At 43.5% G+C, this 72,089-nt stretch overlaps 2 protein-coding genes across 3 annotated transcripts in view; one reads left to right on the top strand and one right to left on the bottom strand.

Moving 5' to 3' along the window:
• The window catches only part of esd (esterase D/formylglutathione hydrolase), a 22,311-nt gene extending 4,781 nt beyond the window's left edge, over positions 1-17,530 (top strand). For both annotated transcript variants that reach the window (XM_056301899.1, XM_056301900.1), the window contains 7 exons: positions 1-18; positions 133-231; positions 8,352-8,476; positions 9,972-10,091; positions 11,003-11,101; positions 15,976-16,143; positions 16,821-17,530. The exon at positions 1-18 is cut by the window's left edge and continues 71 nt beyond it. In XM_056301899.1, the coding sequence (XP_056157874.1) occupies positions 1-18; positions 133-231; positions 8,352-8,476; positions 9,972-10,091; positions 11,003-11,101; positions 15,976-16,143; positions 16,821-16,901 (710 nt within the window). In that variant the 3' untranslated portion in view covers positions 16,902-17,530. The remainder of the gene's footprint in view (positions 19-132; positions 232-8,351; positions 8,477-9,971; positions 10,092-11,002; positions 11,102-15,975; positions 16,144-16,820) is intronic.
• A 12,051-nt stretch (positions 17,531-29,581) lies between these two features.
• LOC130133015 (leucine-rich repeat and calponin homology domain-containing protein 1-like) lies at positions 29,582-71,856 on the bottom strand (the record flags this gene model as incomplete). The annotated part of the gene is given in 13 exon segments (XM_056301898.1): positions 29,582-33,109; positions 40,900-40,977; positions 41,523-41,660; positions 42,222-42,331; positions 59,833-59,952; positions 61,570-61,642; positions 65,672-65,708; positions 65,893-65,970; positions 67,158-67,244; positions 67,642-67,712; positions 70,062-70,125; positions 70,127-70,224; positions 71,788-71,856. Coding segments are annotated over 13 exon segments (1,137 nt in total), but the record flags the coding sequence as incomplete, so codon positions are not given.
• Positions 71,857-72,089: the final 233 nt, after the last annotated feature.

Below are 72,089 nucleotides of genomic sequence, written 5' to 3'. Positions count from 1 at the left end.
TCATGTACTGGCTCTCTGGTGAGTTACTGACCCAGTGTCAGCCCTTTCCAGGTCAACTCTTAATGCATTTTGAACCTTTATCTTGTACTGTCTATCATGTGCTCACTTTTCATGATGCGTTTTTTCCCCCAGGGTTGACGTGCACTGAGCAGAACTTCATCACCAAAGCTGGCAGTCAGCTGGCTGCAGCTGAACACGGCATCATCATTGTTGCCCCGGACACCAGTCCACGTAGGAAAACATTTATCTACTACTACTACTGCTACTTTTGGCTGCTCCCGTTAGGGGTCGCCACAGTGGATCATCCGTTTCCATTTCTTCCTGTCTTCTGCATCTTCCTCTGTCACACCAGCCACCTGCATGTCTTCTCAGCCACCTGCATGTCTTCTTGAGAGTGTATAAATGTAGGAAAACATTTATACACTCTCAAAATACATATGACATTTGGTGGTAATTTTGTTGCTGTTGTGTTTGAAATGTTTTAACACAGCTATAGTTTTGGTGATTATGGCTGATGGCCCCAAGTCGTCTGTCCTCTTGAGTGCCTTTTGCTGGCAGAAAAATGTGGTTAGGATGCTAGGAAGTGCTGGCAGAGAGCATCCTGACAGCTCCCTGAAAGAGCACTTTGGCGCATTGAGAGAAAAAATGCTGTATATGAATTTTGTATCTATGGTATGACACCATTGCTTATAATAGCAACCACATCTCATACTAATGTATTGTTTAAGTGTATTGTTTAAGTCTGTTATGGTTGACAATGTTAACTGTTTAAAGCCCTGCCCCATTTAGGCTGTAATTGACATTGCTATTTGACCAGCCTCCCTGAGAAATTAAGCCACTTTGAACAAAGTGTGGTTGGGCAGTGGTTAGCATGGTCGCCTCACAGCAAGAAGGTCCTGGGTTCGAACCCCAGGGTTGTCCAACTTTGGGGGTCATCCCAGGTCGTCCTCTGTGTGGAGTTTGCATGTTCTCCCCCTTGTCTGCATGGGTTTTCTCCGGGTGCTCTGGTTTCCTCCCACAGTCCAAAGACATGTAGGTCAGGTGAATCGGCCATATTAAATTGTCCCTAGGTGTCAGCGGTCGGGAAACTATGGCTCGCGAGCCATATATGGCTGTTCCGGTGACGGCATATGGCTCCCAGACAATTTTGAGTTGAAAATTATTTTTTTTTCAAAAAAATCAGTTTGGAACTGATTTTAAAATACTTGTGATATTTCTTAATAATACTGTGTCATTTTAAAGTAAACAGAAATTAGTTTTGAAGATAAATTTCACGGGTCACCCGTGGGTCGGGTCGGGAACCAATGGCTCGCGAGCATGTCCGGGTCATTGTAAAGGTGAAGAAATCAATTTTATCAGATAGCCAACTAGTTTATCCGCTTCAACCCTTGTAACGGAAAAGATGGCGAAAAGAAAAAAAGACGATGATTACCGTGCATTCCAGGCTGCGTGGACAGAGGAATTTGCATTTGTGGAGAGAGCAGGATCTGCGGTATGTCTAATATGCAATGATAAAATTGCATCGATGAAACGGTCAAATATAAAGCGGCACTTCGATACGCACCATGCTTCATTTGCATCGAAATATCCAGCGGGGGACAGCAGGAAAAGGGCATGCGAGGAGCTACAGCGGAGAGTGCAGACGAGTCAGCAGCAACTACGTGTGTGGACCAAGCAAGGTGACGGGAATTCCGCTAGCTTTGCGGGGGCTTTGGCAATAGTAAGGAATGGAAAGTCATTCACAGATGGCGAGTATGCCAAAACATTCATGCTTGATGTGGCCAATGAACTGTTTGATGACTTCCCAAATAAAGACAAGATAATCAAACGAATAAAAGACATGCCCCTGTCAGCAAGAACTGTGCACGATCGTAGCATCATGATGGCAAATCAAGTCGAGGAAACACAAATTAAGGACATAAACGCCGGGACATACTTTTCTTTCGCGTTAGATGAGTCAACAGACGTTAGCCATCTATCTCAGTGCAGTATCATTGCCAGGTATGCTGCAGGTGACACACTGCGTGAGGAAAGCTTGGCTGTTTTGCCAATGAAAGGGACAACAAGAGGAGAGGATTTATTCATGTCTTTCATGGAGTTTGCTAAAGAAAAAAAACTACCGATGGATAAACTTATTTTTGTCTGTACTGATGGTGCACCCTGTATGTTGGGGAAGAACAAAGGATTTGTAGCGCTTCTCCGTGAACATGAAAAGAGAGCCATCCTACGTTTTCATTGCATCCTGCACCAGGAGGCGCTTTGCGCTCAGACGTGTGGCCAGGAGCTTGGCGAGGTGATGTCTCTGGTCATTCGAGTGGTCAACTTTATTGTTGCCCGAGCTTTAAATGATCGCCAGTTTAAAGCTCTGTTAGAAGAAGTTGGGAATCATTATCCCGGTCTGCTTTTACACAGCAACGTGCGTTGGTTGTCAAGGGGGAAGGTGCTCAGCCGTTTTGCAGCTTGCCTGAGTGAAATCCGGACTTTTCTTGAAATGAAAGGCGTCAAGCATCCTGAGCTAGACAACACTGACTGGCTCCTGCAGTTTCACTATCTCGTGGACATAACTGGCCATCTGAACCAGCTCAATGTGAAAATGCAAGGTATTGGAAATACAATCTCATCCCTTCAACAAGCAGTGTTTGCATTTGAAAGCAAGCTGGAAGTCTTTCTCAGGGACATTGAAACAGGTCGTCTTCTGCACTTTGAAAGACTGCAACAATTTAGAGATGCATGCTTAGCAAGTGACTCCACTCAACATCTGGATCTCCAGCAGCTAGCTGGCTTTACGTTCAATCTCCTGCAGTCATTCAAAGCACGTTTTGGAGAATTTCGTGCGCGCACTGGTCTTTTCAACTTCATCACTCATCCACATGAGTGTGCAGTGGACAAAATCGACCTGACATGCATCCCCGGGGTCTCTATCGGAGACTTTGAGCTGGAAGTTGCTGACCTGAAGGCATCAGACATGTGGATGAGTAAGTTCAAGTCACTTAATGGAGAGTTGGAAAGTCTTGCGCGACAGCGAGCAGAGCTGGCGAGGGAACACAAGTGGACAGAAATTAAAAATCTTCAACCTGAAGACCAGCTGATTCTTAAAACTTGGAACGAGCTTCCTGTGACATACCACACAATGCAGCGTGTGAGTATTGCCGTATTGACCATGTTTGGCTCTACATATGCATGTGAACAGTCTTTCTCGCATATGAGGAACATTAAGACCAACCTACGCTCACGTTTAACTGATGGAAGCCTCAACGCCTGCATGAAGCTCAACCTCACCACGTATGAACCAGACTACAAGGCCATCAGCAAAACCATGCAGCACCAGAAGTTGCATTAAAAGTAAGACATATTTAATTTATTATACGTTAAAAATACTATATGGCTCTCAATGAAATATATTTAGAAATATTTGGCTTTTATGGCTCTCCCAGTCAAAAAGGTTCCCGACCCCTGCTAGGTGTGAATGTGTCGGCCCTGTGATGGCCTGGCGGCCTGTCCAGGGTGTCTCCCTGCTGCCTTCCAATGACTGCTGGGATAGGCTCCAACATCCCATAACCCTGAGAGCAGATTAAGCAGCTTGGCTAATGGATGGATGGATGGATGAACAAAGTGTGGCCACACTTAAAAGGCAGATGTCTCTGCAAAAAACACTTTCTGAAAGACGGCTGCAAGCACTTTATTATAAGTGAAAAAGAACATTGGATCTAAAAAAAAAACAAGGTGCCGAGAAGACACCCAGCCTAACTCTGGTGTTGCTGGTGTCATAGTCTATTTATATTGAGCTACACAGGTCAAAGTGCATTAGAATTACCGCGAATGAATACCTGAACACAAGTGTTGTAGTACTCGAGTCCAGGACTCGGACTCGAGTCCGACTCGAGTCCTGATTTTCATGACTCGTGACTCGACTTGGACTTGAGAACTGATGACTCGGACTTGGACTTGGACTCGCGAATTTACTGCATTCGGACTCGGAAGTTGGAGACCCGGACTCTGACTTTTTAATTGATAAAGACTGTTTTTGTTAGATTTTTTTTAAATAATAGGCCCTATTAAAATATATTGATAGCTATATTAATACTGTAACATTATTCAATTTCGTGTAAGGGCAGGCACGTGTGTTCCACCTACATGCGGATTCACGTGGCGTGCATACCGTCATGTTCAGTAGCGCGAAGATGCCTAAAGAGACGCCCCGAATTGTGCGCTTTGCTTACACAGATTTTACAACAAATTCCAGCAAGATCACTGCTAGATGTTCGATATGTAAACGAACTATTGAGGAGAAGACCGGGACAACCTCAAACTTCAACAGACGTCTTTCAAGGATGCACCCAGAAAAGTAAGTGATATGCAGTCAGTTGATGATATGGTTGGTGATCAGTTAACATTAGCTTGCTAGCTATCTAGCTACGGTAACAATAGCCTCTGAAGTAACTCAACCACTGGTCCAAGATGTTCGGTTAGGTCGTGTGGGTATATCATATCACTAGAACCAAGTGAAATTGTATAGGTAAGTTAAGTAACGTTACTGTTAGAATGCTAATGCAGCATTGCACAGAAAAGTCACAGTACGGTTCACTTTCGGTACGAGCGTGCCATCGATCTCACTAATGAATTGGTAAGTAACACGCAGCGTCTTCGTGTTATAGGGAGATTAAAACTGATTTTTCTTATTTAGCATTTAGCTAATTACCAAGTAGCATACACTTAACGGAAAAAACACACCACTCTGAACTACCGTGTTAGCATTAATCTTAACTAGCAATAACAAATCCGCACATGGCAGGTCTCCGCCATGAATATTCTCCAAGTGCGGAGAAGGAAGAAGTCTAGCCTATATGCATCCACAAATAATGTTGATAAAATGTGCACAACTTTACAATGCAAATAAAAATAATTGTAGGCTATTACTCGCTAAATGGACTAATTGAAGAAAGCTAATGTGGATGCCGCCACTGGTTTTCTTGAGAGCTGGAGACGGTACGAGATTTGACGGATGTGGCATTTCCCCCCCGATGTACCGAAAACTACCGAACCATATCGTGATTCGTGACACCGCATAGGCTACTGTAAATATGTGGATATTTTTCTTTGCATATATGCAGCATTGGGTGTGCCAAATTCTAAAAATAGACACGCACGACGTAGCTTTTGAACAGTACTATGAACTGGCTCTGTCTTCTAACAAAATCACACCCTGCCTGACCCATACAGAATAAACATACAGACTCACGGAGGATAGAGAGTTAAAGCTCAGCTAGGTAGCATGGAACATACTTAAATCAATAATTAAATGACTGGGTTTTGCTAATTAATCCCTGTCCTGTTAGTCTCATAAATTATGTATCTTTTCTCATACTTTTCATTTATCCAGCTAGCTTACATTAGTTAATCTAGTAATATGGTAATGTTAGTTATATAGATAACTAAATATGTAACTTAACTGGTTATGGTTCAAACAACTATGTGTATAATGTGTAACATTTGTATTGTTATTGCATATTGTTATAGCTATAACGTTACACATTTTTTGCTGTGAGAAAGATTACTTGAAACAGTTTGGCATCAGCAAGCTAAAGTGTGTATCCTATCTTCCCCTAGGTTCCAAGAATACCGTGCCTCCACTGCTTCAGATGTGATGCCAGCTGCTTCAGGTCAGAAGACTATCACATCATTTTTAAATGATGGACAGCAAAGGATGTACTACCTCAAACATCCACGTCAGAAGGCTATAAGTTATGCCCTTGTAAAAGATCTAATCATTAAGTGCTGCTTGCCACTCTCCATCGTTGACAACGAGGACTTCAAGCACTTGCTGCATGTCCTGGACCCTCAGTACCGGCCCATAGCAAGATCCACAATTTCCTCTGTGACCATTCAAGGAATGGTGGAAGTCAAGAAAGAACAGATAAAGAGCCAGCTGGCAGAAGCATCGAGTGTTGCTGTTACCACAGACATTTGGAGTGATCGAAAGATGCGGTCATTCCTTGGAGTGACAGCACACACAGTGGCAATGGATAAAAAAAACAGGAACTCAGCCTTCAGTCATATCTTCTTTCCTGCAAAAGAGTGCATGGGAAACACTCAGGAGAGAAGATTGCAATGATGTTGAATGCTGTGCTGAAGAATACCTGATTAAGGACAAGATCAACTTTGTCATAACTGACAATGCATCCAACATGAGAAAAGCTTTCCAGACCAGCTTTCCCCTAGAGGATCCTTGTGATGCTGAAGCTCATGATCCCAGCACATTTGAGGAGGATGATGAAATATGGCAAGACCAGAAGATCAACAGACAGTCAATGACACTTTGGCTGAGAACTGTAAGATGCAGAGACTATCATGCTTCACACATTCACTGCAGTTGGTCATAAAAGATGGTCTGAAAGACACCAGTGGGCTGAAGGCACCCTAGCAAAGCTATCCCGTGTAGCCAACCTCTTCCACAGTGGCACCTCGTTTAAAGACTGCTTTGAAGCGTGTTTTGGTGATGCAACAATTCCAACAGCGAATGCCACATAATGGAATTCCACTCTGAAGCAGGTGAAGGCTTATGTGCATTTAGACATGCAAAAGCTGTCCAGTGTGTTGGAATCAGAGGGGCACAAAAGCCTTATCTTATCCCCGCGAGAGTATGCTCAGCTTAAAGAACTGATCAAAGTTCTTGATCCGTTCTTAGAGGCAACCAACCTAACTCAGGGTGAGACTACTGTCACCGTCAGTGTGATTGTGCCCTGTGTCCTCACTCTGCGCTGTCACCTGCAGGAAATAAGAGGAAAAGCCAGATACTGTGGGCCTCTGGTGAGAGCTCTGGAGAGCTCCTTGAAAACAAGGTTTGCAGAGGTTTTCAGTGCAGTCAAGATACCAGGATGTGAGCCAGCTGAAGGAAGAGGCCCCACCAAATTTTCTTTCACCAATGCCTACTTCATAGCATCTGTGTTGGACCCAGCATTTGGCTTCCAGTGGCTAGAACATGATGTGCAGCTGGACAGTGACATCAAAGATGTGCTGAAGACTGAGATCAAAGGTGAGAAATGTTTTGATTAACGTTAGTTAAGTGATTAACTATTTGATTGTTGTGATGTTTATATCATTGAAGGTGTTAAAATAAAGCACATAGGCGTGTCATTTGTCATGTAGGCGTAGTCAATAACATATTTGTAATGAGTCCCCCATGCCCCCTCTCATTTCAGAGTATATAAAGGCAGAGGGTGACAAGCAAGCGGTATCAACAGCAGATGCAGCGGAAGCAACAGGACCAGGGGAAGGTGAACTTTCAGAGTCTCCTCCTGAGAAGCAGTTGAGAATGTTCTCCCACTATAGGAGGACTCCCTCCTCCACCAAGAAGAAGCCGTCTGGCCAGGCTCAGTTGACTGCATACCTCGACTTGATCGCTGAGCAGGACTCAGACTCAGTCCCGTGCCTCTGGTTTTGGCAGCAAAACAAATCCAAATTCCCTACCCTCTATCAGATTGCCACACAGGTATTCTCTATCCCTGCCTCCAGTGCGCCCATTGAAAGGGTATTTAGTCATGGAGGCATTTTGATGAGGCCTCACCGTGCAAGGTTGAGTAGTTCCATGCTGTCAGATCTTATGTTTTTGAAATGCAACGTGTATGCTTAAAACTAGTGCCACCAGCCTTTTGTTCCTAACTATTCCTGAGAGACAATGTCTTTTGACTAGTTTTTATGACTGCATTGTATGCTGTGGAACTTACTTCTGTATACTGTTTCCACCATTTGCTAATATCATGCTATTCACAGCTATCAATGTGTTTTGAAGCACATCCGATGTTCAGAATGTCAAAGAAATTCAGACTGTTCTAAAAATGTGTGTGTGCGCGCATGCTTGCGCATGCATGTGTGCGAGTGTGTGGGTGTGCATTTGTTTGGCTATCGTGTCACAAAGTAAATAAACTCCCTTTGAAATGGTGACAGCTGTGTCATTTTTGTTTAATGTAGACCTTTTTTATTTGTATGTCAGATCTTTGACTGTGCCCGAGGGGATCACTGGAGCCATCTTGGAACTCGACTCGGACTCAACCTTGATGACTCGGACTCTGACTAGGGTAATAGGGACTCGACTCGGACTCAAGTAATGGGGACTCGACTCGGACTCGACTCGACTTTTCTTTGGTGACTCAGACTTGGACTTGGACTCGAACACTGGGGACTCGAGACTCGACTCGGACTCGAGGTTTAGTGACTCGACTACAACACTGCTGAACACATCAAAATACAGGATTTACTATAAGAGGAATATTCTACTAATCCACTATTTTGGCTCCAATTTTGGCCCTTGCAATGAGATAAACTAACACCCTTCCATCTCTCATCTCCTTCAGGTGGCTGCAACATTGAGGGAGAAGATGAGAGCTGGGACTTTGGCACTGGAGCTGGTTTCTATGTCAATGCCACCCAGGAACCCTGGAAAACTAATTACCGCATGTATGCCTATATCACTGAGGAGGTAGGCTGGTTTTAGATTAACTGTTCAAAACAAAAAAATTGTAAGGGGCGTCCAGGTAGCATAGCGGTCTGTTCCATTGCCTACCACCCTGGGTAGGTTTTAAAAACAAACACGGCACAGATTTGTGCACATATGAACTGAAGTAGTTGTTAGTGAATATAGAAGACATAACACTACAGTATTTATGTGTTTTCTGGATGCATCAAAAGCTTTTGACCGAGGGCGTCCGGGTAGCGTGCCGGTCTATTCCGTTGCCTACCAACACGGAGATCGCCGGATCGAATCCCCGTGTTACCTCCAGCTTGGTCAGGCACCCTACAGACACAATTAGCTGTGTTTGTGGGTGGGAAGCCGGATGTGAGTATGTGTCCTGGTCTAGCGCCTCCTCTGGTCAGTCGGGGTGCCTGATCGTGGTGGTGGTGGTGGTGGTGGGGGGGGTAGTGCGATCCTCCCATGCGCTACGTCCCCCTGGCAAAATTCCTCACTGTCAGGTGAAAAGAAGCAGCTGGCAACTCCCTGTGTATCGGAGGAGGCATGTGGTAGTCTGCAGCCCTCCCCAGATTGGAAGAGGGGGTGGAGCAACAACCGAGACTGCTTGGAAGAGTAGGGTAATTGGCTGGATGCAATTGGGGCGAAAAAAAAATGCTTTCCTGATTTTGTTTTACTGAATTGTTTTAACATTTTAAAAAATGTTTAGTACTAATTTTATTGCTCATTCATGAGACTGTTTCTCACTAGAACACATAGATATAAAAACTTATTGGAAGAATTATTTTCTATTTATCAAGAACTTCTGTAACAGTTCCCATTTAGTTGTTATTTCAAAAACTCCTTCTTCCCCTTTCTCAAAGTTCCTGTTCATTTTAGAATTGAGAAAAGTAGTTTTGGTGAGGCATGTCTGTTATAGGACAAAAAATAGGGTAGAGATGGGTAGTCATACAACACCCACGTTGGGAAGCAAATTTTATGCTTGCATTTAAAGATAGCATAGTAACCATTCATAACAGTCTGGCAAAAAGCGGAGCAATAGAAAACTTAAAATAGCCAAGCTTGGGTGCTGTTTCACCATTTATTGACAGTGATAAACGCCACCAATTTAATCTACTATTTAAAGTAAATGAGAGTGTGTCTGTGCTTGTACCATGCTGACTAAGGCTGAATTAGAACAAAGTAGATGTTCAGCAACCCCATGGGGAATAAGTTTTGTGCATCCTGCTGCTAACTGCTGGGCAATGCAATTTACTGTATACTAACTGCTGTTGTAGACAACTCTGTCTCAACAGGAATGCGTTCTCATTTTTTTGCCTGTGCCTCTAATATGTCTCTGTCTCATTCTTTTTCCTCTGTCGTTGACTCTCTCTCTCTCTCTCTCTCTCTCTCTCTCTCTCTCTCTCTCTCTCTCTCTCTCTCTCTTCTCTCTCTCTCTCCCCCTATCTCTATCTCTATCTCACCTTATCTATCTCTTCCTTCATCTTCACTACCCTTTTTCTTTTAGCTTCCCAAGCTGATCAACGCTAACTTCCCTGCTGACCCAGACAGGATGTCCATCTCCGGTCACTCTATGGGAGGACACGGGGCGCTTATCTGCACCCTGAAAAACCCTGGGAAATACAAGGTACTCCATACCAGGACGATGGTAAAAAAAAAAAATATAATAATAATTTTAAAAAAATGAATTCATACAATACAGAATGAAAAGATTGCAGGATGGTCAGGTATTAGAACAGCGGTATGAATGGAAAGTTGGCAGTTTAAATCTCTTAACTGGCCTGGTAAATCTGGGCAGCCCTTGCTGAGCATTCACTTCCATAATGTCCTTGAGCAAGGGGCTTAACCTCCAGTTTGCACGGTGGAGCTGCTTGATGATCAGTTTACTGGAGAGCTCTAACAAGATCAAACTCAAAAAGTTTAGAAATATTTTAAATTATGTTATCTAAACATAAGGCCTTAAAATTTCCAAGTTTTATCAAAAGCATTTTAAGTCCAAGATCCAAGGTCAGTTTTAGAAGTATTGTGCCGCAGTTTTAGATTTTTTTTGTTGTTTTGTTTTGTGGAAAACTATGCCCACAGGTGGATTTGGTTTTCATTTTCACATTTCAAAGAAAGTTGAATCAGTTCATCTGGACATGTTTATTGTGCCAGTAAATGTTGTGTCCAGATGAACTGATTCAACTTTCTTTGATTTTCTTACCTGGATTATTGAGCATGCATAAAGACATTTTCACATTTGTTTCTTTTTGCAGGATTGGTCTTATATCGCCTCCTCCTTTCTGGCATTAACAACATTCTTAAATGTTTAATAATAATTATTATTATAAAGTTTCATTTGGTAAGATTATAATCTTACCAAATGAAACTTTCAGTCTAACCTTAGACTAAATCAAATACTATAAATGACCATAAGCAACACTGATACATTGTATACTAGTAGTTAGTAATACAGTCATGGACCTGATTTTAACTTCCTCTCACCTGTCTTTGTCCCCCCCCCCCCCCATCTTATTTTTTTCTGTTTGTTTGAGGCAGACCGTTTCTGCTTTCGCTCCCATCTGCAACCCCATGCAGTGTCCCTGGGGCCAGAAAGCATTCTCAGGCTACCTGGGCTCAGACAAGTCCATGTGGGAGGTAGGTATAGTTGCATTATAACAGCCCTCTTAATAATAGACATTGTAATTCCCTGCCATTTTGCCCCCCCCCACACACACACGGGACCAGTGGTGGAGGAAGTACTGAATCTCAGTACTTAAGTAAAAGTACAGATAACCAAAGGAATATATACTCTAGTAATAGTAGAAGTACCACAATGACAACCCTACTTAAGTAAAAGTAAATATTACTTGCTTTTAAATGTACTTTTAAGTATTAAAAGTAAAAGTACTTGTGTATTGATTTATTCTCTTAATGTCTACATTATAATAAAAACAGTATGGACTGTTGCATTTTAATTAAGCTAGTTTTAGGTTAATGTAATTGTGCTTACCATCTGTGTTACATTATGACTTACAATTCTGGATATTGTAAAATGTGATCTGGAGAATTAAATAGCATTAAGCAAAATCAAACAAGTAACACTGGTTATACATCTTTTAAAGATTTATTTCATTTCATTTAAACATTATTAAAGATTTTATACTTCAGTTTACAAAAAAACTTGTGTGTCAGACACATAAGCAGTCCCAAACACTGAATTCAAATCACTTAAAGCAGCATTATGCGGGAGTGCTCCCTCTTCAGGAGAAGTTGTGCATTATGCTATATAACAACCACTAGCTGACTGTAAAATGCACATTTGGATATGTTTACAAGCTGTGGAAATGGTTAGCATAAGTTTGGCAAAATGATGTGGACTAATAAGGTAAGAAACAAGGTTTAAAACTAATAGAATTTCTGACCCGAGGTGCCGCAGCTCGCCGCCACCAAAAGTTGCATTGGTGTGTTTTGATTTATAGACAGTAGAGGGAGGCGAGACTGCCACCTAATCAACCCAGGAAATGTTATAGAACCATCACAATGACTTCGAAGCTGTTTAATTAAGGTAAATTAAGCTAAATAAAACTGCATTGGGTCTCTTTAATCAGAACTCTCCCAGGTGAGGCATAAGGCTTAGAACTGCCTCTGAGGCTCTCTCAAAACCAAACTGTCACTTTAACGCATCCTGTGCCGAACTTGTACTTATTCAAGATTAAAGTCCTTTCACATTTTCCAGTTTAAACTTCACATTACCAGTATTTTTTGTTGAGTTTCAAGAGGAGTTGTTTTTCGAAGTTCTTAGAACCAAGCTTGCCTCTTTTGGGGGTAAAAATCTGCCCTGCTGTGTTGAAAAGTCTCTTGTAGGCAGCAGAGGCAGGTAAAGGCATATTTACCTTAAGCGACAATCTGTAGATTGCAGGCACTGATTTTAGAACATTCATTGAGGTAGCTGTGCTGGCCAGGTAAGCATCCAGCTGCTTTGATGTCTCCTGAACGTTGTCTTTCATCATGTCAAAGTAGTCGTCGTCATCGTCCTCCTCCTCCATCTGCTCTGACTGGTTAGACTGTATTGGCTCCCGCTCCAACTGAGTTTTGATGTAGTTCATGCCTACATGAACTACATGTAGAAATGTAGTAGAGTAGAAAGTGTAAATAACTGCTGCAAAATGTAACTAAGTAAAAGTCGAAAGTATGCATTATTGATTCTACTTAAGTAAAGTACAGATACGTAAAAAATGTACTTAAGTACAGTAACGAAGTATTTGTACTTCGTTACATTCCACCACTGCACGGGACAACGGGTATCCATCATTTGAAGTCCATAGAGACCATTTATGAGCTCAGTGTAGGTCCAAGAAAAAAAGATGGGGGGGTGGTGTGTGTGTGTGTGTGGGGTGGTGGGGTGGGTTCATCCTCTATCGTTTGGGACTTCGATGGTGTAAAAAAAGACAGCCAGACGTTGCTTTTCGCAGATTGTCACACTGTTGCCAATGGGATTGTTTACAACATGCATGTGACACACACCGGCATGGACTATCTAAACACAGAGCATCATTCAACTTTAGCTAATAGTTGCGAGGGACAGATCAAACATCAGAATCCAACATGATGGACTAACAACGCAACAATTCGTATTATTGTTGTTGAATGTTCAGTCAATGAAAATGAGTTAACATAAACGATGGACAGATGGATGACGGTTTGCTACAGGTGGTAGCTGGCCAGCTAATGTAGCCTTGCGCTTGGCAAGTTCATGTTTAGCCTACAAATTGAAAGTAAATAACACCAAATGCAAACTTGACTCACATCAGGCAGCAACAAGATTATGCATCATTTCCTTTTTTTACTGCAACCTAGAGGATGTGGTTCCTTAATTATAATAAACATTTTTTGAATTATCAAAATTATTTTATTAACTGTGCACGGTTGACTTGGATTAGGCAGCGACAGAGAGCAGTAGTGTTGGTTGAGTGAGCTAGAAAGTGAATGGAGAGAGGGAGTGGCAGTACTGAGGACAAACTTTTTTTTTATCCCCCCCTTTCTCCCCAATTGTATCTGGCCAATTACCTGACTCTTGTGAGCCGTCCTGGTCGCTGTTCTACCCCCTCTGCCGATCCAGGGCGGGCTGCAGACTACCACATGCCTCCTCCGATACATGTGAAGTCATCAGCCACTTCTTTTCACCTGACAGTGAAGAGTTTCACCAGGGGGATGTAGCGCGTGGGAGGATCATGCTATTCAGGCACTCCAACTGACCAGAGGAGGCGCTAGTGCAGCGACTAGAACACATGCCCACATCTGGCTTCCCATCCGCAGACACAGCCAATTGTGTCTGTAGGGATACCCGACCCAGCCAGAGGTAACACGGGGATTCGAACCGGCGATCCCTGTGTTGTTAGGGAACAGAATAGACCACTACGCTACACGGACCCCCACAAACATTTTTCAAAGGTTTTGAATTACCGCCGGTCATCACCAAGATGTTGTAATGTGTTTCAAAATTGCTTAAAAGGCTGCAGTCTCAACTCATTTTTAACTACTTCCAGCAGGGGACTTGCAGACTCTAGTAGAATGTCTTAGCCTTGCTGAAATATCTTTTCCTAGATGTTGTCCTTAAGATTTAAGTACTTTTTTCACTCCATGGCCATTATCAGCACTTAATCCTTCCTCTTTCCTGTTTGGTTTATTGCGTTCTAGCTATATACAGTTGATTAAAGATAGAACATCTGTAAAAGCCTGACGTTTTGAGCTGTTTGATGCATAGTGAAAGCGCTTTATTAGCTGCAGTATTAGACATGGGTGTTGACAGCTGTGTGCCAAGGACTAGGACGCTAACAAAGGTCTTCCTGAATTACGGGGGTGTACAGAAACATCCGTGGTCACTTTGGTTTCATTACACTACAGCTGACATCTGGAGTACATATTGCAAGGATTTCTTTTTTTTCTGTTCAGTGATAAGAGGCTCACATTTTTAACATGATTTTGTTTCAGTTTGGTGTTGTAATAATATAAATAAAAATGTATGTACTGAAAAGTTAGGTAGATGGAAGGAGTTAAAACTGAGACGAGCTTTGCAATATGGTATTGAAATGACAAAAAAAGAAAACTTGCAATAGAAAAGCTGTTCAAAAGTGCCTTCTTCCCTTAAAACATGATTTGTCCACAGTATTTAAACTTGATGGCTGCATTACAGAATAGCAGCAATGGTTATGTGTGGAGTGGTGCTGAAATCTCATAATTTTACATATTGTGTTATAGGTTTAGCAGTTGTTAAGTAATGTAAATCAAATCAATTTTATTTGTATAGCCCAATATTACAAATCTGCCTCAGTGGGCTTAACAGCAACACAACATCCTGTCCTTAGACCCTCTCATCAGATAAGGAACAACTCCCTAAAAAGACCCTTTAACAGGGAGAAAAAATAGGAAGAAACCTCAGGGAGAGCAACAGAGGAGGGATCTCTCTCCCAAGACGGACAATGTGCAATGGATGTTTTGTTTATGTAATTTACACAATACAACATTGAAAGAGGATAACACAATTATAATGGACTTATAAAAGTGTAACATGTTTAACAAATTGCAGACAGGGAGTATGATTTGGCTGCAGCTTGGAAAAAAACGTCAGTCAATTTTTTTTTTGTTTGTTTTCGCTTTATCCCTGACACACACCACACACGCTTGTAAATGGCAGAGAGCATCAGGATAATTAATGCAGGGGCTCAAGGTTATTTTCACTAACCTTAAACTGCTACTTGATCACCAATGTCCATCCCTTATTATGACTGCAGTAATGGCAAAATTATAATCCCAATTATCTTGTTAGATATTGCCGTCATGATTATTTGTCTTGATTCGGGAACATAATTTTTCTAGCCTTTCAATGTAATAAACATCTCAACAAGTTTATTGTGCCTGTACAGCAGGTATTTGTGGATTTCAATGTTTAAATATTGGCAACATATTAATTTTCCACAGGTATAAATCCTAGCTGTGGAGACCTGAATCATGACATATGCAGGGTTTGAATTACAAATACACTTCTGGCGGTGGGGTTGAGGGGGTGTCACTTTTTCACTGGAGTGGGCTCAGTGAAGCATAGCCAAACCAATATGCATCACTAGAAATGCATCATAACAATAACCATTTTCAGTAAACATTAAGTGAAACTATAAAGAGCTTAATTTAACCAAAGTATTGAAAAAAGTCTACTCATGTGAGGCAGTCATTTACTCTTGGAAATGTTCTAATTTTGATACCAGCAAACAGCATCTCATGACTGGACAGTGCCAACTCTTCCTCTGTTGTTGATCAGTGATCAGCACGTCTAGTGTTGATGCACCAACTTATTCATCTAACCTAGCTGACATACATAGGGCTGGAGCCATATTGTGCGTTTGTATTTTCACAGTTCACATGTGCTGGTAGTGTTGGGATAATACAGCTCTAACGCCATGTGCCACTGAGAAAACTGTTCATTGTGACAAATGTGATAACTGATAACTATCATCTCTCCCTCACCCCCGCAGGCCTATGATGCAACTACATTGGTGGCATCCTACTCCGGCCCTCAGCTTGACATCCTAATTGATCAGGGCCGTGACGACCAGTTCCTGTCAGCCAGCCAGCTCCTCCCTGACAACCTGATCGCTGCCTGCTCTGAGAAGAAGATCCCCGTGGTCTTCAGACTGCAGCCGGTCAGTACCCGCACTCCCAACACATTTGGTTAACACACTAATAAACACATTTGGTTAGCACACTAATAACGTAATGCATAAACAAAAAAATAAATGTTTTCCATCACAACAAATGCCCTAAGACGGGGTAAAATCATCTGCTGCTCCAGTGAGCTTTTCCTATTTGCTACATTAAAATCAACATCAAAATACCTTTGATTAACCCAGTCTGTGACATGACGCACAAATTCCCTCATACAAATGTACACAAACCTATTTTTCATCTTGTTACCTTTTTTTCCTATGGCTCCTGATTTCCTGCCATTTGAGTATTTGCTGCTAATGTTAATGATGACTTGGTGTCTACTGCCACCGTGTGGCTAAGATGGGGAAATAACTATTTCTTTAGTGTGAAAAGCTGATGTGTTTTTTGGCATGGGGGGGTTATTTGCCTGTGTGTTTGTATGTGTTACTGCTCTTAGTTATTTTTAATAAATAAAACTGACTGGATGTGACGCTAAACACATTCACTTTCTATGGAATTATTGTGTGTAGAAATGTGTAATGTTTACAAATTATAGGGCAATCGTGTGTCTGAAAAAATCAGCTTCATCAGTAAATTGAGATGAACATTGTTGCTATGAATCAATGGAACCTGGTTTTTTTTTTTTAACATAATCCCATCTGGTCTCAAACAGGGCTACGACCACAGCTACTTCTTCATATACTCCTTCATCAACGACCACATTAAGCACCACGCCAAGTACCTGAACGCCTAAACCACCCCAAGCACTCAACCTGATTGCCAATAGGGATAGGATTCATGTTTCACATCATGACAGAGAATTTCGACAGTTTATCTTCATTTTCAAGCTTTGTGGCATAATTTTCTTTTTTCTGAAGACACTAGTGAGATTTAAAAAAAAAAAACTTTGGTAGCGTTAACAACAAGTAGACCCAATGTAAAACACATTTCTTCTCTCTCTAAAGCTTTTCCCAGTGCCTTAAGACTTGAAAACACTTATGTTTCCAGACCAGACAGCAAAACCCTAACATCCACAAAGATATTAACATTTCCTTAACGAAGAACATAGCATAAAAACACTACCAACACTGCATTGTACCAGTGAATACTGAGGAAGTCAAAGGGTAGAGCCACTGTACTTTCACATTAGATGTAACAAGATGTTCCTGTGACCCCTGAGCAGACGTGTTTGTTGCGATCAGGTTTTTGGATTTTTGTTTTGTTAGGAATACACTGTTCTTGGATAAATTATAGTTAATATGAAGCAAAGCATTATAGATCAGCCACTGCCAAACACTTCAGGCCCTGGTTTAGTGGAGTCTTCATGCATATTTCCCCTCTGGCTGCTGCACCTTTTCTCTTAATAAAATTCTTGGTTATTCACTTGTGATTGTACTTGAATATTCAATGCTGATATATTGTGGCAACATGGTGGCCCAGTGGTTAGCGCTGTTGTCTCACAGCAAGAAGGTCCTGCGTTCAAACCCCAGGCCGTCCCAGGTCCTTTCTGTGTGGAGTTTGCATGTTCTCCCCATGTCTGCGTGGGTTTCCTCCAGGCGCACCAGTTTCCTCCCACCGTCAAAAAAACTTGCATGTTAGGGTTAATACTCCTGTCTGTGTCCCTGACCAAGACAAGCCAAGTCAAGTCAATTTTATTTGTATAGCCCAATATCACAAATTTGCCTCAAGAGGTTTAACAGCAACACAATATCCTGTCCTTAGAACCCTGCATCGGATAAGGAATAACTCCCTAAAGAAAATAAAAAAAACCTTTAACAGGGAGACAAAACAAGTTAACTTGTTGATGTTCGCTATCGCATTCAAGTTAGCTCTACAAGACTCCACATTAGCTTACGTTATCATGACCATTGGCTACCTATAATATGTAAAAACACCCAACTCATGCGGGCAAGTAATGTTACAATGGAAAGAAGAACTGGAGTTGGTCCCCAGGCGCTGCAGCTGCCCACTGCTCCTATACAATATCCATTATCTTAACCGCTTATCCTGCTCTCAGGGTCGTGGGGATACTGGAGCCTATTCCAGCAGTCATTGGGCGGCAGGCAGGGAGACACCCTGGGCTGGCTGCCAGGCCATCACAGGGCCGACTCACACACACTCGCACCCATTCATTCCTATGGACAATTTAGTATGGCCAATTCACCTGACTTGCATGTCTTTGGACTGTGGGAGGAAACCGGAGCCCCCGGAGGAAACCCACGCAGACACGGGGAGAACATGCAAACTCCACACAGAGAACGACCTGGGATGACCCACCAAGGTTGGACTACCCTAGGGCTCGAACCCAGGACCTTCTTGCTGTGAGATGACCATGCCGCCTCCTATACAATAGGATGGGTTAATTGCAGAGAACAAATTTCCTTGTAAGAATACAACGTCAAATAAAGTGGCTTTCATTTTCATTTCATTTTAATTGGGGGTTGTATAACTGGAGGGTTACACGTTATTTTTGGGGGTTGGAATTGGAAATTCCTTAGTAGTTTCCTAGTAATAAGGTGGTAATTATCACGTAATTTATTAGAATTAAGGTTGAAACTAACTTTTAATTTGGGTTAGGGTCAGGGTTACTGTTAGGGTAAGCTGTAAAATTACCTGTAAAAACTACCGCCTCATTACTAGGAAATTACAAGGTAATGTCAACCTTATTTAAAAAAAAAACGTGATAATTACCACCTCATTACTATTTCCGACCCCCTAAAATAAAGTGTTGGAGACCTAACTAAGTGCAGTAAGCGGCGTGACACCGTCGGCCGATGGTGGGCCTTCGGTGAGCGTCTGTTGCCCTAGTTTTTGCGCTATTTCCCGCACGGTTCGCAGTAGTCGGACCCCTGTCGGCAGTTCTTCGAATCGGCGGCGGAGCCCGGCGATGAGAGCGATCACTCTGATTGGCTTTTCAGCTTAGCGAATCAGTACACGAGAAGAGAAACGGAAGTTACGAAAGCAAACAAACGACGAAGTCGAGAGGCCCTTCTAATTTTTCGTCTTCACCTCACCTGAACATTTCAAGAAGCTAATATTTTCACAACGACATGGCAATCTGGAATGAGGAAACTGAAGACCAGCTGATTAGCATGATTCAGGAGAGGCCCGCTCTGTGCGTCATTACAGAAAAACGTTATGCCAACCGAGTGATGAAAACAGAACTCTGGCGCGAGATCGAGAATAAGCTTGTTACATCAGGTAAGATGTTCTTTTGGCCATTGAGCCCTTTAGAAACTTCGTAATTGTTTGTGTTATTGTTCGCTAGCGCACGGCAAATATCATTTGTTCATTCTGTTTACCAAAATAGCCAGGCTTACTTTGGTTAGTATAAGTTTGTGGGGGCGCCAAGATGACGTCCATGTAACACGTCTCCAAACAACTCAACTCCAAACTATTGATTTAAAGTCGCTACGATATTAAATTATACTTTTATGCATCTCTAACTGGCGCGAACCTGTGTATATGTTTACCAGACTGTGGACAGTCTTCATTTGCGTGGGATTACGCCGAGGCTAACATTTCTCTGCTAGCTAGCGTTTGGAGGAAAAAAAGAAAAAATCAAATGAGCGGTCCTAAACCCAACAGTGGAAAAATAAAAGACAAGTCGCCGGCAACGCCGAACAGTAAACTCATGGTAAATGAAAATTCCTACTCTAAGGTGAGCATTAATGAACTTTGGTTCAAAAACATGGATCAAGTCGAAGATGCAGTCTTACAGCCTTTACCTGACTCTCCATTGTGTAGCCCGGCTCCTAAAAAGAGCGGCCAACGATCTCGCGCTGTGCGAGCTACAGGCGAACATAATAAGTGTCCTAACAATCACAATAAATCAAAGAGCAGACAAGCTGGAAAACATGATAAAAGACAACGCCAGCACCATTGAGGAACTTAAAAAGTCTGTAGAATTTCTACATGGGGAAATCAGTTGTTGTGTTAGGTACTTATGGGCACCCGTAGGGGGGGTTGTGGGATATATAACCGAGACTGGGCGGGTAAATAAAGCATCTTTCTAGTTCCGGACATCATGTCTGGCGCGTCTCCTTTATGCTCCGTGAACCTGATATAACATGGTGTCAGAAGTGGTCACTGTAAGCCACTTACATGAACTGGGACGAAGGTATGTCGGCATTTGTGCTAAAAGGAAAAAAGGACCTAGCAATTGGGTTAATAACCGGAGTCTCTGTGCACGATAGCTAAGGAGCTTCAAAGCTAACTAGCGTTAGGACACTGGTCACAGCACGGGCTAGCATCCACACGAGGGGAGAAGATGGACCGTTTTCAAGTTCCTCTACCGGCGCAATTCAATTTCAGCAAGCCAGAGGAGTGACCGAAATAGATTCAGAGATTCGAGAGGTTCCGTATAGCTTCAGGCTTGGAGCCACAGTCCGAAGAGAACCAGATCAACACCCTTATATACACTATGGGAGTAGAGGCAGAGGATGTGCTAACTTCACTCCGTCTCACGCCAGATGAAGCAAACGCGTACGGCACGGTGAAGGCCAGGTTTGATGTGCACTTTGTAGTATGGGTCAATGTGATATTTGAATGGGCTAAGTTTAATCAGAGACACCAAGAAGTAGGTGAGACAGCTGATAGTTGTATTACAGCACTTCATTGCCTAGCAGAGCATTGTGGTTATGGTGAACAACACAGTGAGACGATTCGTGATAGGCTAGTAGTGGGGCTAAGAGATCAAAAGCTTTCTGAGCAGCTGCAAATGGACCTGGAGTTGACGCTAGATAGAGCGGTCATTACGGTTCGCCAGAGCGAGCAAGTCAAAAAGCAGCAAAACGTGCTTAGAAGCAACTTCAGAGCAGCAGAAGCAAGCACAGAATTGGATGCTGTTAGTGCAAGCTGGAGAAACCGCGGGAGAGAGAAGCAAAGAGGGGCAAGGGCGCCAGTCCACAGTACGTCATACTGTGCACAATACAAAAGATGTGGGAAGGATGCACATAGCATGCAACTATGTCCAGCTCGCGATGCAGTCTGTAACTTCTGCAAGAAAAGGGGGCATTATGCAAAAGTCTGCCGATCAAACACTGTAGGAGAAGTAAACATGGCCGACGGTGACAGCGAAGAGGACGTTGCATTCTTAGGCTCTGTTAATGCAGAAGATTCTGAAGCTCCGTGGCTGATAAAGCTGAAATTAGCTGACATAGAGACAGAATTCAAGATCGACACAGGAGCTGATGCGACTGTGATCCCAGCAAGTCTGTACAGGACAGGGCAGTTAGTGAGCTGGAGAAGACAGCTGGTGAGTTGTGGTTGGGTCAGGCCTTTTTCAGGTTTGGGCAGAAGCGGAAGCAAACTTCTGTGAATACCCTGACATGCACATGATGACGGACAACCCAGGGACACGTATCATGATGAAGGACAACCCAAGGACACGTGTGATGGACAACCCAGGGACACGTGTCATGATGAAGGACAACCCAGGGACATGTGTCATGATGGACAACCCAGGGACACGTGTCATGATGGACAACCCAGGGACGTGTCATGATGTCTTTGTCCTGCCAGGCAGTTCGTTTCATCTGTTCCATATAGTCCAACCATTTGACCAGTTTACTGTAGACCAGGTCCATGTATTAAACCACCTGGCACAACACAACACCAGCAGAACACTAGTAGTGCCACTGCAGCACCTGAGCTGCCCGCCGACCTACCTGATGATCTGCAGATTACAGCTGCAGATGGTGCCCCCCCCAGACCCCACACCTGTCTCCGGTGAGACCTCACCCCAACCACAGACTGGGTCTGCCCGAAGGTACCCTGTGAGGCAACGTTGTCCTCCACTCCACCTGACGGATTTTGTAACTCAGTTAAACAGGTGCTGTGGGACACACTGAGTGGTTAAAGGGGCAGAATAATCCCCTCACTCAGTTGAGGGATGGGGCAGTCTAACCCCCCCCCCTTAGGAAAAAAAAATTCTGTTGAATTATTTTGTTCAACAAAAAAAAAAAGAAATAAAGAAGTGTTCTGTATCTTCTGTAAAAAGATAAATTACATTATATTCTTGTAAGGAAAAGAAAAGGAAACATTCTCTTGGATGAAAAAAAAAAGTGATTTTATTCGTTATTGTCTGAATTTCAGTCTTAGAGCTATTGATATGTTGATTTCTTGTCAGTTGTAATAATAGTAAAAACTGAATGTTTTCATCTCAGAAAGGGGGATGTTGTGTTAAGTACTTATGGGCACCCGTAGGGGGAGCTGTGGGATATATAACCGAGACTAGGCGGGTAAATAAAGCATCTTTCTAGTTCCATACATCATGCCTGATGCGTCTCCTTTATGCTCCGTGAACCAGATATAACATCAGTGACATTAAAAAAGAAAAGAACATGCTACCGGACAGGCACAGCCCGTTCTAATGGGCAGGTGGGGCAGCGGCGCTCCTCACTAAAAAAAAAAGAAAAAAATCATCCACCTAAAAACAGTTCCTCCTCAAACTATTTTCAGCGTTAATACATCATAATTTACATTGCAATAGATATTACCTAGTTTTTGTGCAATAAATGAATCAAACTAGTCAACTTTTGATCTTTGAAAGTTAAACTCATGATTTCAGTGATTCAGTCTAAATTTAGAGAATTGTCACCTTAACGTGGTGGAGGGGTTTGTGTGTCCTGGTGATCCTGGGAGATGTGTTGTCGGGGGCAATAGCCCCTGGTAGGGTCTCCCAAGGCAGATTGGTCCCAGGGGAGGGGCCAGACTAAGAGCGATTCCCAAAAAACCCAATGAATTTACACCAGCAGAGTTACAGCACCTTGCCTGGAAAAGGGAAACCGGGGGCCCCTCCTGGAGCCAGATCTGACAGGGGAACTCGCTGGCAAGCATCTGGTGGCTGGGCCTTGGCCCATGGGGCCCGGTCGGGCCCAGCCCGAAAAAACAACATGGAGCCACCACATGCGGGGATGAGCATTGAGGTAGGGTGCAATGCAGGCCGGGTGGCAGGCAAAGGCGGGGACCGGGGCGTGCCAACTTCCAGCATTGCAGATTGGTCCTCGGGACATGAAATGTCACCTCTCTGGCAGGGAAGGAGCCTGAGGTAGTGCGGTACCAACTAGATATAGTTGGGTTCACCTCCACACATAGCATGGGCTCTGGTACCGAACACCTGGAGAGGGGCTGGACTCATTACTTTTCTGGAGTTGGCCAAGGTGACAGGCGCTGGGTGGGTGTGGGAATACTCACAAGTCCCTGGTTGAGCGCTGCCGTGTTGGGAGTTCTCCCCGGGGAATGAGAGGGTTGCCTCTATACGACTGTGAGTCGCTGGGGAAAAGGCTCTGACTGTTGTGTGTGCTTATACACCGAATAGCAGTTTGGCGTATCCGGCCTCTTGGAGTCTGGGTGGTTTCCTGGATAGGGCTGTGCCTCGGGACTGTATAGTTCTGCTGGGGGACTTCAAAGCTCATGTGGGCAATGATGCAGAAACCTGGAGGGGCATGATTGGGAGGAACGGCCTCCCCGACCTGAACCTGAGCGGCGCCTCATTGTTAGACTTATGTGCGAGTCATGGATTGGCAATAACAAACACCATGTTCGAACATAAGGTAGTTCATAAGTGTACTTGGTACCAGAACACCTTAGGCCAAAGATCGATGATAGACTTTGTGGTCATATCATCAGATCTGCAGCCATATGTTTTGGACACTCGGGTGAAAAGAGGAGCAGCGCTGTCAACTTATCACCACCTGATGGTGAGTTGGATCAGATGGTGGGGAAGGCTGCCGGACAGACCTGGCAAACCCAAACGTGTAGTTAGGGTGAACTGGGAACGTCTGGCAGAGGCCCTTGTCCATGAGGTCTTCAACTCCCACCTCCGGAAGAAGTTCTCGTGTATCCCGAGGGAGGCTGGGGACATGGAGTCTGAGTGGGCCATGTTCAAAGCCTCTATTGTAGATGCGGCAGGCAGGAGCTGTGGTCAAAAGGTCATCGGTGCCTGTCAAGGCGGCAACCCAAGAACTCGCTGGTGTACACTGGTGCTGAGGGAAGCCGTCAGGCTGAAGAAGGAGGCCTTTCAGACTTGGTTGGCCCAGAGGTCTCCTGAAGCAGCAGACAGGTACTGGGAGGCCAGAAGGGCTGCTGCTTTGGCGGTCGTGAAAGCAAAAACTCTGGTGTGGGAGGAGTTCGACGAGGCTATGGAGGAGGACTTTTGGTTGGCCTCAAGGAAGTTCTGGCAAACCATCCGGCGACTCAGGAAGGGGAAGCAGGGCTTGACTCAGGCTGTGTTCAGCCGGGGAGGAGAACTGTTGACCCTGACTGGAGATGTTGTCGAGTGGTGGAAAGAACACTTTGGGGAGCTCCTGAACCTGACTAAAACGTCCTCAGTGGAGGAGGTGGAGTCTGAAGACTCAGGGGAAGCCCACCCATACCCCTGGCAGAGGTCTCTGAGGTAGTTAAAAAGCTCCTCAGTGGCAAGGCGCCGGGTGTGGATGAAATTCGCCCTGAGATGCTGAAGGCTCTGGACATTGTTGGGCTGTCTTGGTTGACACGCCTCTTCAGTGTCAAAAGGAGGTCGGGAACAGTACCTGTGGAGTGGCAGACTGGGGTGGTAGTTCCCATATTCAAAAAAGGGGACCGGAGGATGTGCTCCAATTATCAAGGCATCACATTGCTCAGCCTCCCTGGGAAAGTCTACTCTAGCGTGCTCGAAAGGAGGCTCCGACCAATTGTCGAACCTCAGATCCAGGAGGAACAATGCGGATTCCGTCCTGGCCGTGAAACAACGGACCAACTCTTTACGCTTGCGAAAGTGTTGAGGGGGGCATGGGAGTTTGACCAGCCAGTCTACATGTGTTTTGTGGACTTGGAGAAGGCTTACGACTGTGTACCCCGGGGCACTCTGTGGGGGGTACTGAGGGAGTATGGGGTACCGGGGCAGTTGCTACAAGCCATCTGGTCCTTGTATAACTAAAGTGAGAGCTGTGTCCGCATTCTTGGCACAAAGTCAAACACGTTTTCGGTGGGTGTCGGACTCCGCCAAAGTTGTCCCTTGTCTCCGATTCTGATTGTGATATTCATGGACAGCATCTCAAGGCGCAGCCAAGGTGAGGAGTGTGTCCATTTTGGGAACCTCAGAATTGCATCTCTGCTCTTCGCAGATGATGTGATTTTGTTGGCTTCATCAGAACGCACCCTCCGGCGCGCACTGGGGCAGTTTGCAGCTGAGTGTGAAATGGTGGGGATGAGAGTCAGCACCTCCCAAGTCTGAGGCCATGGTTCTCTACAGGAAAATGGTGGATTGCTCCCTCCAGGTTGGGGATGAGTTGCTGCCCCAAGTGAAGGAGTTCAAGTATCTTGGGGTCTTCTTCACGAGTGAAGGTAGGATGGAGCAGGAGATTGACAGATGGATTGGTGCAGCATCAGCAGTAATGCGGACGTTGTACCGGACCGTTGTGGTGAAGAAGGAGCTGAGCCGGGAGGCAAAGCTCTCAATTTACCAGTCCATCTTCGTTCCAATCCTCACCTATGGTCATGAGCTTTGGGTAGTGACCGAAAGGGTGAGATCGCGGATACAAGTGGCTGAAATGAGTTTCCTCCGTAGGGTGTTGGGGCTCAGCCTTAGAGATGGGGTGAGGAGCTCGGAGTAGAGCCGCTGCTCCTTCGTGTCGAAAGGAGCCAGTTGAGGTGGTTCGGGCATCTGATTAGGATTCCTCCTGGGCGCCTTCCTTTGGAGGTTTTCCGGGCACGGCAACCTGGGAGGAGACTCCAGGGTAGACCCAGAACTCACTGGAGGGACTACATGTCCAATCTGGCCTGGGAATGCCTTGGGATCCCCCAGGAGGAGCTGGAGGGCGTTGCTGGGGAGAGGGACGTCTGGAGTGCCTTATTTAGCTTGCTGCCACCACGACTCAATCCCGGAAAAGTGGCTGAAGATGAGATGAGATGAAATGGTCTCAATTTAGTGCATTGTGCAATATTGGGGCAGGAGACCGGATTTATTATAGTGCTTTGTGGTCAAAGATGGGAACAGCAATAAGCACCAGTAGAGGCTCATTGAGGCAGAAATGAGTCTGTCCTGTTCTCGTACTCTGCAGCCCTCCGCCGTTTTCTTGAGTTAGTCCACACGTTTAGACTACTGCAGAAATGGCAACCAACATTGTTGCACCTGTTGTGTCTTACAGTGTAGAGTTTATATTAAAAAAAAACCCGATTTAAATGACTACAATTACAAGACAAGTTAGTAATTAAACATCTTGGCCCTGATAGACCAGACATTAACATTACTCAGCGAGCAAAGGACAAAGGGAAAACCTACAACAGGACATTTTCACGAACATGGCATGAAAAGAAAACATGGCTATGTGGTTGCTCAACACGGAATACAGTATTCTGTTTCTCGTGCCCATTGTTCCAGTCATCTGTAGCAGGGTCAGGACAAGGGGATATATGGACTAACACAGGGCTGAGTGATTTGAAGCACTTTTCAAAATGGGCTAAGAAACACAAGTCAAGCAAAGCACATTTACATTGTGCTAATGAAACTAGCCGTGCTTGGTCAAGCTAACATAGCAGCACAGCTTGACGAGAGCTACGTGAGTGTGCAGAATCACAATAAGGAGGTGGACAAAAACCGGCACACTGTCAAAGCTTATAGACTGCATAAAATTCTGTGGAGCATTTGAACTAGCCCTTAGAGGACATGATGAGACTGAATCATCTGATAACCCTGGCGTCTTCCATGGTCTTGTAGATTTAGTTTTGTCGTTGGATACTGCAATGCAGGAGCCCCTAAAAAGGCAACGGTTTTCAAAGGTATGTCCAAAAATATCCAGAACGAGCTACTCGAATGCATGCTAGATGTAATGCAACTGTCATGTCCTTCTCATAATTATGAAAAATTGGAGTAAGCTATTTTTAGACATTGCTTTAGTTTATCGTGGGTGGTTTTTTGTCGCTTACTCGGGTTAAATGATTGCCCATTATTCATCTTTGAAATGTGTTGGCTACTGCGGCTTTATGTGGGCTGCTGGCTGGTATGTTTACAGGTATGTACTGTCTATTCTCTAATATAGTAGTAATTATTATACTTAAGTCTTTAATATACTTAATTATCAAAATAATGATATCAAAAGTGGGCATGACTAGTGACTCAGGAGCTGGAGCCAGTGTCCGCCCCACTAGTACTTATATGAAAATATGAAAAGCATCAAAATGACATCAGCGCCCTGACAGAATGGCAGAAGTTGAACGGTACAAAAGGAGATGGTGTCTGCATCTATATGGTGTGGATGAACAAGAGGGTAGGGATGTGAAACAGAAAGTATCCAGGATCTGCCAAAAAGTTGCTCCTGAGCTGAGAGAGAAATCAATGGAGGGAATTGATGTTGTACACAGGCTGGGCAGGCGAGAGAGCACAAACACAAAACTGCGTGCAATCTTCATCCTCTTCGCCCTTTGTTCTGTGAGAGACTTCATCTGGAAGAAAGCAAAGAACAGCACCTTCCTAAAAGAGAAGCTTCATTTCGGTGAGGACTTAACAAAGATTGAGAAAGATGCCAGGGCTGCTTTGTGGTCAATCGTTGAAAAAGCTTGTGAGGATGGTCAGAGGGCATACTTCGTGGGACCAAAGGCATTCATCAGTGGAAGAGAGAGCCAGCCTGGATAAAAAACTTTGCTGACTGAATGAACAGAGAAGGAAAGTTTGCATCACACCACTTTGAACACTTATGTTTGGCTACTATGATCAACTAAGATGTTTATGAGAAATTATTCGTAATGTTAGTGTGATTTCTCATGACAGGATTTATTCTTGATCAACATTTTTGCTCAGGCATATACTTATGCTATATATGTTAAAGGAGAATACATGAGAAAACAGCTTTTTTGACTCTTTTAACTTTTACAATATCAGCATATATTATAACAGGATACTATGGCTTCTGTGAGACCGGCATGTGATTTGTGTGAGAACTACAGACATCCAGTTTCCCTAGAGAAACACCCAAATCTGATGGTGACAAGATCTCACAAGTAGATATGACTAGCATCTTCAGCCAAGACCAAACATCTGAAAGTTTGAGTGTGTTTTTTTTTCTGTTTTGCGTCATTTCAGCTCAGTGTAAATACTGAACTTGAAGTTATGAACTTTTAGAAATTACTCAGATGCATCATCAAAGGTGCAAGTGGAATAATAACCACACAGAGAGAAAGCATTGCTTTTTACAGTTGAGGTCTTTACTGATAAATTGATGAGAAATACAGTACATTATATACAGTATTCACAGCAGTTAAGGCGCCATTAAAGGGAACATTTCATGCATGTAAATCTGAGTTGCTGTACAACAAATTACACAAACAGGTACAAAAACGGTATATTACATCAAATTTTTTTTCAACGGCACAAGTCACAAACTGTAAAAATAAATTTCCTCCCAATCAAAAAAGTACAAAAAAATGTGAGTACAAGCCATTTTCAGACTATATACAAAAAGTGGAAACATTGATAAACAGTGCTGCTTTAGCATTCAGCAGGCTATTCTCTTTTCACCAGGCGCATTTACACATTTACATGAGCATCACATTTGTCCTCCTCCAAGCAAGCTCTATATCCACCACACTCACATTTCCAATTAAGTTAAGTCAGTCCTTTAATAAGATTAGCTCAGTTGCCAAAACAAAGAAATATAAATACTTAATTTTAAAGTGCAGATTATGCCAGACAAATAGCCAGTTTGGTTTCGTAGCCTCTTCTCAAGTGATACCGTCTACAATTTTAGTTTTTTTTCCTTCTGGTTCCCTACCAAGGGATTGTGGGTAAACTGAGAAAACAAAACTATGTCTGTGAAATTAAACTATTGTGAAAATCATCTCTAAGCATGAACACAACTGTGAGGTTTCTTCTCTGTAGAAGTAACACTGACCTTTGACCTACTAAATCACACGCGTCCACGTCTTCTCTCCTTCACACCCACTTTAAGGGCGACATTCGGGATAATGGCTGAATTGATTATTAATTATTCTGTTAGATATTGTGATTATTAATCAAGATTATTAAGTCTCGTGGGGAAATAAAAGATATGCATGCGTTGCACTTGTTTGCATTACGTCTAACAGCAAAATCTTGACTATTTCCAACCGATTAAAATGAAATTAGACTTAATGTTTCTACAAGGTGTTAATTGTTCAATTGTTTGTTGTGGGGAATAAAATATTGTCATGTGAATCAGCCATACAACATTGTCCCTCTTGTATGTGTGTGTGTCGGCCCTGTGATGGCCTGGCGGCCTGTCCAGGGTGTCTCCCTGCCTGCCGCCCAGTGACTGCTGGGATAGGCTCCAGCATCCCCGTGACCCCGAGAGCAGAATAAGTGGTTCGGATAATTAATGAATGAATGAATAAGTATCCACTATTAATTATGCAGCCCTGATATCTCTCCTGTCACATCTGAACACAGAGACGTGTCGGAGCCGATATCTGTCTTGGTGGTTTTAGCTTAAAGCAAAGAGAGATTCTGTTATCACCAACACAGAATTACAGTTTGAAGACAGTAGTAAAAAAAATAAAAATCAACTTGATTTTGTTATCCGTTCATCCAGCGTGCTGGAGAGGGTGCACATAGCTCCATGTTAATTACAAGGGGGAGGGGCCAAAAAACAACAGTAGACTGATTATGAAGCGGTGCAGCTTGAAGCTTGGTGATGTGGAAAATTATTAAATTAAAAATTTATTAAACTAAATTAAGTACCACTTCATTAATTCATTTCCAGTATTATGATGTATAATAAAATGACTGATAATAAAAATTTTTTTAAAAAATTTGGAAATTAATGAAATGGTACATAAATTAATAATTTCTAATTTTTACAGTTTTTGAAATGGTACATAATGCAATTTTTTGAATTTAATAATTTAGTTGTGTGAGGGTATTTGTGTTAAAAACAAAGGTACAAAAGGAAAGAGACTTAACACACAACTCTCAGAAAACAAGGCCAACTTGCGCTAACCGTCATCACATTACACAAACGCTTTGCTACAACTTCTCATCCAATGCAAAACCATGGGTGGCCAAATCAATAACAAATGAACAAATTACCAAGGAAAATTAATTATAACGTGTAAATGTCTATTGTTTTGTTTTGTTATTGTCAAATTGTCGGTGCGTGTGGCGATGTTTAATTCATGAGTTGTAATCAAACCAGAACTCAGGATAACTATTGCTAACGGGCCGATTGTTGTGATACACATTTAAATACAAACAAAAATAAACCTGTCCTACAAGAGGCATTTCAAAAAGTTTGTTTTGGCAACTGTCAAATCTTCCAAGTGAAAATGTTTCACTTTTAATACAGAATCTGTAAGTAGCTTGAACTTTACTGAGCTACTTCTTTTATACTGCATAAAATGTACAGGGACACATCTCAGAGATTCATACAAGCCTACTGGTTTAGCCGTGTTAGACACTCACTGCTGTCTCAACATGGCCTTTATGAGCAGGAGGACGTCGGGCACACACACTCTCTCATACACGTGTGTTATGGTTGCGTATGTCTCGGCAGGTGGCAAGTCAGCATCACCACCACGAGGCCTACTGAATAAGGCAAACCTTTACTTCCTTTTATTTCTCTTTACAGGCGCCATCTTTAATTTTTCTCTAACACACACACACACACTCACTAGTGATATAGAACATTATGAAGTGAAGCATCAGCAGTGTAGTTAGCCAATATCTACCCTGAGTCAGCCAAAGCCCCCGCTCATACAGAATCATTAAGCAGCTTCTGATATTTATCAAGCTTCTCATTTATCAAGCGTCATTTTTGCCTTTCCAATTATGCTACGAGGGGTTAGGAGAGACATCGTGGGTCAAAGTTCATCAAAGTAGCGATGTCACCTCTCAGTTTGTCAGTGTCTAGTCAACTTTTTCGTTCATGTAGTTCCATTTACTTAAAAATAAATAATAGGATGGTTAGTGGTCAGTTTGGATGAAACAATAACGTGTAAAGGATGTCAATAATTTGAATATATCTGTCAAAAACCTAAGAGGGTAAAAAACAAAAAACAACCATGTCCCCTATTAGTAAATAAAAAGGGCACTCACACCATTCTTATTTGTAAAAAAAAATGCTGTCTCAGCCACATTTTGTGCTGATGATACAAAAATGTGGTTCACATGATGCATATTGTGCTGCCATAACGTTAGATGCTCTATTCGGTAGGTGCAAATGTGACCTTTAGTCTACATGGTAAACTGTGTATGACGAGTGTGCGTGCACATTGTATGTGCTATATGTATAAAGGTTTGTGAGTGCTGTGTGATGGTGGGAGAAGTGGCCCTCCTAGTGGCTCGCACTAGCCTGTCAAACTGTCATTCAGCAGCTCGTGGTCACACATTGTCCTGAAAAGCTGAATTTGCACCATGCTACAAAACACTGCCTGCAAAAGGCCATGCCTCCAGGAAGAGGATTAAGGCCGCATGTAAAAAAAAAATCTGATAATAATCTGAGAATTATCAGAACAAATTAGTATTTTGAGGTTAATGTTTAGTCTAAGGATACTCACGGCATCATTTCCATTCATCACAGAAGCGATGCTGTAAGAGCAGGCCTTGGTTAACAGGTGTGAGTTTTGTTGAATCTGCTGAGAGTTGGTTTAGAGAAGGTAGATTAAACAACGCTGGAATACAGTGAAGTCTAACTCAATGAAACAACTGAGCAGGTATGTCACAGGGAGAACTCCAGTGACATGCCTGCATCTGCACACCGGACGCTCTGAAAGCTGCTTTAGGCAGTGTAGTAGGTGATGCTGTGAGGAGGGCCGGCAGATGTACGAGTGTCGCTTAATGTTATTCTCTGTAACAACAGGTCAGTACTAATTAATTAATGCATTGGCTTGTGTTAATTTGGTTTCTGTGTGACAGCTGACTCTGGAGTATGCTGCATGGATTGCTACATCACATCCTGTGTACTAGTAAAAACAAATTCTCCTTGGCTAGATAAAATCTGAAAAAGATCTTTTTTTGTTTTTTAGATGTGTATGAATGCAATTGAGAGGCTTGACATATATTGATGTGTCCCCACAGTGACTGAATGACGTTGACAATTCTCTCACATCGACCTCAAACTAGTGTAGGAACATTCAAAGTGTTCTGCAGAAAGTTGTAATAAGACATTATAAAATATACAGAATTATACCTAAAATATATTAGAAAAAAATATTTGATGGATATTTTTCTCTGAATGTATACAAACAACCCAAAGAGTTACCTTGGCTTATCTTTATATTATAAATACCTGTATATTTAAATAGAATTTGTAGTTAAAACTTTTAGAAGAACCTTCCATTACTTTAAGACTATGGTAGTTTTCTTCTCTTCAGGGTACTGAGAGCAATACGTGGCTTTTCTAATGAGAAGGTGGAGGCCAAATACTCACGTGACACAGGAAACACTTTAAGTGAAACCCGGATAGAAGTAGAAAATCTAAGACCAATGCTTTATGGTGAGGGATTATATTTTTCATCTGTGCTGAAAGCTAAACCAGTCAATCCCAGGTTACTGGCAATAGATAAATTGGTCAAATTTATCTAGACGATCATGGAGGAAGATTGTTCTTCCACCATTTATTTTTCCTTTGAACTCTACAGAGACTATGATTTACGCCAACTGTTGCCACTTCTGTTATTCAAGCCAACTATATCCCATCTAATTGGCTTGTTTCACGTATGCCACTTTACTTCCCCTATTGAATACAACCAATCGACTCATTAATGGGATGCCACAGAGAGGTTGTCAAGCAAAAGCATAGACATTCTGACCCGGGTCTGTAGGGGTGCATGTCATGCACGTTGGGTGTGGTGGAAATGCTCTCCGTCTCTCTCCGCCCTCATCCCTGCATCCTCTCCTCATGTGAAAAGCGTCTGCTTGGTGGTGGTCTCGTCCAACAGGGCCTGGACGGTGATGCTCACCTTAACCAGGCCCTTCTCCTCCAGGATGTGGTGCGGCAGACACAGCTTGTCCTGGGAAACCGATCCAAGAGAGAAAAAAGGCACAGGACCAAAAAGGAGGTGGTTTGGGGGGGGGGGGTGCAGAAACAGATACAGATGTGGAGAGGCAGGTAAGGAAGAAAGGCAGAAAAAAAACTGAATGAAGACTCGACACAACAGTTAAATAAATATAAGACATCTCGTGTGTGTGTGTGTGTGTGTGTGTGTGTGTGTGTGTGTGTGTGTGTGTGTGTGTGTGTGTGTGTGTTTGCATGTACAGTGTGTGAATACCTTACATGTGGCATCACACAGACACTAAAAGAGAAGACAGCATCCCGAACTGGACATTTATTATTATAACACGCGTTCACACAGTCACATATACACCAGTTATAAAAAAACAAACTCCTTCCCTCACACACAGGATATCCATCCATGTCGGCACTATAAGGGTTTCAAAATAGTGAAGTTAATGTGGTAACAAAAACCAGAGCCAAGTATAACTGTGGTTTAAATAGCAAAATCTGAATAGATAGAGCAGAACCTCTCATCAGTGAAATCCCTCCCCTCTTGGCCATGTAAAGTAGCTCAATAAAACTGAAGCAAGGAATCATATTGGATGACTGAGGCGAAGGAATAATTTTGAACATCTGTAAAGTGCTGCAACTTTTGGAGGTGTGTGCGGCATCTACAAATGAAGGGTTGTGAATTCCAGTCACAAAGCCATCTTGAAAAAAGAGCAGCATGAAGAAGATGACCAGGAAGACACCATTCAACTTTTGTGAATTAACTTCAGCAGCCAATAAAATGCTTGCCTGGCAAGTTTACAGGCAGACATTGTTTTTGTGTGGGTTTGTTTTTGTTTTTTAAGAATAATGGTTCTGAGAATGGACATCAGCAACTATCAACATGGCTGTGTTTTACCATCGTCAAAGCAAATATTCTAAATATCAAACCACTTAAAGATAAATAGCTTAAGAAAACAAGTACATTCAACCTTATACAGTATAATTCATCTAGACACTATAGCCCTTCAAATGTTCTCTAAGACCTCCAAATACAGTGGCTTTGCATATTAACGTACATTAGGACTGCTTCTAGAGAGCTAATTGTCAACCATACCTGGCATAGACCATTTCCAAGTACTTCGAGAGGACAATTTTTGAGTAATAATAACAATAAAAAAGGATTGATGTCCCCCCCCACCTTTCTCCCCAATTGTACTTGGCTAATTACCCCACTCTTCCGAGCCATCCCAGTTGTTGCTTCACCCCCTCTGCTGATCCGGGGAGGGCTGCAGACTACCACATGCCTCCTCTGATACATGTGAAGTCACCAGCTGCTTTTCACCTGACAATGAGGAGTTTCACCAGGGGGACATAACGTGCGGGAGGATCATACTGTTTCCCCTCCCCTCTGAACAGGCGGCCCAACCCACCAGAGGAGGCGCTAGTGAAGAACCAGGACACATACCCACATCCGGCTTCCCACCCGCAGACACGGGCAATTGTGTTTGTAGGGACGCCTGACCAAGCCGGAGGTAACACTGGGATTTGAACCACCGATCCCCGTGTTGGTAGGCAATGGAATAGACCGCCACGCTACCCAGATGCCCAGAATTGATGTTTTTGAGCAATTTCTTGATATTGCACTCATACACAACAGCTAAGGTTATAGAGAAACTGAGAAGCAGTTTAAACTAACTAATACTGTACACAAAGTTACCTCATATTATATCCAAGTTCTTAACTCATAGACTATGGCTCTCATTTGTGCTCCACCATATCTGAATATTGGATAAACACTACCGTTAGAAAAATAATTAGCGTGGATACACGGGGGAGCCTTGACGTATTACATACAGGGATCACATGCTTAGACATTTGTTGCGGTATTTAGGAATCACCATGACGACAAAAATCCAAATCAGTGGCTGTAGTCGCTTTACAGGAAGTGACAACGACAATGTTTGGGTGTACTGAGAACCATTTGGTTACCAAGGTGCGAGCTTATGGTTGCGGCAGATGCAGATATAACCTTTGAATTGCTTATCAGAAAATAAAGACATTGATATTTCTGTTGATGTTTCTTAACTGAATGCAACGAGAGAACAGGAATGGTCAGTCCTTGTTAGGGTATCACAGATATAACATTAGAGGCCTATCACAGAATGATTGGCATGTGGTTACCAGTGGTTACAACAGTTCTCTGAAAATCTCTTCTCTACCAGCCAATTTGGTAAGCAGCTAACTGTTTAGAGCTCCTATTTTATTCTACAAATTAGGTTCGCTGATAGAAAAGTAAAAGTGCATGCTGACGAGTATGAATGATGGTATTTTGGGACAAAGTTTACTGCCCCGGTGACAATTACACTAAAGACTACCATTATTATCTGTACCTTAGTGGCAGAACTCAGGCTTGGTATCCTTTCACATCATAATTAAAGGCATCATTTAGAATCGTTCAAAGAAAAACTTTTCATTATTGAGAAACTTAACTTACTTTTTGTCAGGCCTTAACACATTCCAATGGGGTAAAAGCTTTAAGCACTAAAGCTTCAAAAACCACGATATATTCCCTTTTTGAAAATGGGACGATCACAGAATTGTCACATATATCTTAATATACGCCATTAAAAATACAGTTGCAAATCATGCTTTCTATCAAGCTAATTTTGTACTTGCATTATCTAGCTATTTTGCACTTCAGCAAATACATTTTCCTTGCTACATCCATGCCAGCCTTGGTAATGCTAGGCTGTAGGACTTCTTGCACTCACAAGTGCGAAAGGTAATGATGGTTGGGATGCACTGTCAATTGCAAAACGTTGTTCTAAATCAAATCAAATCAGCCTTTGTTTGTATTGACAGTATATCCTGAATAACCATTAAAATATGACTGTAATGTGAGCTTCCTGTTTTCAAAAATGAGATTAATCATGTTTCTGAAGGCTTAAATGATTGCCCCATTGGACTGTGTTAAAGCTCGGCTAGAAGACTTGGCGAAGTGGTAAGTTTCTCAATGCTGAAGCCATCAGAGAAGGTTTTGCTTGTATGAAACTAAATGATGTCCGATGATGTTTTAATGAGTGCTGGGTAAAAAAAAAAAAAAAGGAACCCGTCTTTTGGCAATCTTACAGTCCTCCTCCTTCAAACATGGTGGTGTGTCTTCTGCTAGGACCATTGATATCCACCATGCATTCCATGACAGGCTTCGATTGCCCTAGTATAACTAAGGATCCAACGTCTTCCATGATTTCAGTGGCAGCTGAAAACATTTCTGTGCCCACAGCACATGTACCGCAAAGGGAGTTAAAGTACCCCTGTTTTATGACAGTGATAAGACATCAGTGGGTTGATGACTTTTGAGTTACCACATCTCCAGGTCTGTGTAGAGTTTTATGGTCATTTTATTGCAAAAACACAATACTTCTGTGAGTGGATATTCTCCTGACAGGAGATGAGGTGAGCATAACAAACGAGGAGGCGAATAAGGGTACAGGTTGAAGGAGAGACATGGGCTCATGCTAACTCTGCAGGATAGGAAGCAGGAGCAGCTTGGGCAGGTAAGGGGGCAGTGCTTGCAGGTATCTGATAGGACCTTGCTGTTTTGGTTAGGTTAGCTCACTCCAACTATAGGCCACGAACAGCAGGAGTAGGCAGAACACGTGCACCAGGCTGGAACCAATCAGGTCCCAGATTTGCCAGGCTGGAGATGGGGTTTGAGTGGTTGCAGTAACCAACATGGGAGTGTCTGTCATGCCGGGGGCCGGATTTGGAGCTTGGCGGGGCTCTTCTTGCTTCCTATCAGCATCACTGTCTTGTTTAGTGCGTCTGCTCAGCACCGGAGAGGTTGTTTCCAAGGCAACCAGCATCCGCACAGCGGTGCGGACTGGCCGTAGGCGGCACTGGATGATGTCATATGGCGAACAGAGAGAAGACTGAAGCCCCAGTGAGGGAGGGAGGAAAACAATGAAATGAGGGACAGAAAGGAGGTAAGGTAGGAAGTATGAGGAGTGAAGGTTAAAAACGTATGCCGAGAAAGACAAACAAAGAGTAAGGACACAGGGCAAAGGTAAAACAAGTGAGGAAAAGACAGAAGGAAGGAGTGAGAGAAAAAAGGATGAAAAAATGAGTTATGGAGAGAGGATTGAAGGGAGGGAAGGAATAAAACAGAATAGAATTGACATGTAATCAATGAATCCAGAGGATAGGAAGGGTTGACAATGCATCAGTGTAGATAGAAAAGTATGTACATGATAAAAAATATCAAAAGTGAATCAAAATAAAAAGATGTTTAAGTGAAATAAAAAAAGGAACAGGTGGCGCACAAATGAAAGTGGGAACACCAATACAAAGAGAGGTAGAGAGGGAGGGGGAGAGAGAATTGGCGCGATCCAGCCAGAGAACAGAGAGAAAGAGAAGGCAGGAGGTTAACCAATGGCCACAGAGTTCAGGGGTCATAGACAGGGAGTGTAGAGTGTAAAGTGAGCAGGTAGGGCAGGGCAGGCATGGGTCAACGTGGCAAAAGGCAGGGCTGCTTTCTGAGAGAACGGGGTGAGATATAAACAATTTTGTTTCTTATGTGTACAGTATGATAATTTTCCTCAACTCTACCTTACTGTTGTGCTAGCTTGTCTTTCCAATTGCCGTTGCATTCTCAACTCCATCACCCAACAAACATTAGCGCTACAGAGGAAACTGAATGTCTAAATGTGACAGTGCTGGTGCCTTTCTCTACCAATGTGAACTATGCAGGAATTGTAACTCGTGACCCTGGCAGTGTCAGCGCCACACTCTTATCCAGTCAGCTACACAGTAAATGGACCCCTAACCTTGGTGACGTTATTCTCCTCTCTCAGTAAGCAGACCATGCCAAAGTATGGGAAGATGTGAGAAGCAACTGATGTGAGTGCCAGTGCGCAACAGCTAAACCAACTAGCTTGCGGAGGCTACGGCACATTAGCTTGCAGAAGTGTTACCATTTCAGTCAGTGTGGCCAACTGAAGTAAACTTCAGCTGTGTAGCTAGTGACATAAACAGAGAGCCTTGAAGCCAGCCAGCCAGCAAGCAGCAGCAATGGGAGTCCCGAGTTCAGCCGTCCAAATTCACTTGGTCTTGGTCGGGTAGGTCTGATGAGTTCTCAAGTAAGCGAGCATGATAGCACGGACGTCAGTGAAATCAAAAGAATATAAGTCTTCAGCTTTTGGTGTTAGTCCTGATCATTGTTAATGCCACGTAGCCAAGATATTTCTAATAAATCAATTAAAAAAAGTTACCAATATTTAAAACTGAAACACTTAATTTCTTCAGTTGTCCAGCAAATTAAACTGAACTAAATTGCCCCAGATTTGATTGCACTGATCTTAACTAAACTAGAATAAGATAGGGCCTAATTGAAACTAGACTACAATAAACAAACAACACCAAAAAAACTTACTTAAATGGCAAAACCTAATTCAGATTTACCATGAAAATACACTTAATACTGTTTAAGAACTGTAAAAGAAATGTAAGACTGATGACTAAATTAGCTTCTTTGTGTTGTTTGGTATTCTAGCCATGATAGATTCCCTTTTTTAACTACACGCCATAATGCCTATGTGCATAAGTATAGGGCCAGGGATTTTTTTTCCCGCTTATATTTTGCTGACCTGAACATGTCTAGCACATGTTTGTATACATGAGTTAAGTGTGCATGTGTGTTTGAGGGTATCAATGACTTGCCTACAATAATAATGTAAGGTAGACGCATGTTAAATACTTGATGGAGGTTCTGTCCCATGGCTACCACTGTATTTAGTACTAATGCAGGAAAGAAACTGGAGAAATGTGTGAAAAGGTACTTTTGCAAGGGCCTCCCAGCTATTCTCAGAAGCTTCTTAGAATAACAACAGAGAGAAGGTGTAATGGTGAATGTATTAAGGAGGGGAGGCTAGCGAGCTGACACACTCAGTGATGAGTAACTTTCTACTTGCAGAGGCAATGTAAATATTATGATATTTGTAACAGGGCTGATTTATCATGCACTATTTTTGAACTCATTTAAGATTTTGCACACGCACGCACGCACGCACGCACGCACGCACGCACGCACGCACGCGCGCACACACACACACACACACAACGCTAGAGAAATTGTTTTGAGAATCCTTCTACACTAGTGTGGGATATAGTTGTGATTGAGCAGAGTGGCTCTTTAATGGTAACCATTGCAATATATACAACAACACATACTCATTGAACCAAGTAAGCCAGTCTCCCGTTCAGAAAGAAGGAGCCATTACATAAACGCTCCGGTCACACACAACTTTGTCCCTTCAGTCCAGATGAAAGTTGGAGCCAGCTGAAAGTTCAGAGGTCATTTCATGTGGTATGGAGGAAGCACAAAGCTAAAGCAGCGATGATGTCAGTGTTTTCTAGTACAGCAATGATGAATCACTATTAAATGCCCTTCACCCTCTTTCTAAAAGGGCAAAGAAAAGGAGAAGGCTGGCGGCTGTCTGGTTTTTAGGTCTTCAAAATGAAGCCAGACTCTCCAAGTCGGACATATAAATTTCAGTTAATTTCGTATTTATATTAGTTAAATTTAGTTGAATGTTGGGAAGCAGTGATTCTTTATCTGAGGGTCCATACCCCCGATTTTCCTGGGGGATGATTTCTATAATCTGAAATATGCAATGTGCAAATTAATAAGCAGGTTTCCTAACCTTTGTAATGGTTTCAGATACCAAGTACTTCAATAATTTTTCCAAGTAAAACGTGAAAATAAAAACCGTTATGTGGTGTCAAAGTTCACCATTCTGTGCCTTTCTACCTGCAATAAGTTGACCAAGTAGGCATTAACTCTTTCTCTTGAAAAGGTTGAGAACACCCGTTGAAGAGAAAATCAAACTGCCAGCGTTCATCCCAGCCTTAGTTCTTAGTCATTATACTCTGGCCCGATACTAGTTTATGTCATTGGTGTCCTGCAAAAACCTCTTATCTTCAATTTGTATCTTAGTCTTGCAAAATATCTCTACAGACTCGCGTTCAAAAAATGGGCAATATTGACCAGTTGTTCTTAATTCCTGAAAACACAGAGAAAAAGGTTTTGCAAGACTCCAACAAAGTGTATTCTGTAGAAGGTGCAATGCCCATTCCACAATCAACTGATTCCAGATCGTCATGACAAAGACTCAGGGCTAATGCACAGGTATTTCAAGTTGAACTAAGTTTTACTTGAGCCTTGTCAGCTGATCTGGAATCAGGAGCAAGAGTAGAGCTCTGAAGCCCTCCATGGTGAAAATGCCCCCGCAAACAGGGAATGACTACAGGTTATAAGGTAGAGAGGAGAAGTTTGTGCTTGTAGGATGCTGTTTTGAATCCCAGACTGTCTGGAAGACTCTGGCCAATTCAGGGAGCATGAATGAAAACTGCACCACTCTCCCTGAGCAAGAAGTGTCAGTGTGCCCTTGACTAAAGCAGTTAACCCCATCAAACTGAGGAGAGGATCAGCGATCAATGGTAAGAGACTGTGGGTTGTACTGGGCAGCCCACAGTGAACAGCAGTCGAACACTGTGTTTATACCAGGCTGCCTACTAGTGTGAATGTGTGTAGTGTTATAAATATTGGTGTGGCTAAAAAAGATACGTGTGCACAGCAAACTTTTCATGAAATTAATACACAGAAAAGGGGGGGGGTGAATCTGAATTGATGGGATTTGAAAGGTGGTAAAATTGGAAAGGAGATTCCACAAGTTCAGCCTTTTCGGGGCAACTTCACCACACTCCCCAGAGCTCTACAAGGGGTCAGGGGTATTGCATAGTGGTGTGTGGTCTTACCTCTGGCACACCCATCTTCCTGCAGGCGTCTAGGAAGTTCTCCACGTTTCTCCGACACTTGGCCATGCTAAGTTTAGGCTAGTGGGGAGAAACACACACACACACAAAATCACTAAGTTCACACAAAATCAATACTGTATGGCCATGCCTGGTATTGTGCGCTCATGTATTCGCACAAAAACTATAGCATCAGCATCCCCTGAGCAGTCTAGCATCCCTGTATTAATGAATGACTGCTTTGGTATAGCACTTTTCCAGTCCTTGGACATAAAGCTCTTTATTATGAATTAACTGTGTCTCATTACTGTATGTGTAGGAATCAAACCCCTACTTCAGGAAATATTACTGCCATGGTCAAGTAATACGCTGCCATATCACCAGGAGCTCTATCAATGAGCTACATACGACCAATGACCAAGGTATCACCTCTGCATCCCCACTCTTATTAAACCTCTGGTCCTTGCACTATCGATCAAACAAGTTAGATAACCTAATGTGAGGGTAAAGTAATGGGACAGTGTCACAGCACCTCCATGTACACGTTCATTTTTTCGGGGGTGCCATTGAGTATAATCCCCCAATTTCTTTAGGGGTAATGTGTAAAAGCAATGTCTTGGACGTACCACAGCGGGGGAGGGAACATGGATGCTGGCAACAGAACGCGGGCGAATGTGATTGGCCAGGTGGCAGAGCACCACCCCATCCATCAAGGAGGAGCCTAGGTCTTCAGGAAGTACCACCTTCAGTCTGCTTTCAATACTCTGTGGAAGGAAGGGGTAGAGGAGGGGAGGGGGGAAGAATAGAAAATAGTCAAACAACAGTAAACCCTCTTACAGTTTATTGTTGAGAGCCCTCACAGACAGAAAGAATTTTTTGGCATATATGTTCTCCATGTGTGCACATGTGTGCAAAGTATGCATCGAGGTCAAAAACTGACACCAACACACACACGTACAGCCACAGAAGTAGACACGCAAACAAACATACACAAAGGTTAACACAAATACACCAACACCAATAAACATAATCAGCATTAGTCATGGGCAATTAGCGTGTAAAAAAATGGTTGTGTGTATTCAGGTTTTTCATTTCTACCAATCACTATAGGCGATTTCACTTATTAGCAAAACGTTCAAAGAGAGGAATTAACTACTTAGTTGGTGCAGTAATTGGTTTACCTTTCACACTCACACACACACACACACACACACACACACACACACACACACACACACACACACACACACACAGTCCTCCACCACACATAAATGGCCATTGCTGGTCTGAATACAATTATAGACAATTACGTAAATCAAACTCACATCTCGGAGCTGCTCCATCAACTCCAGTTCCTCCCTGAGCTGCTCCATCTTTCGCCTCATGGTGAACTGAGGGTCCACGGACTCCAGACTCTTGTGGCTTCGCAGGAACACTACCACCCGGAGGAGAGAGGAACAAAAACAACAACACCAGACAGCATATTAGGTAAAGGTGGCACGTTTACCGGGTAGGATCAAAATAATTCAAACACCTCTTTAGACTATTAAATAGAGTAGCAGCATTTATGCTCATAGAGTATGAACTATTAAAAAGGTATCACACCGTATATTTATCCTGTATTAATACACCAGTGGCAGCCATGTTAACAGTCTCCAAATGTGCATTAATACTGTATTTGAACTATAGGGGTAACATTAGTAGAATCTACCCCGTGTTCATCCGTCATTGGAGACAGACAGTAGAGACTTTCATCCTGCATCTATTCTATATTTACTACAACAACGGTAGCTATGAAAAACTCAATCATACTGCAAAATACCAAGGACATGTGAAGCATATGTGACCTATGAAACAAATCTATATTTAACCACGTCTTTTGCAGCCATCTGTATATGCATTTACACTTAGTTTCTTGCTGACACGGAAATCTCTCTGCCCAATGAAAGATGTAAGAGCGCTTACATAAATGTACACTCGCATCCACTCGTGCACTCAGTGCATTACCCCGTTTGAGCGCTTGCGGTGTGGTAGGAGCAGTCATGTGCACCGTGGAGCGAGTTTTCTCTGAGCCACTTCTACGCAAAGAGCCTGCAGGCTCATGACACACTTCCATGAAGCGCAGTGGCCATTTTTAATGACAAAGGCTGTATGCAAGACGTTCATGCATATGAAAAAGAATGGAAGGTCTGTTTTAGCCTTGAGAGCCAGAGACTTGTGACTAGAAGGATGAAGGTCTCATTCCTTCACCAGCAGGGAAAATCTGTGTGTGTGTGTGTGTGTGTGTGTGTGTGTGTGGTGATGGGGGGGGGGGGGGGGGTTAACGAGAAGAAATGCTCTCCCATCCCCGAAACCAATATGATACCCTTGAGCGAGACATGTAAACTACAGCTGTTTTGGTAGAGCTGTACAGTGGAGCAGCAGGAGATGGTAGCTGTACTAGACAGCACTCAGGTGTGTTATGTGCTCTTTGTATTTATGTGAAGCAGCTTGATGCTTTAGAAGTGTGTGGACCCCGTCAACCTTCCCCCAGTAATTTAAAGTAATTCTTTTTTTAAGTTGCTGCATCAAAACTGGGGTGGGTGTCTGAGTGGGACACTTACACATCATGACAGTCTTGTCAGATGCAGATCTTATTATACCTTATAAGTATGATGTGCATCTCTGTAACACTAAGCATGTTGTTTAAGATGACACCACAACTAAACCATGCACTCAGTAATTATGTATGTTTAAATGTGAGATTCAGTAAATGATAGCTGGGAGTTATAATATTTTCAATAATTTCCCCTCAAAATCCACTGTTAATGATCTCACTTTTAACAAGCTGTCCAAATCAGGGCTAGATATCTGTATTTCCATTTAACTCTATAAAAAAAGCATCTTAGTTGTACATCATGACATCATGTCAGCATGGCATTTAGGTTCACCCCAGTGTGTTTTTTCAGTGTTTTAGAGCTGACAGCAAGTGGAAAACATGTTTTTTCTGAGTTGTACGCTGCAAACACATCAATCAATTAAAAAATAAAATAAAATAAAAGATTTTACAAACACTGTGTGGGAGGAAGAGATGCTGAAGAGTGAGGGTGAAATAGGCTTGGCCTCTTACCATATACACTGAACCAAAACCAAAAGAAAACCCGGTGAACACACACACACACACACACACACACACACACACACACACACACACACACACACACACACACACACACACACACACACACAGGCACACGCCATTCCCCTAACTGCCAAAGGGTGTATCATCTACCTCTTCAGTGTCCTATTTTCAACCAGCATAAATCCTCCTTTTGTGGGGAAATCGCCAGTGTCTGGGCTGGGGAGTGAACACTGAGCGGCCACAAGAGGGAGCCCAAGGACCACTGAGAACTACGCCTCTTCCCAGACACGGAGGGCTTGGTGGAATGAGCAGAGGAAACAGAACTGTCTGGGGTGTCTCCAGATTAAAGTAATATATGTTAATATTCTGTTAGCAAGGTTAGGTCTCATCCTGCTGGATTTTAAATGTTTCAAGTTAAGTAGTTGAAGATGAGAAATAAAGACTGTCATCCCCAAAGAGGATGAAAAAAAGAAACTGACATAAAAGGACATTAAAATTTATCAAGGAGAAAATGGGTAGGGGAAATTACATAAAGAACATGTAATGAAAAATATTAACCATGTATGAATACCATATGGATTTATACTGAATCAACACCAAATAATACATTAGGTTAAAGTTAACAGCTATAACGTAGGGGAGGAAAGGAAAGTAGAAGAAGGGAGGGTAGATACAGGAGACAGAATTCACCTGACTGTTGACTTGGCTATCAAGAGACTGCACACTGCAGCACACACACACACACACACACACGCATGCAAAATCACAACTACCCAAGAGGGCCAGTCTTAAAGGTGGCTGTACTGATAACGACTCAAGTTCGTTATCACCCCTCTGTACTGTGTGTGTGTGTGTGTGTGTGTGTGTGTGTGTGTGTGTGTGTGTGTGTGCAAGAGTGCATGTGTGTGAGTGTCTGCATGCATGCATCTGAGTGCTTAGATAGATCTTGGGGCACTAAAGCGCCTTGACTCCAATCTCATGTCTCTGTCAATCCTGTCTCTCAGTCTTTCTGATTTAGTTTTCTCTCAGTTTCTCTCTTTCTATCCCACACCCCTACGCTTGCATCTCTCTCTCTCTCTCTCTCTCTCTCTCTCTCTCTCTCTCTCTCTCTCTCTCTCTCTCTCTCTCTCTCTCTCTCTTTGCAATAAACTATAGTTAGTTCCATAAATGACAGTAAGTCAGCCTCAAATCCAAAAAAACACTGGCAGAGACCTTTGGATCTGTCTCAGCAGACCACCCATACTCTAGTGTCTCACTGTTACACAAACACACGCAAACACACACACCTCTCTCAAGCACACGCTCTCTCTCTCTCTCTCTCTCTCTCTCTCTCTCTCTCTCTCTCTCTCTCTCTCTCTCTCTCTCTCTCTCTCTCTCTCTCTCTCTCTCTCTCTCCCTCTCTCTCTCTCTTGCTGTGTCTCGCACACACCCACACACACACACACACACACACACACACACACACACACACACACACACACACACAAATGAAGTAATAACAGTCTGCATGTGCTGTACTCTGGGGCTACAATTGGGTGACATGAGGTTTCAGTGGGTATAGACATGCAGATAGAGAAGCAGATCCAGAGAGGTAGAGGTCAATATAAACAAGCAGAGAAAGGAAGATGTAGCCATAGAGGCAGAAATTGAGAAATGGAGCTGTTATTATAGTGAGTGGTGAAGACAGAAATGTAAAGCGGGGTGAGGGAGAAATAACTACAGGCAAATAGTTCCACCTTGTCTTGTTCATAGTCGTTTTATTATCTGCTGTTCTAGCTCTCGTCTCTCTCTCCCCTTATGCGCGCGCGCGCGCGCGTGCACACACACACACACACACACACACACACACACACTCTCTCTCGCTCTCTCTCGCCAGGATCTTCCTGTCCTCGTCTTCCTTTCCAGCAGTCACAGTACGCAGTATGTGCACATTAAACTGGATGTTATTGTATCAATCATGTCACAGCTCACTTTTTCTCATTCTTCCTTCCAATTCTCTTTCTCGATCTATCTCAGACTTCATTTTTTGTTTGCACTCTCTCGCTCACTTTCTCTGGTCTCCATGAGAAGAAAATCCTGCCATCTGGACAGTTTCAGGCCACAACAACTTTGCTTCTGAACACCAAATGCTTTTGTGTTTGTCTTTCCCTTTTGTGTTCAGGGGATATTTATGTGAGTCTGTTAGGGTTTCCAAAGTTTTGTTATCATTTGTCCAAATAAACTGTACATAAATTTAAAAGCTTCCATATACCCCCCCCAACACATAAACCACACTGCTGCCTCTCTCTTCACCTTGAGGCAGATGGACAAGAAAGCAAACATACAGAAGCAGTGGTGACTCGGTTATTGTTTCCAACAGGAACAAGACTTGGCTTTGTGGGTACTGCACCTTCCACTCCCCTGCAGACTGTGCAGTAAAACCCTTCTGATACCCTCACATCATGTGTGATGTTGAGAGTACTGGTTCAAAAATAAACACTATGAATTTTGAATTATATTAAAAGTCATGGCGTCTAGGTGGCGTAGTGGTCTATTCCGTTGCCTACCAACACGGGGATCGTCAGTTCGAATCTCCGTGTTACCTCCAGCTTGGTCGGGCCTCCCTACAGAGAAAATTGACCGTATCTGCGGATAGGAAGTCGGATGTGGGTATGTGTCCTGGTCGCTTGCACTAGCGCCTTCTCTGGTCGGCCAGGGTGCCTGTTGGGGGGGGGGGTGACGTGATCCTTCAACGGGCTACATCCCCCTGGCAAAACTCCTCACTGTCAGGTGAAAAGAAGTGGCTGGTGGCTCCACATATATCAGAGGAGGCATGTGGTGGTCTGCAGCCCTCCCCGGATTGGCGGGGGGTGGAGCAATGACCGGGATGGCTTGGAAAAGTGGGGTAATTGGCTGAATAAAATTGGGGAGGGGAGGAAAGGGGGGGGCCATAAGGTCAGGTTAGATAAAAAAAAAATAGAGCTTTGTGAGAATGAGCAGAGCATATGTATTTAAAAATCACTGACCTGATCAATGAAAGCTGCTCACATCCTGACAAGGAAGGTTATTTTGTGCACCAAGTCTGGCAGAAAGACATAAAAAGAAACATATGCTCTTGCTCTATAAACCAGACTAAAGTGAAATGGCATTAGGAGAGGAAAACATTTCCAGCTTATGTGAAGGGTTAGTGCATTATGTTGAAATGACTGGGCTTTCTGTACTTTCAACAAGAAGAAGCCCTGGTTCACAGCCAAACTCAGGCAGCTTCGTCAAGCCAAAGAGGAAGCCTACAGGAGTGGAGATAGCATCCGGTACAACAAAGCCAGAAATACACTCACAAAGGAGATCAGAGTAGCAAAAAGGTCCTACAACGTTTTTTCTGCCAACAACCCATCATCAGTCTGGAGTGGTTTGAAAGCCAATACCAGCCTCAGGAGGCCATCCCCCCACACTGCAGGGAACCATCAACTGGCTGACGATCTAACTGGGTTTTACTGCAGATCTGAAAAGCAAACTTTCACATCCCTCACACTCTCTGGCCACAACATACAATCAACTGCACCCCTGCCAGCCCCTCTCCACTCCCACCAAATCCCCACCTGCACTCAGGATCTGTGTAGAGGACATGCACCAGTTTGCCAGAGACAGAAGACCAGGAAGGCACCAGGCCTGGATGGCATGTCACCCTCCTGTCTGTAAGCCTGTGCTGACCCAGCTGGCCCCCATTTTCACACTGATCTTCAACAGATCACTGGAGTTGTGTAAAGTCCCCTCCTGCTTCAAGAGTTCCACTATCATCCTGGTCCCCAAGAAACCCCATATCACAGGATTAAATTACTACAAGCCCATTGCCCTAACATCTGTGGTCATGAAATCCTTTGAGAGAGTAGTGTTAGCCCACCTGAAGGAAATCACAGTCCCCCTGCTCAACCCCCTGCAGTTTGCCTACTGAGCAAATAGGTCAGTGGAGGATGCAGTCAACATGGGATTGCACTACATCTTCCAACATCTCGACGCCCCAGGGACATAAGCAAGGGTCCTGTTTGTGGACTACAGCTCAGTATTCAACACCATTGTCCTAGATATCCTCCACTCCAAACTCACCTGGCTCACTGTACCAGCTCCCATCTGCCAGTGGATTAAAAACTTCCTGACAGACAAGAGGCACCTGGTGAGGCTGGGGAAAATCACATCCAAGTTCCAGACAATCAGCCCTGGTGCCCCCCAGGGATGTGTGCTCACCCCTCTAATCTTCCTCTACACAAATGACTGCACCTCAGGTGACCTGTCTGTTAAACTCCTGAAGTTCGCTGACGACACAGCCATTGGCCTTATCCGGGATGGTGACGGGTCTGCATATAGACGGGAGGTTGATCAGCTGGCCCTCCGGTGCAGCCATAACAACCTGGAGCTGAACACACTCAAACTGTGGAGAAGACAGTGGACTTCAGGAGGAGCTCCCTAACACTGCCCCCCCATACTCAACAGCACGGTGTCTGCAGTGAAAACCTACAGATTTCTGGGTTCTACAATCTCCCAGGACTTAAGGTGTGCACGCAACAAAGAAACAAACATTAAAAAGGCCCAGGAGAGGATGTACTTTCTCTGCCAGCTCAAGAAGTTCAACCTACCTCAGGAACTGTTAATTCACTTCTACACTGCAATAATCCAGTCTGTTCTCTGCACATCCACCACTGTCTAGTTTGGATCATGCACCAAACAGGACAGGGACAGATTACAACAGACAGTTAGGTCTGTAGAGAAACAGAGTGAAGAAATGGGTTTAGATTTGGTCAGAGTCATCTTTAACAAATTCAGCCTCGATCCCAAGGCCATCTTTTAATCTAGTGTTACTTCCTGGTTGAGCCTGTCTGTCTGTGCCTCCCCTCTCCTGCATTTATCTATCTGTCTGCCTGTATCATTATGTATCCGTCTGTCTCTTTTCTATACTTGTTTGAGCCTTTCTTTTCCTCCATGAGTCTGTCCTGGGTGAGGTCCAAAACCTATTTTCACATGCTCACACAATCCCCATAGTTCAGTCAGTCCATCCGTCTGTGTCTCTCTTGCTAACCTCTTGGTTTCTACACGAACTCATTTTGTAACTCATTTTCTGTGTTGCCCATCGTTTTCCTACCGACTTTCCCTCCCTGCCTCCATCTCGCTTCCTCTCCCTGCATCACCTCATCAAAGATTGAAGAGAGAGCTGAGAGCACAAATAGCTGTCACCCCTAATAAAGTGACAGATGAACTGCATTGTGTTAGAATGGGAACATGGTGGGGTCTTTGCATCCATCTCTATTGATGTGACAGAGCGTGCATTGCCTATGACTGAGTACTGTGCGAGCGTGTACACGTGACAGAGAAAGAGGAAGAAAAAGAGTACATCTGTGCTGTCTCTGAGAACAGACGTCGTACAGTTATATAAGTCCCCTCTTCCTATTTCTCAGTGAACTACCACTGTACTGTTGTTCCGCCGCTGAAAGGAACTGTGAGGAAAAGTCAAGTTCTAGCCACTGGGAAGCTACGTTAGACTCTGACTCTCGCCTTCCAAAACAAGTCCTATACTCCCAGCTTCTCACAGGACAACGTGCCCCGGGAGGTCAAAAGAAAAGGTATAAGCATAACATCCAAGCGAACATCAAAAAATGCCACATAGACCCTAAGAACTGGGAGGACACAGCAACCAACAGGGCGACCTGGAGAAAACTTGTCTGGGAAGGAGCTGTGCTTTATAATAAAGATCTCCGCCATGCTGCAGAAGACAAGCGCAGACTCAGAAAGGAGGGAGTTTCCACCAAAAGGCCCAAACAAATCCCATGACTACCACCGCCCACCCCTGCCCACACCGCACTAAAATATGCGGCTCCAGGATCGGCCTCTTCGCCCACCTGAAGGCTCACAAGGACCAAGAAGGAGGACAGTCATACTCAACCCCGAGTGACCACCAATGATGACGACGCTAGAATAAAATAAAGATTGTACACAGGTCCAATACAGGATGAAATATAGGTTAGGAGTGTGACAGTGATCTTCTACAAGGGCCACCACTGTGTACAGTACTTACAGAGGATAGATACAGGATAAATACCGGATGGGGGTATTCTACAATGGTTGCCACTATAACTATTTTTGAGTGAGAACACACACAGGCACACATGTGCACACACACACACACACACACACACACACAAACACACACACACTACAGTAATTGAAGCCAAAGTCCTCTGTAGCCCCAACTATCATCACTATCTTCTTCTGTACTGTATCTTAGGATCTCTCTTATGCTTGTCAATCATTGCTGATATTACATAGCTCCATCTCCAGGGACTTTGCCTGCGGATGGGGCTACATAATATCAGCAATGACTGACAGGCATAAGAGATCACAAGGTACAGTACAGAAGAGGATGGTGATGATGGCTTCACAGCTACTGTATTGTGTGCACATGCATGCGTGCGTGTTGTTGTTGTTGTTGTGTGTGGTGTGTGTGTGTGTGTGTGTGTGTGGGAAGTGTGTGTGTTCTGACTCACAAATAGTTATAGTGGCAGGTGTAATTTAGTTCAAGGTACTAAGTATGTCACCCACCAAGCATCCTCAACGTCATCAACTACAAAGCACATCCAAAACAAATAAATGAGTTTCTAGGCGGCACACTGGGTTTGACTTAGCTATTACTATATCAATAACATCATTTTACAATAAGATGGGCGATGCAATGACAGTAAACATTGCTAGAGGGAATATTTGGAGATTTTTCTTTTTCTGTTTAACACAGTATATAGGCTGAATGCATACTGGAGCAGCATCCTGGATCACAAAGCAGGGGCAGATACAAAGGACTATATTAATATTAGCATACTAAGCACCACTCTCATACTCACCCCATCCACCCTATCGCACACTCCTCTCTTTTCCTCTCCCAACACTCCCTTTCCTTTCTTTCCCTCACCCAAATTCTTCTCTACCTCTCCATGCGCTCACATTCTCCATTTCCCTTACACCTGTGCCCCTCTTTCTTTCCATTTTCTTTCTTCCTTCCTCAATTCACCGTATCTCTCTCCCATTCCTCCCAACCCTTGCCCTTTCACTCCTCAACACATACACAAACAGACTTACACTTACACACACACACACACACATACATGCACACCCCACTTCGCCATTGTACAATTGATAGATAGTATCTCCTCGAACAGAGCTGACTTAGCTGAAAGTGAAAAGGGTCCTGTGTGTGTGTGTGTGTGTGTGTGTGTGTGTGTGTGTGTGTGTGTGTGTGTGTGTGTGTGTGTGTGTGTGTGTGTGTGTCTCACACAAGATTGGGTATTTTGTTATATCCTGTAAGGGCACAAACAGTCAAATTAAAAGTGTGGATGGAAGAGAGGGTGAGAGAAAGAGAGAGCGAGAGAGAGAGAAAGAGAGAGAGCGAAAGTGAGAGAGAGAGAAAGAGAGTGAGAGAGGCGAGCGAGAGAGCGAGAGAGAGAGAGAGAGAGAGAGAGAGAGAGAGAGAGAGAGAGAGAGAGAGAGAGAGAGAGAGAGAGAGAGAGAGAGAGAGAGAGAGCGGTGAAATAGAGGGGGAGCCCAGTCAGACTAGTGGCCTTGAGAGGAAGCCTTCAAGGAATGAGTATGTATCTTCAAAAACAGATTTCTAGCTCTTGGCTATAGTATATGTGTATGTGGACTTTAATTCACCATTATAAATAATTAGTGGCTTAGGCTAAAGCTAAAGACACCAGTTTTCTCTTCCGCAAACTTAGCTGACAGAAATGCTAAGTAAAGGACAGCATATCTCATGCCTCTTTTAACAGTACATCCGTATTTCCACTAATTGTTCCCAGATTGTATTTGAACTGATGACCCTCTGATCGCAAGTTCTGATCTCTCGCCTCCAGGACACCCAGTCCCTTTGAGAGGTCTCACAGGCCTCACACTGAACAGCAAACTGGTCTCAAATAATCTTTGGTGGCTCTTCATATTGAAACCATAGTGAGGGCCAAGGGCAGTGTCTTGAAGACCCCCATCATAAAGAAAGCCAGACAGAGAGAAACTTCATACTCCCTTGTCAAATCAAGTACTTAAGATATTTTGATATCATTAGCTATGCAGATACTCTTTTAGTACATGGCGTTAGACTGGTAGTGTTTTTCTACTTTTTTTTTTCTTTGGATTTTTTCCCCCAACGGACCAACTCTTTACCCTTGCGGAAGTGCTGAGGGAGGCATGGGAGTTTGCCCAGCCTGTCTACATGTGATTTGTGGACTTGAAGAAGGCTTATGACCGTGTACCCCGGGGCACTCTGTGGGGGGTACTGCAGGAGTATGGGGTACCAGGGCAGTTGCTACAAGCCATCCTGTCCTTGTGCAACCAAAGTGAGAGCTGTGTCCGAATTCTCGGCACAAAGTCAAATATGTTTTCGGTGGGTGTTGGATTCTGCAAAGGTTGTCCCTTGTCTCCGATTCTGTTTGTGGTATTCATGGACAGGATCCCAAGGCACAGCCAAGGTGAGGAGTGTGTCCTTTTTGGAAATCTCAGAATTGCATCTTTGCCCCCTCGCAGATGATATGGTTTTGTTGGCTTCATCAGAATGCGACTGCAAGCATGCATTGGGGTGGAGTGCCGCTGAGTGTGAAATGGCCGAGATGAGAGTCAGCACCTCCAAGTCTGAGGCCATGGTTCTCTACCGGAAAATGGAGGATTGTTCTCTCCGGGTTGGGGATGAGTTGTTGCCTCAGGTGAAGGAGTTCTCAAGTATCTTGGGGTCTTGTTCATGAGTAAGGGTAGGATGAAGCAGGAGATTGACAGGCGGACTGGTGCATCAGCAGTAATGGTCCGTTGTATCGAACCATTGTGGTCAAGAGGGCGCTGAACCAGAAGGCAAAGCTCTCAATTTACCAGTCAGTCTTTGTTCCAACCCTCACTTATGGTCATGACCTTTGGGTAGTGACCGAAAGGGTGAGATCGCAGATACAAGCAGCTGAAATGAGTTTCCTTCGTAGGGTGTCTGGGCTCAGCCTTAGAGACAGGGGGAGGAGCTCGGACATCCGGAGGGAGCTCGAAGTAGAACCGCTGTTCCTTCATGTCGAAAGGAGCCAGTTAAGGTGGTTCAGACATCTAATTAGGATGCCTCCTGGGCGCCTTCCTTTGAAGGTTTTCCGGGCACGTCCAACTGGGAGGAGACTCCGGGGTAGACCCAGAACTCGCTGGACAGACTACATGTCCAATCTGGTGGGAACACCTTGGGATCCCCCAGGAGGAGCTGGAGGGTGTTGCTGGGGAGAGGGACATCTGGAGTGCCCTACTTAGCTTACTGCCACCACGATCTGATCCCGAAGAAGTGGCTGATGATGAGATGAGATGAGATGAGATGACATGACATGACGTGACATGACATGACATGACATGAGATTTTCCCCCCTTTTTCTCACCAATTGTATCCGGCCAATTACCCCACTCTTCCAAGCCGTCCTGATCTCTGCTCCACCCCCTCTGCCAATCCAGGGAGAGCTGTAGACTACCACAGGCCTCCTCCAATACACGTGGAGTCACCATTCGCTTCTTTTCACCTGGCGGTGAGGAGTTTCACCAGGGGGATGTAGCGCGTGAGGATCACGCCATTCCCCCCAGTTCCCCCTCCCCCCCGAACAGGCACCACGACTGACCAGAGGAAGTGCTAATGCAGCAACCAGGACACATACCCACATCCAGCTTCCCACCAGCAGACATGGCCAATTGTGTCTGTAGCGATGCCCGATCAAGCCAGAGGTAACATGGGGATTTGAACCGCCGGCCCCGTTTTGGTACGCAACGGAATATACTGCCACGCCAGCTGGATGCCCTACTTTTGTTTATGTCCTTGTGATTTTTTTTCGAGCATCCTGTAGAGAAAAAAATCATAGTGAGCGCAAGCATTCCATCCATCCATTATCCAAATCGCTTATCCTGCTCTCAGAGTTGCGGGGATGCTGGAGCCTATCCCAGCAGTCATTGGGTAGCAGGCAGGGAGACACCCTGGACAGGCTGCCAGGCCATCACACAGGGCCAACACACACATTTACACCTAGGAACAATTTAGTGCGGCCGATTCACCTGACCTGCATGTCTTTGGACTGTGGGAGGAAACTGGAGCACCCGGAGGAAACCCACGCAGATACGGGGAGACTATGCAAACTCCACACACAGGACAACCTGGGATGACCCCCAAGGTTGGACAACCCCGGGGTTCGGGCCCAGGACCTTCTTGCTGTGAGGTGACCAAGCTAACCACTGTTCCACCGTGCCGCCAGGGCAAGTATTAAAGAGATACTTGCATCAAAATCCGACTTTTCCTGTTGTTAATCGATGTAAGGAGTGTGGATGTGATCGATCGATGAGACAAACGGTAGCCCTAAAATCACATTTATGGCCAGACGAGCGATATCGGCAGTCGAGTAACTGATTTCCGGTTGGCGAAAATGTGGTAACTTGCTGCGTCATGAATTATCATTAGCATAGAAGGCGTGTCTGTAGCGGAACGCTATAAAAGCGGAGACGCACCCTTTTGGCTTGAAGGAATACGGCTGTATTGGCTGAGCAACATATTCATGAGGCGAGTAGTCAACTTCCACTGAGAAAGAGGAATCGTCTTCCACTTCCACATCCTCAAAGCTGCTGTCGGTGGCCCCATCGCTCGTCATTTTCTTTTGTAAAGTGATGACAGAGCAGGAAGGTTGCTGTCACCAGTGAATTTCTCATTTTTCTAAGGCAAGTGGTAAGCAGTTTAGGTTTAAGCAGTGTTTAGCCCACCCAGCCACACCCACACGACTGCCCTGAATTTCAGTAGCCAATAGCTATGAAATCATAAACCCACACCTACCTTTCGGTTGTAATTCAAACCACCTGTGTTAAAAATGTGCTCAGAAACAGCATGAAAGTATCTCTTTAAAATGGCTAAATATAATATATTTTGATAGGAGTGGTATTCAATCATGTGCCATGGAGGGCCACCTGTATTTGGGTTTACAGTCCAACCCAACACCATGCAATCTGCTTTCACTAATCTACAGACCTTCAACCAGAAATGGGAGGACCTTATCCGTGGTATCAGCTGGTGCAGTGTTGGGCTGAAGTGAAATCACACACATGGCTCACCATGGCACACAACTAGGTACCAATGCTTTCTGGTGAGTAACGTTAAAGTGGCCTTTGGGCTCCTTTGCAAGTGAGAAGAGGCCAGGATGAACCCCCAGTTCAAAGAACTGAGTTATTTCTAACAGATGGCAAGCTGTTGACTGAGCTGAAAAGCAACATGACTGCCACTGCATAAACTGACTGACTCACTGCTGATACTGTTCACCACTACCACACACACACACACACACACACACACACGCACGCACGCACACACACACACACACACACACACGCACACACGCACACACACAAACACACAATTAGACATAGTTTGATCTGGCAACTTGCTTCAACCTCAGGAGGTGACAGATGATTGGCCTCTAATGAGGTCAGGGGCGGTGATGAAGTGAGTGGCTATCAGTCCCTGATGATGTCACATCCCTGAGGCCTGACCCCATTATAGTCCATTAGTCATAATCTTCTCACTGAGCAAAATGCAAATGATAAACACCATTTCGGACGTCGCTTGAGGGGAAGAATATGTTTCTGCTAATGCAAAGCGAAAAGATTGCATACTTGTTCACGAGGGCAAAAGAAAATGAATATCATATAACAACAAAATATGAACAAATATGAACTCGCTAGAGCAAAGATAAGCAGAATAAGAGAGAGAACTAAGGGGGATCAAATGATTTAAGAAAAGATGAAATGAAAGATGCATAAAACAGACACATGGATTAAGATTAGGAGAATGTGTCCATGCTGCTAATATGCTAATAGCAAATTGTAATTTTTAGACTTTCAAAAAACTTTTTTTTCTGTTATAGACTATTGGTTTTAAGACATATCTTTTTCCCCCTTTTTTTCCCCAATTAGGCACACATGCTCTGCTCATTCCCTGAAATTATGTCTCACAAAGCTCTACTTTTTATTTTTTTATCTAACTCGGTACATGTGGAGTCGCCAGCCACTTCTTTTCACCTGACAGTGAGGAGTCTCACCAGGGGCATGTAGCACATGGGAGGATCACGCTATTCCTCCCATGTCCCCCTCCCCCCCGAACAGGTGCCCCGGCTGACCAGAGGAGGCGCTAGTATAGCGACCAGGACACATACCCACATCCAGCTTCCCACCCACAGACACAGCCAACTGTGTCTGTATGGACGTCCGGCCAAGCTGGAGGTAACACAGGGATTCAAACCAGCAATCCCAATGTTGGTAGGCAACGGAATAGACCGCTACACCACCCGGACGCCTGACATATCTCTTTTTTTTAAGACTATTTTAATGATAGGAACAATGTAGAAACCTAGCTTGGACACTAGACGAAAGAGAAAGTGCGTAGCAGCAAGTGTGTAACTCCCATCATAGGGGTTTGGGTTACACAGGGATGACACCTCCAAGAGGCTCAAAACAGAAAGTAAGTCCCAGGAGTCCCAGGAAATCAGTCTAACCCTGGGATCCAAGATATAATAATGTATCTCAACCCTTGTCATGATGAGGGACCCTCACAGTAGACCCATTTTTGGGTCCTGCTGGTTGGGTTTGAGTCCTGCTAAGGACCTTTGCTCGTGTCTCCCTCTGCAAGTCCCTCTCTCGTTTTCTTTGTCTTAAACTTTACAGTTAAGGTCAAAATTATTAGCCCCCTTTATGAAATTAAACAAAATCCTTAACTTTTCCATGGAAATGACCATAACCAAAAGTGTTTATAGTTTAATTGCTTCCAAAAGAACAAAGACAAAATCTCCACTAAGCTTGATTAAGATATTTTACTGATGCACTGAACTGAAACAAGAATAAACAAAAATGACAAGGCCAAAATTATTAGCCCGCTGACAATTAATAGTCAATAGTATAACCTTTCTGACTGACAACTGACAACACCCTCTTATGGTAGTTCCTAACTAGGTTGGCACATGTCTCTTGAGGGATCTTAGCCCATTCTTCCATGACAAATTGTTCCAGCTCATCCAAATTGCATGGTTTTCGAGCATGGACATTAACCTTGAGCTCCCGCCACAGATTCTCAATAGGATTGAGATCTGGGCTCTGAGACAGCCACTCCAGGACCTTGATTTTGGTGTTCTTCAAAAAGTTTTGGACCAACTTGGATGTATGCTTTGGGTCATTGTCTTGCAGGAAGACCCAGCAGCGACTTAAAGCTAGACTGGCAGCAGATTTCTTTACGTTATCCTTCAAAATGTCAACATAATCTTCTTTCTTCATGATCCCATGCACCCGAACAAGGTTCCCTGTGCCTGAAGCAGCAAAACAGCCCCGCAGCATTATGCTCCCACCACCATGTTTAACTGTGGCAACTGTGTTTTTAGGGTTGAAGGCCTCTCCCTTCCTTCACCAAACAAAAGCACCATCCATGTGCCCAAACAGCTCAAGTTTATTCTCATCAGACCAAAGGACAGCCTTCCAAAACTCATGCCTATGTTTCAAATGTTCGCAGGCAAACTTCAGTCTGGCTCTGATGTACTGCTGTGTGAGCAATGGAGTTTTTCTTGGATGATAACCTCAAAGCCCACCACGATGAAGAGCCCTCACAACAGTCTTCCTTGAAACATCAAGTCCAGAAGAGGCCAGTTCAGCAACAATCATCTTGGCAGAGATCTGGGGATTGTTGTTGACCTCTCTGACTATTTTCCTCTCCAAAGTTTTTGAAATCTTGCACTTTCGACCACATCCAAGTTTGTTTCTAACATAATTTGTCTCCTTGTGCTTTGCAATGATGCAACACACAGCTCTTCTAGACACTGTGAAACGCTTGGAAATGGCAGTATAACCTTCCCCCTTAAGATGAGCATCCACTATCTTCTTTCTGAGTTCCAGACTGATTTCTTTACTTTTTGGCATGATGAAATTACTTCTTACCAAGAATTTAAGAGTAGTCCCTCTCAATCAAGTGTTCAAGTGCCACTAGCCCTGATCACTGGAGTCCCTTAAGTAAAGTTCAATGCTGATTGATTGCTCAGGTGTGGTTTGAAAGCAAAAAAAATCACATGGGGACTAATAATTTTGACCACCTCAATTTTCACTACATTTGGTATAAAGCAAACCTGAAGATTTATTTTACATTCCAAAATGTACCAAATAGGGGCCTTAACATTGATGAATGTTTTACTATGTAAAGTTTTATGAATGATGCAAACATTGGGCAGAATTTTAGGGAAATGTTCCATAGTTCCTTGGGGGCTAATAATTTTGACCTTAACTGTATGTCTCCCTCCACCAGGTTATCAAAATAAAGGCTTTAACTGCCTAAAAAAATTGCATCATGAGGTTTGAGGGTATAAACTGTTAACACGCTTGTAGAGGTTATTGCTAATAGAGTCTGAGCACTGGGGGAACTGGTTAAACAGCTCACACCGTGTGTGTTAACTTCCTGCAACATCTCACATCCTTTTATGGAACATCTGCATTTCAACTTGCCTCACAGAGAAAAGGGGAGCACGTGGACAAAGACACAGACGCATGCACACATGCACACGCAGACATACACACACATGCATACACCACCACTCACACACAAAAGTATATATAAAAATATAAAACACTCGTTTTTTCTCTGTCTTGCACTCATGCACCAAGACACGTGTTCACACTCTCTCTCGCTCACACTCTCTCTCGCTCACACACATGAACACACAAAAACACACACGCACGCTCACACACACACACACACACACACACACACACACACACACACACACACACACACACACACACACACACACACACATTCTGTGTTCTCTTTTAAAAATCTGTCTTCATTCCAGTGTAAGTGGGATATTCCCTGAGGGACCATTATCTAACATTTAAAATACACAAGCTAAAAATATACCAGTGCAGCACATACTCTCTCTTTCTCTCTTAAACACACACACACACCTACTATATGCACATTAAGTGTGCACGTGTATACAAACACACACATGAATGTTCAGATAAAATACAGATACATAGGTTCTGCTGATGAACGCACAGACAAGCCCAATACCAAACTAAACACACACACACACACACACACACACACACACACACACACACACACACACACACACACACACACACACACAGGTGCATAAGCAGACACTTTCAGCTTCTGTTTGAATGACCCAAACACAGTTTGTAGAGACATGTTAATTTGTTAATTTAATCTCATGGTTAATCATATACATACACACACACACACACACACACACACACACACACACACACACACACACACACACACACACACACACACACACACACACACGCATATAATTTAACTTCTCCCATGTGTGCCAGCCTCTGTACAACCACACAGCCACAAACATTTGAACAGCTGGAGCCGAAGGCAAAAGTGTGTGAAGCTCCTTTTTGATCCATGCTCCCCCTCAGTCTCACACACACACACACACACACACACACACACACACTCACACACACACACATACGCCGCTGTAATGTAAAACATACAAGCATGTGGTGTGCGGCAGAGACAGTCACCATGTGAATGTCTGAAAACTCAGTTGCAGAGGAGGGCTGAAAAAGAGAGTGAGACAAGAAGGAGGGAGAGACATAGATGAACCAAACAAAGAGAGAGCGTGACAGAGAGAAATGAAGAAAGAGAGAAAGAATCAAAAAATCCCACTCTAAAAGGATTTGGAGAAGACTGCAGTTCATTTGTCCTTGGCCAACGTTTGGCCTTTTAGTGAAGATAGATGGAGACCTACCGCGGCTGTGCATGCCTCCGTCGTCATGGCTACAGGGGGTGTCTCTATGGAGGGGCGGGGCCTGTGAGAGGAAGGGGCTTAGACAGGAAGGCGGGGGTGAGCAGGGCAGCGAGGGCGGGGCTACAACCAGGAAGTGTGAGGGATCAGACACGCAGGAGGTGAGTGTGGTGTGTGTAGAGGGAGGGGGAGAGGTGCACCAGAGAGATCCAAGTGCAGCAAGGCACGTCCATTCCACAAAAACACCCGAGTCAAAGGCCCGAACCACCAGACACCAAAACAATCAGGAGAAGGGCCCCAGAAAATTCAGTTGGTGCAGAAATAGAGGGGAAAAACAAAAATCAGGCAGTTGGACAGAAACACACATGCAGGCAAAGTCAAGCCACGCCGAGTTTGTGAATTTGAAAAGCAGCGATGGCAGTGTCCATGTTTCACAGTCCAGTGAAACATGAAATAAAGAGACAGGGTGAAAACAAGTAAAATTAAAGAAGGACAATATGGAAAAAAGGGGATGCCGTCAAAAGAAAAAAACAGTACATGACACAAAACAGAGCACACACAAAAACAAAACAAAACAAAATTAAGATTAGTGGCATTTCACAATACAAATTCCATGCTGTTAGCATAAGGTTAGCTACTTTAGCAGTTAGCTACAATTTACATACTAGTAACAATTAGCAAACATAGACTGGATGCTGTCTATTGCTCTAGAAAGCTTGGGACTGAAGCTTGCTATGATATCAAAAGCACAGCAGACAAAAAAAAAGCACCATGGAGCTGAATTTTAAACATATGCTAGGGGACCTGTCTCTTAAATTGGATACGCTAGTGTTGACCGTCTCTTTACTGTTACAATGTGCAGCGTTTGGACATTGGGACACAATGGGATTCATTACACCCAGGTCTTTTCTGACAAAGTAGAAATAGAAGAGGTGTTTTTTGGTGTTTTGAAAGGAGTGATGAATTTTCTACTTTGTAATGTATGCATTTATGGCAAACTACTGACTGTTTGCATGAGCTTGTCATTTGGACTTCCAACATGCAATCTTTGTGTGGAATAAATTATGATTGACTTCCAAAAAACTCAACCAATGATTCACTGCTTTAAAATAAGGTCATCTAATGAAATCATATCTATTCAACTCACAGGCCTGTTTTGGATAAAAGATAAAAAGCTAAAGCATGACACAGAAAATGTCTAACACTAAGGAGTTTTCATTAATTTAATAAGCCAATGGGTAGCACATAGCACTAATGCTGTCCAGCTTAGGGGTTTCATTCCCACGCAGGTCACTTAATAATAATGAAAAAAAAAACATGTACTCATGGTGCTGTGAGGTGCTTTGAATAAAGCCGTACCCTTAACATTATGCTTCCTTTTCTGGAGTTGACTGATCACTGTACAGAACCAATCATATCCTGAAAAAATCTCAAAGTATCAACAACTTTGGCTCCATATCCCAGAGAGTTTATGAAAAATCAAGTTTTGTTCCCTCCCTTTAGTCACAGGGAACAATCAGGTGACCAGTTGATTGAGAAAAATCACCATTTTCTGTTACATCATGCTAGTTTGATTTCACATTGCAACACTGAAGCACAATTTGTTTATAGTACTGATGTGAGATATGTGGAATATAAATGCATAAAAGGGGACTTCAGCAATGGCTTCCACCGTAATGCTTTCAGTTGACCCATATGAGTGCCACCACACAGGTAGTGCCTAGCCCAGACCCCTCTCACCTGAGCGGGGCTTTAGTCCAAAGGGAGGGCTGGTAAATGACGGGGGTCCACTGACCGGGGATCTGAGCTCTCCCTGTGGCATTGAAAACACATAGAGGAATTGTTCAATACATGAAGAAATCATTTTACATAGCATATATTTCATTGATATCCTGAATATTTATAATTTGTTTGATATGTATTAGATGTTCACTGTCCTATACTTATTTTGTACTTTATCAACACACATAGTAGATGGGGGTGTCCAGCATGAATCTGAACAAATAAATGAGACAAACCCACACATACCACTGCCGCCTATAATGTGTATACAGTGTTTGTGCACGCACATATCATGTTTTTGTGAGACCCTGCATATGTGTGTGTGTGTGTGTGTGTGTGTGTGTGTGTGTGTGTGTGTGTGTATGGCAGAAAACAAGTGAATGAGAGAGCTCAGTGCACCAAAGCAGACCTCTAACCTTGCTTAGAGAGCAGCATCTAAATGAGCCCTCCCTCTTAAATCCTTTTGACCCTTATGCAATTCATATGTTCATCAGAGGGAGAAGAGGGGAGGAGGGGGATTAGATTGACTTATTGAGCAGTCTAGCCTAGACATCTGTAATTCAATAGAATTAAATTGGTATAGATTGTTGCATAGATTAGGTGTTTAACAAAGCGATAATCTATTGTTCCCCTATGAGAAATTATCTTCTTTGCCCCCGTCCACAGAAAGGTCAGAGGTCAGGGTGAGTGACAGACGAGTATTCAAGGAGCTGGTAGGGATTTTGTGTCTTGTTCAAGGACATGGGGTAATTATCTCTACCCAGTGGGCCATCCTGCGGCCCAAAGCATAAATGATTGGTCAATAGTTTGCATTTAGAATCACATTATCTCCAGGTGCATTTCTCTGATATTGTCCTCAGACACTATGAATCATGGTCAGCATGACCAGAAAGAGGACTAATAAGTTGTCCAATATTGGTCAATTCTAAGTGATGTAGTTTTTGTAGTCTCACATTATTTAAAATTAACTGCTGCCGCTAATGAAAATTCACATACTTGCCTTTTTTTGGTCTGAAATTGCACTTTAAATGTTTTCATTTGTGCATGCAGGTGTGAGTGTGAGAGTGTGTACCTTCCATTGTGTGTGTGTGTGTGTGTGTGTGTGTGTGTGTGTGTGTGTGTGTGTGTGTGTGTGTGTGTGCGTGTGTGTGCGTGTGTGTGGTGACAGCATGTGGCCATGCATATGCTCGTTCTGTTAGACGATTCTGAAGAAACGTTTAACAAACAATGCTGTCTTGTTCTTCTTGCTCTAAAGCCTACTCTGTCTCCTGACTCAGTCTTCATTTTTCTTCAACAATGGGAGTTTGGTTTAAACTGTAAACACAATTAAAAAGAAAGACTGACAGAAAAAAAAACAGGAAAAGGAGCACAGCTTCCTGTGACTACCTTTTCTACACCCATTGATATGAATGTAAATGTTGAGAGCCAATCAGATGCTTTCGACTGAGAGATGTAGGCCATTCAGTCTGTAGCATGTGTTTCTATGTGGGTAATAGCTGCTATGGTATCTTGAGTGAATCATCTTGATTTAGAGACAATGACACAGACCCTACTGGGACCGACATTTATCAAGTCCAGGGCAAAGGTAAAACAATTCATTGCTCAGTGGCAACCATCTTAGCTTCACCTGCCAACTCCATGGCCCCTGCTAATTAACTGTGATACTGTTGTACTGTTAGGTTCTCAATACAAACCTGGGAATCTAAGTGGGGAATTTGAATGAAAGGACTGCCCTCTGCCAAAGCATTCACAGTAACTATACCTTTCAACAACCAACATAATTTTTTATGGCTCCGGTGGCGCTACTCAATGGCTAACAACAAGACCAGAACATGTGCATGTGTTGAAAAGTATGAATGTAGAATGGGGCGATGCTGGAAAAAAAAAGCATGCGTGCTCAAGGAATTTTTCTTGTATAAAAGAACAAAATTCTGGAGAAAAAAAATAACGCAAACCTTTTACTAAAAAAAAAATCAGGGAAACTTTTCTATGAATGGGTCTGGTTGTTAGCCACATGCTTTTTTTTTATATCCTTTAACATATTAACTTGCTCTATCGTAATTACCACTATATATGAGACACACAAGATGCACACCAATACCCAAACTCACTTACACCACAGACTAGTACTTCTGCAAATTACCTGTCTATACATCCAAACACTGATATGTACATGCACGCATTTACATTTAAGATGGGAAATTAATATCAACACCAAGCTTCATGCTATTGATTTGATTTTTTTTTGTGGACCCCCCCCCCCTTTTCTCCTCAATTGTATTTGGCCAATTACCCCACTCTTCCAAGCCATGCCACTCGCTGCTCCACACCCCCTGCTGTTCCGGGGAGGACTGCAGACTACCACATGCCTCCTCCAATACATGTGGAGTCACCAGCCACTTCTTTTCACCTGACAGTGAGGAGTTTTGCCAGGGGGACGTAGTGCGTGGGAGGATCACACTATTTCCCTCAAGTTCCCCCTCCCCCCCGAACAGGTGCCCCGACCAACCAGAGGAGGTGCTAGAGCAGCGACCAGGGCAAACGCCCACATCCGGCTTCCCACCCACAGACATGGCCAATTGTGTTTGTAGGATGTCCGACCAAGCCGGAGGTAACACGGGGATTCGCTCCAGCGATCCTCGTGTTGCTAGGCAACGGAATAGACCGCTATGCTACCCGGACGCCCTATGCTTTTAAATTTTGTATGGTGAATTTCTCCAATTCTACCAGTCACTAGTTTGTCAATCCCACCAGCTGTGTTGTGAAGAGAGGTGTGTGAACTCCATTGTATTTAAATGTTTGCTTTAGCAAGCCCAAACTGTCTGGAGAGACCAACGACCACTTTTAATTAGCCTGCTACTTTCGAGTTGAAATAGAAATTAATTTCCCACCCTGTTCACAGGGGTCACCTCCTGTCAATAGGCACATTATGTGACAGCTTTGCTTTTGCTGAAAAAGACAAAACTGTGTGGCGTAGCTCGGTTGGAACCCAATTACGCAGCCAACAGTTGACAGACACACAGGTGAATGACTTAACAAGTTAACCAGGTAACACAACTAAGGACACATTACAGCAGTCAATCCATGGGGCGGGACATAGCTGACATCGTTGGCTTGCTACTACGGTTACCTTGATTGACATATGCCACTCATACTGCTGGCATGCAAGCTGGGCCTCAAAGCGGGCCTTCTCTAGAATCATCTCTCTCTTCTTCTGGAACTCATATCCGCCTTCGGGAATGTTCTGCTACAGAACGTATCAAATGTTTAGGCCTTAAGTGTATTTGTGTATATTCAGGAATTGCTTCATGTCGAAAGGTTTTTGCTTTTGAATAAGCTTTATCATACTCTCGTTCACGACTTAAACTCTGTGGGCCCAGTAAATTGAGCTGGTTGACTTCAGTAGGGCTTATGGTTCCTACTGAATAAAGTATTTATATTGAGGTATGGTATGAGTGCGCTGTGTGTAGTGTTTCATAATGCCTTTATACTTTGATGCAACACAGTGTTATTCTTCTGTACATGGATCAAGTCAAAAATTTAGCGTTAAAAACATTATTTTAATGTTAAAAATGTCACTTACATATGCCAAGCATCTCAGAAAATTTTAAATTAATCAATTAAATATCAGTTTTATTCAACATTTATTTCTAAATGGTCATTTGAATTCAATTCTAAACGGGTTTTTTCTCACCACAAAAATAACTCAACTACAATAAATAATGCACCAACTTTCATGCTGCTCAAATCCTATTTCCTTTCAATGCACCTATCCTACATGACAGTTTCACAGAATATTTAGACCTTGGGTCAAAACGCTGGGTCTGTGAACCTTGACTTCCTTGCTGTAGGTTGCTTGTAATGCTGTTGGCCATCTTGAATTCAACTGCATTCAACCAGTGCACTCATTGTTAGTCACTCTGGGTAAGACAGTCAGCTAAATGACACTTGCCATTTACAGTGGTTGCATTTCACACTGAAAAGTCAAACTGCAGATTAATATTAGGTTGACTATGTTGTGTCTTTGGCTGCATCTTTAAGTGAGGCAGTTGTACTGTACCTTGGGTGTGACAGAGCCATCATCACTCTCCTGCCCGCTGCAGAGATCGAGAGAGAGAATGAGCGAAACATAGAGAATAAAAAAGAGAGAATTAGAGCAGTGGCCTTGCAATGAAATAAAATGACATGGTATGAAATACGCACGCACGCACGCACGCACGCACGCACGCACACACAAACACACACACACACACACACACACACACACACACACTCACTTACTTTAGTGACTCTTCTACGGTGACCAGCTCCACAGGGTAGAGCTGGACTCCAGGCAGATCCTCCGGCTCCATGCTCACTCTGAGAAAAAGATATTCATCATCTTTAAAGCTGCATTGAAGTGATATTTTCAATACCAACAGTATCAACCAAACGACTCCCTGTAATTCAATAGGACCACCTGTATTGATGATTGCACTGAGCGTAAACACCATGCAGTTGACAGTTTTCCTTAACCAGAAACAGGCTTTGCCATCACTTTCAGCTCACTGATGACAGTATCCAGCCTGAAGATGACACCTCTCCCCTCACTATAAATCCGTGGATAAACTGCTCGTGCAACTCAGAAGTTGAGTTGAGAAGAGGAAGACAGAGGAGGAAGCATTCTCAACTCGTGGGTGTGAATGTGAATGTGTCAGCCAATCAGCTCGTACTCATATCAACCCCCAGTGTTTGACATACATAGACTGTTCGGTAGCGGCCCACCATACCATCACTAATGCCTTCCACAGAGAGAAAATTGGGTAAAACTGACGACTGATTTAAGCTTGACTGATTAATATTCTATCGCTTTGCCGTACTTTAACACTGTCCTAACATGCTTCCCTCACCACACCATGGACTACATGTTTGCATCCATCACACCCTGCCCTCCCCTCACACACACAGAAGATACAAATGTGAGGACATTATTTCCCAGGAATCAAAAGAACAGCAGACAGCTTAACTGAAGATCCTGACAAAGATCCTGACAAATGGTTAATATCATATATTACCTATACCGTTAAACACCTTTGCACAAATATTTACAGAGCTGACACAAAAAAAAAACTTTTCCGTGGGCAACATTTAGAAGGATTTTTTGTAAATGGAGGTGGACAGAGCAAACATTTTTGTTTTTGTTTTTTCAATTGGAGGTATTTGTTATATTTGTAGGTTAAAAGATGTAAATTATTTCATTACAAAATAGAATAATTTATTATTATAATTGAAAATAATTTTCAAACATCCATAATCTACAGTCTTTAACTGTCCACTCATTGGTTGGCTGAACTCACAAGACTCATCTGACCCCGTAGTGCCCATAATCATAGCTCCTCTCTCATCTTGGGTATTATTAATTCATTTATTATGCAACAGGAAGCTCCAGCCATGTAGTCACACCTAGGATATTAACTTCTTTAAATAATTTAAGGACTCGATTTTTAACCTTTGGGTGATCGCCCAGTCATTGAGAAACGTTACCACGCCATGGTGATGACACCCACCTGTTAGGGTCCTGTAGCAGTTCCACGGCTTCTTTCAGCTGGTTGATCATTTCAATATGGAGCTCTGTGCCCCCCGTCCCCTTTGACCTATGACCACACAATGCTGCATGAGTAATATGAATAGCCAATATTCATAATAAATCTCTATGTAAGTAAGAATAATCTATGTCTACTACAGTATACAATTTAACCTATACATCTGTACTGTTGCTAACTTTGCTACAGCTAACATATTTAACAATACTACTGCATAGATAGATAGATAGATAGATAGATAGATAGATAGATAGATAGATAGATAGATAGATAGATAGATAGATAGATAGATAGATAGATAGATAGATAGATAGATAGATAGATAGATAGATAGATAGATAGATAGATAGATAGAGCTCGATGGATGGGTGGATGGATGAACAGACAGGAGGACAGAGACAGATAGCTACACAGACAGACAGATACAAAGACAGACAGAGGTACGTACGTTTGTTCGGTTTGCCAGTGAGAATCTTCCTCTATCCTGAGGGGCTCGTCGAAGTCTGATTCTGTCCGACCCTGTCAACACACACACACACACACACACACACACACACACACACAAAGACTATACATCAGCACCAGCTGCAGTTACGTCACATGAGTCCTCTGTCTGTGGTTGGGTTGGCTTAACAGCATAACTATCCATTGCGCACACACACACACACACACACACACACACACACACACACACACACACACACACACACACACACACACACACACACACACACACACACACACACCAGCCACTTTGCACAAGGAGGCCACTGTGACATCATCCCCATCATCCTCTCTGGCTCTCTCCAACATTTTCTTAATCTTACCACTCCCTCCACCCTTTTCTCTCCAGTTCTTTCATCACTCCATCGTCTTTCGCTTTTTTCCCCTCTCTCTGTCTCCCTGTCTTTCTTTCTCTCGTTCTGTCCCTCCCTCTCTCTCATTGTATGAGATGGATAGTCTTGGAACAGGCAAACACTTCTTACTATTTGTCCTAAACTACTGCATCATTGCATCATCGATGGACAATCCAGATAATGCCACATTAGAGGTACTCTGCAGGACAAACTTGAAACACCTGGCTCTCCAAATACCAAGAATTAGTTTTAAATATTATTTCAATTAGGAGATACACTAGTTTGATTTGCAATTATTGTTTAAAAACAAAAATATGGGAACAACCTAATTTTTCCCCTTGGCCCTGTAGCAAAATATAATTGTATTGGAGGTAAGACCTTGGAAATTAAGGCCATGGTTATGCCCCCTGGGAACCCAGCCACTGAGGATGCACAAGCCAGTGCATCCTTAGTGCCGGTCCCAAGCCCGGACAAATGGGGAGGGTTGCGTCAGGAAGGGGCATCCGGCGTAAAATCTTTGCCAAATCAAATATGCGGATCATAAAAAGCAGAAATGGAAACGGATGATCCGCTGTGGCGACCCTAACGGGAGCAGCCGAAAGTAGTAGTAGTAGTTATGCCCCCTGGGGACAATGGTGGGGCCATGACGTTGCTGGTGGTGAGGTGAAGAGATGTGTAACACTAAAATGACAGCAATGGGACACCATTTGGTTGGCTGGTTTAAATGGACAGATGAGCTGAAACCATTGGCTGGTGACAGGGCGGAGTGACTGCTTTATGGAAAATCGGTGACTGCCAATAAATGAATAGCAAGGGAAAAAAAAGTTCTTCCCTGTTAACCTGCACTTAAAGCTTCATGTGATTCTAATCGGAGGATTACTGTTAAAATGACCCATGTTATGCAGAAAGCAACAGGTAGCAGAGCATGACCATACATAACACTGCAGTTCTACATAAATCTGGATTCTTCATTTTACCCCCTGCATCCTAACTCCCCCACTACTTATGCCTTAACCACCTTTGACATTCGCAAGACATCATCAGCAAGGTTATTTTTTCAGGTTTAACATGGAAGGCTCAAATACACTCAGAACAATTACGTGACCTAGTGACAGAGAAAGAGAGAGGAAGCGAAGTGAAGAAGAGAGTGCAGGCAGGGTGGAGTGGGTGGAGAAGCGTGTCAGGAGTGATTTGCGACAGAAGGGGTACCAGCAAGAGTTAAAGGAAAGGTTTACAAGATGGTTGTGAGACCAGCTATGTTATATGGTTTGGAGACAGTGGCACTGACAAAAAGACAGGAACCGGAGCTGGAGGTGGCAGAGTTGAAGATGCTAAAGTTTTCATTGGGAGTGACAAAGGAGGACAGGATTAGGAAGGAGTATATTAGAGGGACAGCTCAGGTTGGACAGTTTGGAGACAAAGCAAGAGAGGCAAGATTGAGATGGTTTGGACATGTGCGGAGGAGAGATGCTGGGTATATTGGGAGTTTTTCCTTATTCGATGTGAGGGTCTAAGGACAGGATGTCGTGTTGCTGTAAAGCCCCTTGAGGCAAATTTGTAATTTGTGATACTGGGCTATACAAATAAAACTGACTTGACTTGACTTGACTATATTGGGAGAAGGATGCTTAATATGGAGCTGCCAGGGAAGAGGAAAAGAAAAAGGCCAAAGAGGAGGTTTATGGATGCGGTGAGAGAGGACATGCAGGTGGCTGGTGTGACAGAGGTTGATGCAGAAGACAGGAAGAGATGGAAACGGATGATCCGCTGTGGTGACCCCCTGACGGGAACAGCCGAAAGTAGTAGTAGCAGTAGTGACAGAGAGAGAATATGACTAAAAAAGAGGGGCAGCAACACTAAATGCTAAAGTGATTGATACAGAGGGAAAGAGAGAGACAGAGAAAGTGAGTGTTAGGGCAAGGAAACAGAAAAATAGAGGGAGTGAGAAAGACCAAAAAGACTGAGGAGGATGAAGAAAGAATGAGACAAAGAAAGCCCAGGAAAGCCTTGCCTTGATATAGTTGACGAAGCGTACACTGAGACCAGAGTCTCTGTAGCCAAACTGTTCCTTCAGGGGCTTCCGTAGGGCTCTCCTCGATCAGACGCACAGAGTCAGAGTGGGGGTCCGCTGAAATGGGGGCAATATCAAATATGAACGCAACAAGTGAGCATATCTACAGAAAGGAGCAATAAAATAACCCCCCCCCCTCTCTATTCTGCATTCTCACTGACTACTGCTGTCTGTTGTCTGGCCCCACCTCAGCGACACACCATCTGGAGAAAAACCTGTTTTTGTTTTTTGCTGGTCAGCCATCACTTAACTCTTCAGATCACTAAATGGGATCCTCTATCAGTGACTGTACACAGCTCTGACCTGAATGAAGAAAATTGGGGGTGACCTAATTTAGACGCAGTCTGGGGACCTGCTGGATCTGTCCCTCACATTAATGAAGAACAGCGACCCAGATACCTACATAAAGAGCCAAGGTTATCAAGAAAATGGTCTGTCTATGGTTGTTAGCGATAATAAGCAAGACAGACAGACACAGACACAGACAGACAGACAAGACAGTCAGTCAAGCAGACAGACAGACATGTAGATAGACAGGTAGATAGACAGATGAGTGACTTAAGATGATAACTAAAGTAGTGAATGAAGATGCAGAGTAGGTGAATGAAGCAGGAGTAATGGTGTGGCGTCCTGTTATTTACAGCTGTATAACAAATGGTTTCCAACACAGTCTGTTTGGTTAGAGAGGCGTTCAAGCAGGCTGATCAATCTACCGATGTATAGCTTGCACTATTTTACTGACTGCATTGATAACACTTGTGGTAATTGAAGACCTAGCAAGTGACCTTCTATGTTCTTCAACATGGGTCTATCCACGTCTCCTTACTATATCTAATAATGGAGCTGATCTGTTAAACTGTGTCACGTCGAGTGCTGTGGAGCAGAACAGCAATTTAGTCTAACCTTGAACAGTTATTCTAAGTTATATGGTAGGTGTTTGCACTCACACACACACACACACACACAAACACACCTGTGTAAATGCAATTATACACACACAGTCCTGTGCTGATAAAAGTGTCGGTCCACTCTTGGTTCCTCACTGATACTAGTTACCTGATGAATAATTTATGACACTATCTTTCTGTCTCACACACCACACACACACACACACACACACACAACACACACACACACACACACACACACACACACACACACACACACACGTGTTATCCGGTAGTCTCTTCCTCTGTGTGACAGCCGAGCGGATGGGTAGTGTTACTGTTTGAGGGCTTCCTTTGGAAACCCTGCCTGAACAACCCAAGGTTAACAGAAAGGGGACTATCTGCTGTGTGACCATCAGGAAGACAAGAGAACTGAGGATGAGGATGGGGTAGACTGTGTGTGTGAGACTGTTTCAAATTGAAGTTTGGGTGTGAGTATATTATTGGTTAATACCGAGTGTGCACGAGAGACAGAGAGAGAGAGAGAGAGAGAGAGAGAGTGTGTGTGTGTGTGTGTGTGTGTGTGTGTGTGTTGTCTGTATCTCTGTATGCATATGTGCTAAACTGAGTGTTTGTAGCAGTGTGTGTGGTGTGTGTGTGTGTGTGTGTGTATCTTTGTGTGTGTGTGTGGCCGTTTTCTCGTATGAACTTTGGACAATGTCCGGAGAATCAGGTCCGGGCATTGTCCGAAGTTGCTCTTTCACACATATCTAACCCACCAGGAGATGGTCCGTGTCAGAGAGTCCTCGCCTACTGGAAATACTGTTTGGTTTAGGTGAGGGGTGCTCCTGGGTAGAGTGTGCAGGAGGCAGCACATGGCACAAAAAGTGCGCTGCAGAAATCATAAGTGTTTTGTTTACAGCACATCGAAGATGATGGACGAGGCTACCGACTCATCCATAATGAGGACTTTTTTTGCATTGATATCAATACTACGTGTATTTGGACGAATCCGTAATATCATCTAAAGAGTGGAAAGCAAAAAAAAAATACGATAGAAATGTCATCAACATGCTGTGAA

This window comes from Lampris incognitus, unplaced genomic scaffold, assembly GCF_029633865.1.
Source record: "Lampris incognitus isolate fLamInc1 unplaced genomic scaffold, fLamInc1.hap2 scaffold_211, whole genome shotgun sequence".
NCBI classification, from domain to species: Eukaryota; Metazoa; Chordata; class Actinopteri; order Lampriformes; family Lampridae; genus Lampris; species Lampris incognitus.
This window is presented reverse-complemented; position numbering and strand designations above follow the sequence as displayed.